Genomic DNA, 68,036 nt, shown 5'->3' on the forward strand with positions numbered 1-68,036 from the left:
AGAATGGGGGTATTTGGGTTTTTTTTATAAAGCGTCTCATAAGCACGCACGGACTCATTTGTGGAGAGGGAAATGCGTCTTATTGCTTACAGGCTGCACACAAAACAGTATTTGCACCCACAAGTTTAAGTTTATGTATTTCAATTACATGTAAATGTTCCATCCAATTTGATCACCTGTAAAATATGACATATTTTACATTGGAGTTATGTGATGGAACATTTACATGTAATTGAAATACATAAACTTATGGGTTTAAATACATTTTTTTGAGTGTGTATTCTCACATTTTTCTTCACAATTTTTTTTTAAAAAAAAGGCTACACATTTCATGTCCAAATTCGGTAACGCTTTACAGTAAGTGTAGGTGATAATTGTTGGTTGATAGTCAAGTCAATGTGCTGCACAGACCAGAGCAGGTTGCTAAAATGCAAATACAAGAAACGCCGACATAGACAACAAGGCACATGGCTCGTAGGCACGAATAAACAACATGTGGACACAGGCACAAGCCGGAAATCAGCCACGTCAGGGGTCAAACGCTCCTGAACAAAAGTAAGTTTTGAGCCGGGACTTAAAAAGAGTGGATGGAGGGGTCAGGTCTGATATGGAGGGGGATGCTGTTCCACAGTTTAGGGGCTGCAACTGCAAAGTTAACAAGGTCCTTATAAGTCCTTATAAAATGCTTATTAACATTATCATGTGTTAATAAGAGTATATAAGCGTTAATAATTGCGTCATAAGCACATTTTTCGGCGAGTAGGTGGCGCTTGCAAAATATGCAGACCCTATCTCAATAACCTAGCTCCTTCATATCTTCCCGAGCTCCTTCATATCCACACGCCCTCCCGAACTCTCAGATCCTCTTCTGCTCTCCAACTCACTACACCATCGGTCCGCTTGACTACCATGGGGTCTAGAGCCTTCAGTCATTCTGCCCCCCCCCGCCCCCGCCTATGGACCTCTCTCCCACAAGACATTCACAACATTGACTCTCTCTCAACCTTCAGATCTCATCTCAGAACGCACCTTTTCCAACTGGTATGTTCAGTCTGATCCACGCTTCACTGAGTTTTGGGCAGATGATGATATTATACTATATATACTATCTGTTGTGTTAACTTTTTATTGTCTACCCTGCTTTGTTTTGATTTTATGCTGTGTGATACAGTGCTGCTTGCTTTTTTTTTAACTGTTTGTTCTGTAAGGTGTCCTTGAGTGCTCTGAAACACAAATAAAATGTACTATTATTATTATTATTATTATTATCTTTTCATACTTGTCGTCCAATCTGCATAACATTTTGCAAGCAGCATCTAAGAGTGATTAAAATGATTAAAAGTTATTAAAATAATTTGGATAGTCCACAAAATGCAAAAGTTATGGCTTATAAGGGCCTTGTTATCTATTAACTAATGCTTATTATAGTCTTCCATCCATCCATCCATCCATTATCCAAACCACTTATCCTGTTCTCGGGGTCGCGGGGGTGCAGGAGCCTATCCCAGCAGTCATTGGGGGTCAGGCAGGGACAAGCCGCTTGCCAGGCCATCACAGTTATTTTAGTCTTATTAACACATAATAATGGCGCTGCATGGCAGCTGCCCACTGCTCCTAGCTACACAGCTAGGATGGGTTAAATGCAGAGGAAGAATTGCCCCACGGGGATCAATAAGTAGTAACATAAAATAGATAAATAAAAATAACACTAAATACATGCACTAAATGTAAAGCGTTACAACAAATTCATATCCGGGCCTCGTTTTGAAAGGGCAAGGGCTTCTTTATGTAAAATGACTTGTTGCATTTGAACCATTCAAGTTGAGCGCTTACCCGAGTCTTGAGCTGTTATGTGGGACCCCATCTCCTCTGCCATAGCAGGTCTGACCCCATCCCATGTTTGTATTTTGACAATACTTAACGTATACTCACTCTCACACAGGTATGTTCACCAAGATGCTGAAACTGAGACTTCTCAATGCTGTAGCGCCTGCGTACTTCTTCACAGCTACAGCAGTGACTTTCATTTTGCACTTCGGCTTGTTCATCCCAACAATATTCCCCAACACAGGTCTGTCACTGCGGGGGTCCACCATGCTTCACACTGTCGTTTTCCTTTTCCTGATGCTCAACGCCTTGGGAAACTATATAATGACCGTTAGATATCCTTCAGAAAGTGCAAATGAGACGGTGATTCCTGTATGCTCTCCAGACTGCCCGGACAGAGTGGACGCCCACTACCTCCTCAACGGACGCCACTTCTGCAAACTCTGCAAGAAAGTGATACTCAAGAGAGATCACCACTGCTTTTTCACGGGGAACTGCATCGGCAACAGAAACATGCGATACTTCATTATGTTTTGTATCTACACATCGTGCACCTGTTTGTACTCCTTGGTTCTCGGTGTGGCCTTTCTAACAGTGGAATATTCCATTTCGTTTGAGAACCCATTGACCTTCCTGACCCTCCTACCCATCTCTACTGGTTACTTCTTCATGGGTGAGGTATTTCACATGCTTCAGTCACGATTAATATTAAGAAGAACTGTAGGGCGTCCGAGTGGCGTGGCAATATATCCCGTTACCTACCAACACGGGGCTCGCCGGTTCAAATCCCAGTGTTACCCCTGGCTACAGAAACAATTGGCCGTGTCTGCGGGTGGGAAGCCGGATGTGGGTATGTGTCCTGGTCACTGCGCCTCCTCTGGTCGGTCGAGGCACCTGTTCAGGGGGGAGGGGGAACTGGGGGAATAGCGTGTTCCTCCCATGCGCTACGTCCCCCTGACGAAACTCCTCACTGTCAGGTGAAGAGAAGCGGCTGGTGACTCCACATGTATGGGAGGAGGCATGTGGTAGTCTGCAGCCCTCCCCGGATCGGCAGAGGGGGTGGAGCAGGGACCGGGATGGCTTGGAAGAGTGGGAGAAAACTAGGGAGAAAAAGGCCGCGGGGGGGGGGGGTGTGTGTGGGAGAATTGTATGGGATATACTCACCTACTAATAAATATGTGGAGACCTAATCAGAATGCCCTCTCATCCCCCCCCCCCCAACAGGAGCCACCTCAGGCTTGCAGTTGTTCCTGGTGCTGATGCTGTATGTGTGGCTGGGCATCGGCCTGGTATGTGCGGGTTTCTGTTGCCAGCAGGTCTTGCTGGTGGCCCGGGGACAGACGTGGTGTCAGATGCAACGTGGGCAGCTAGTAGAAAGCCACAACCCATGGAAAACCAACCTTAGGGATGTGTTTGGCACCCGCTGGGCCTTAGGACTCATCCTGCCTGTTCAGACAGCGGAGACATGTTCTGAAGACATGACTGACCATAAACATCACTGAGTGATACGTGATGTTTCCTCTCAACGTCTCCCACCGGTTCACATGCTAAAGATGTAAGAAGTGCTTCGTTGGGCCCATGTGGTGAATGACTCATTAGGAAATGAATGAAACAATATGAAAATTTATGAACTTGTTAGAATTATTAGACTTTATTCTTCGAAGGACAGGAGCCATATAGCCAATGCAAATTTTTTTTCGGCAAATTACATAGTCTATATGTGTTCTTTCCATAGCTTCCTAAAGCAATTTGCTGAAAAAAATAATAATTTAGACGTTTTGCTCATCTGATAGTTTTACTACCATTTACTTAGATTAACAAAGGTGCAATGCCTCTGTAACTTTGCATTTTTGTATATTTGCAGTGGCTTTAGCACCAATGTAGTGTTCAGTGCGGTGCTCAAAGATTGTCATTCGTAAAATGCTGTACTTCCACATAAGTAGGACGGAGTAATATGACATTGAGGAATATTGTGATAGTTTTCATAACGTTATTTGAATTTGACACCAAGGGCTAACAGAAAAGGGAAAACAATACCCACAGCATAAGTAAGTGAAACCGCTTAAAACAGTCCAAAAATTGGGCAAATCTAATGGATTGGGAAAGATTATTCTAGAGACTTGGGGCCAAAACTGCAAAGGCGCGGTCACCTTTTGTTTTGCAGTTGGAGTGAGGGATGGATAAAAGATCGAGGTTTGAGGACCGGAGTGGTCGGGAAGTGGAATGAGGAATGAGAAGATCAGAAATGTAACTGGGGGCAAGATCATGCAGTGTTTTACATGTAATCAATGAGATCATATAAATTATTCTGAATTTCATGGGAAGCCAATGGAGGGATGCAAGAATAGGGTTTAGAGTAGAGGACCTATGGCTTGTTCCAGTTAGTGTTCTATCAGCTGCATTCTGAACCAGCTGTAGACGATTTAAAGTAGCTTGGTTGAGGCCAGAGTAGAGGGAGTTACAGTAATCTAGACGGGAGAAAATGAACGTGTGAATTAATGTTTCGATATCCTTAAAAGACAATATATTTTGATTTTTGCGATATTTCTTAGCTGGGGAAAACAGGATTGGACAAGCTTGGTAACAGCATAAATTGCTAGACTTGAATATTGAAATCGCCACTGATTAGGCTCTCATCAGAATGAGTAACAAGACCTGAGATAAATTCTCCAAATTCTTCAAGAAAGAGTGAGTAGGGGCCAGGAGGTTGATACAGAGGAGAGTCTGTTTGTGGCTGAGGGAGATGGGCCAAGAACAAGAGCCTCAAAAGATTGGTATTTAGATTCAAGTTTAGAAGTCAGATTGATAGATTTATCTATTAAGGCAACACCCCACCTTGTGTATTTGCCCGAGCTACATGGGCGTAAGTATAGTCAGGTGGGGAAGCTTCATTTAAGGGAAGGAAAATATTTGGTTTCAGCCATGTTTCACATAACCCAATCATATCAAAACTATGTTCAAGAATCAGATCATTTATTGGTAAGGCTTTGGTAGACAGTGATCTGATATTTGTGAAACCAAATTTAAGTGTCTTGTTGCAGTTATTAGTAATAGTAGGCAATGTTTAGCGCTATCAATAGATGAAATATCAATTGGAATTAGACACGTTATTAGTTGACAATTTTGAAGACCTATGCTTTTGATAACACTAGATGTTTGGTTCTGTAGATTATTAGGTGCTTCACTGCACATTTCACCACCACCAGTGGTAGTATTATTAGTGGTGATTATTATTACCAGTGTAATTAGGTTATTGTGATTCACACATTCAGGAGATGAGAGTTTAGCAGCAATACAGCAGGGCAGTCTCCATGTTACAGACCAAGCTGTCAGTCTCTGATCTTAAGGGCTCTACCTCTCCGACGTTTTGACGTACAATCAATGATGACCATCCCACTAGTTATCCTGACTGATCATACATCTCCAAGTTTTCCACCTACAAACTTTCCGACCTCCTGTGGGTCCTTGAAAATCCTGTCTTCTCTTGTCACCTCCATCATCCCAACAAGATATTTCCCCTGTACCCAATGACTGACAAGCATCGCTTGAATAATTCAATGTATTCCTTCTTCTTTTCTTCTTTTCAAACCGTCTCGTGTCCTCATTCTCATTTCCAATGTCGCTCTCCAACTCTGACGTCACTTCCCAAGCTTCCATCATGGCCATTTCCAGCTCCAAGTTTTACAGCTACTTCCCGTAAAAGATGTTTTTTTGTTCGTTTTGTTTTTTGTTTTTTTTGCAAAAGAGATTCTATTTTCTCTGCATTTCTGGAGTTTTGTTCTTCATGGGACTTTGCCTTGTAGGACTATTTTGTGTATTCCGGTAAGACCAATAAAAGTGTTAATAACACTCAAGGCAGCTATCCTTCACATTCTTTATCGTTGACCAAGTGTGGGCCTTCATATACACTCACCGGCCACTTTATTAGGCACACCTGTCCAACTGCTCGTTAACGTAAATTTCTAATCAGCCAATCACATGGCAGCAACTCAATGCATTTAGGCATGTAGACATGGTCAAGACGATCTGCTGCAGTTCAAACCGAGCATCAGAACGGGGAAGAAAGGTGATTTAAGTGACTTTGAACGTGGCATGGTTGTTGGTGCCAGACGGGCTGGTCTGAGTATTTCAGAAACTGCTGATCTACTGGGATTTTCACGCACAACCATCTCTAGGGTTTACAGAGAATGGTCCGAAAAAGAGAAAATATCCAGTGAGCGGCAGTTCTGTGGGCGAAAATGCCTTGTTGATGCCAGAGGTCAGAGGAGAATGGCCAGACTGGTTCGAGCTGATAGAAAGGCAACAGTAACTCAAATAACCACTCATTACAACTGAGGTATGCAGAAGAGCATCTCTGAACGCACAACATGTCGAACCTTGAGGCAGATGGGCTACAGCAGCAGAAGACCACACCGGGTGCCACTCCTGTCAGCTAAGAACAGGAAACTGAGGCTACAATTCGCACAGGCTCACCAAAATTGGACAATAGAAGATTGGAAAAACGTTGCCTGGTCTGATGAGTCTCGATTTTTGCTGCGACATTCGGATGGTAGGGTCAGAATTTGGCGTCAACAACATGAAAGCATGGATCCATCCTGCCTTGTATCAATGGTTCAGGCTGGTGGTGGTGGTGTAATGGTGTGGGGGATATTTTCTTGGCACACTTTGGGCCCCTTAGTACCAATTGAACATCGTGTCAACGCCACAGCCTACCTGAGTATTGTTGCTGACCATGTCCATCCCTTTATGACCACAGTGTTCCCATCTTCTGATGGCTACTTCCAGCAGGATAACGCGCCATGTCATAAAGCTCGAATCATCTCAGACTGGTTTCTTGAACATGACAATGAGTTCACTGTACTCAAATGGCCTCCACAGTCACCAGATCTCAATCCAATAGAGCACCTTTGGGATGTGGTGGACCGGGAGATTCGCATCATGGATGTACAGCCGACAAATCTGCAGCAACTGCGTGATACTATCATGTCAATATGGACCAAACTGTCTGAGGAATGTTTCCAGTAACTTGTTGAATCTATGCCACGAAGGATTAAGGCAGTTCTGAAGGCAAAAGGGGGTCCAACCCAGTACTAGCAAGGTGTACCTAATAAAGTGGCCAGTGAGTGTATAAATGATGTAGTGAGCTTGTGAGAATTTAACAAACAGAATCATGTCTCAAAGTTGTCTTCCAACAAAACTGTTTATTGTCAGTTTATTAATTTCAATTCATTATCAATGAAAATGACAATGAATAAAAAAGTACAAAAAAAGGGCACATCACCACATCAGGAAAAATGCTGTTCTCTCGACAGCAATCTACGGTATGAACACTGCACATGATCTTTTTATTACTGTCACGTCGTGGCCTTATGGAACCAGGTCTGGGAGGATGATTTAACTTATCTCTTGTGTTCTATGGCTAGACACCACCGTATAACAAAATGTGTATTGTAGCTAGAATAGGCATACAGGTACAGCCTAGAGTACCTATACCTTACCTTTTTACAGTGTCACACTAATTAATTTATTTACGTAGCATTAACCAAGCAGCCATTTTGCATCTCATTGCTGCCGCATACACACACACACACACACTCCTTACATTGTCCTCTTTCTACAATAGGTCTAGTAGTGATGGATGTAAAATCCAGCCACTGCCATTAAATTTCATAATTTCACAGAGTACACTTCCTTTTAAGTTTTAAAGAAGTTTCAAGTTTTTTTTTTTTTTAAATTCCATTTTTCACATTTAGCGCTCAAATAAGAGAAAGCGATAGCTCCCTAAAACTTGGCTTAAAGTAGACAAAGCACTGATGCACAAATATGGACACATTCAAAGGCACGGGCAACTGGATAAACATTAAAAGCAAATGTGTTTTTTTTTTCCATGAGAAAACAATGTCTGCTTAGAGCTGCGAAACAAACTTACCCTCGAAACAGTAATAATCTTGATGCTAAAGTGCAGAATTGAATGTCAAATTCTGTAAGCAACTATAAGCTTGCATTTCTCTGCCTCATACATTGCAATAAATATTGACCAATGAGCATGCTAGCAATGATCACATGTCAAGGCAAATGTACGGTTATAGCACTTTTACTTGCTACAAGCTTAGATTTCATACTTTCAGGGCACTGATACCATCTATGGAGGAGCTAGCTTTGCCAATAACTGGAAAACTAATAATCCATGGCTCATAATGTACTTGGTATCCTTTAAAATTCTTCACATAGCACTAGTCTTGGCTACCTAGATTATTGCAAAATAAATAAGATGAACATCAACTGCAAAAAAACAAAACATGACTGGATTAACAAGCCCTCTTAATAATCATAATGAGTTATACAACAAGGGCTTCTTCTTTGATGAATAAATCAGATTACACCGTCAGTGTAGTATAGGCAATTCCTGAAATGAAAAAATGCATGTTATATTGAGAGATTATGGTTTAGATTGCTGCTATATGTGAAATGGATATTAATTTTCCCTGTTGATCATAAATGCATCCAGAATGAGCAAATTGAAACATAGGCCACATGTGTCTATTTCACTGAGCTTCCAGTTTGGTCCAAAAAATATTTATGCCAACAGCTTCCCTAAAGCAATCAAATTCAAGACATAAATGAGGAATGAACTCCTACCATCCTTGCATGTGCTGTTAGGCATGCACTAATTGATCGTTCATCGCAAAAGCCATAGCCCTATTGCAAGTGACATTGCTATTTTGAAAACAGCAGAGGCAATAGTAATTTGTTATAGGCAAGGGTTTGAAATGTAAGCATGTTTCTAAAGTCCTCTAGTTAACGGTGGATGTGCTTGAGTTTAATATGCTTGTCACCTCTTCCACTTGTATCTCATACTGGGATGTTCTGAGGCTTTCCGCCCCGTGGCTCCTCTTCAGGCTGTGCTGCAGCCGTGTCCTGTAGGGCGAGCTGGAGCTTAGTCCAGAGCCTGGGATTCCCACTGCTGAGAGCCTCCATCAGCAGAGCCGTCTGCTCCTGGAGCTGCTGCAGCTGGCCCTGGGTGCGCCGGTTCTCCTTGATCAGCTGCTTTGTGCGCAAGGTGATCCCCAGCAGGCCAGACTTGTTGAGAATGTTATAGGTATTGCTGAATCGTTTTTGCTTGTCATCCAAAGAGAGGTCATCAGGGCATATGTTGGTTTCCAACCCTGGGCTAAATTCATGTGAATGGGAGTGTACAGAGACGGTGTCAGTTTCCAGAGAATGAGGCCTGTCAGTAGGTTGGGACAGCTGTGACTGTTGACAGTCAGTTGCTTCGGCTTGGGTGTTTGGTGATTCAAAGTTTGAGATAGTTCTTACTGACATCTGCTCTCCAGGCAGCGGGCTTGGAGTGCTGAAGAGCCTATGGCCATGGTGGTGCCTCCGGTGTTGATGGTCATATCCTGGCGTTGAACCCCGCCTCAAAGCCAAAGATCTTTGTTTCTTTATATTGCTTTCCCCAGGGTGGGGGGCAATTTTAGGATATGACTTAAGAATGGGTATATAGTTCTTTGATTGTCTGGGATTTTCGGAGCCAGTCTTCATGGATCTGCTGTTGCCATTTGATACCATGGCTTGGAGAAGGACCACCTGGGACTGTGGCATCATTTCAAAAGATGAAGGAAAGCCCCACTGCTTTTCAACAGGAACCACAGGATTTGGCTGAAAGAAATTAAATACCTTCATTATCATGCAATAAAATATACAGCATCATATAGCAGAATGGCAAATAATATCTCAGATACTTAATGATACACAAATGCTGTAAACAGAAAAAAAAATGCAGTATAAGAGCAATGGATTGTGTACTTGTTTCCTAATGCCCCCAATTTTCTTGCTTCGCCCTTAGTGCAAATCTCTTCTTTTGCTGGCCCGTCATTGATATTTCTTCCATTGATCACATTTCATAGCAACTCAAATTCCTCTTCCTCTTACCTCTTGTGTTCCTGCCCATTATATAATGTGATCATCACACAAGCCAGTAAAATTTAGAGTTTAGAGGCAATGTATACATTCTTAGTGTGGATTTATTTTACTGTATATTCTGGACAGTTATTTCAATTGGTCTTGAGAAGCAAGCTCTTTGTAAAGAGCTTTTCCTTCAAACATTAGCTATTACAACAAAAATACTGGGGCAGTGAAAAAATAAGTAGAACATTGTTATGACATAAATGTTCTTTATTTCCCAGCTTGCCCCGATTTTAAGGGATATTCCCAAAAATAAAGGGATTTCTTCTGAGAGTAAAAAAAAAAAAAAAAAAAACAAGGATAAAAAAATAATTGGAATTGGCTAGTGTGCAACACTTGTTAACCCAAAGTTAAGGTTAAAGATAGCCAAAGGTAGCAGGGCAGCTTCAAACTAATAGTTTTGAACAAGACAGAGCCCGGTAGAGGTTAACACTGTATGCTGTTTTGTACCTGTTTTACAACAAAGTTGTTCATGATGATCATAGGAGACACACCAGGGTAGGAGCCTCCCATCACAGCCACTTGGGGATTGGTCTGATCCTGGCCTACAGCAAACGTGGTCCTACTTGTGTCTTCAGAGTCAGTCAGGTCAACTGCACTCAAATACCCAGAGCTAGCATCTGATGAGGGCAAGAAAATATTGTTTTCTTTTACCTATAATACCCTGGTCAGAATATTTGAACATGAAACCCATAGCAGAGGTAATCTAAGTCTTGAGGGCTTCTGTAAACAGAAACCATCAACCAGAGAAGAGTGCGCACTACTCAGAACTAAAACCAGGTCAGACCTTATACACTAAATCCTGGTGATAAAAACAAGGATTTAAGAGAAGATAGCCTACATGGGAAGGTGATCTATATCTGTCATCTATATCTCCCCGTTTATTCAAGCATGAATACTTTTTCTAATCAGAGTACTGTACCATATCCAAAACTGCAAAACTCTGCAATACCCAATACAGTCACACTGTTATCTATCATCTGACAGCTGGTGCCACTTATTTCTGAAATAGTCACGGAACATTCTTAAGAAAATACAAAGCATTAAGGTGAGTAAGAAAGCGTAACTGAGACGAACCTGAGAAGCCAGAGTCTCTTTCTGATTCAGGCTTGGATGCTCTTAAGTGTGTTGCCATGGTCATTGGTAGTCTCTTGAGTCCCCTGGGCCTAGTAAAACCGCTCATGGTTGTCTGTTCAGGTAGAATAAGAGGTCATTCGTAAATAGACCATCTTGTCTGTTCACACTGAATGAGAGGTCATTAGTAAACATGCTTGTCAGGCAGCTTGATAGGTCATCAAACAGAACTTGTCTGTTCAGGTCAAATGAGTAGTCATTAGTAAACAAAGACTTGTTTCTTGGGTGACAGCTAGATGAGGTCATTAGTAAACAGACTATCGGAGAGTTAACGGATCTGATGAACGTTAGCCAAGACCTTGAGGAAGAAAATATGTTGAGGTTACCGATTATTAGCAAACGTTCCGGTAACATCTCTCCCACTAGTAGCTAGCTGATGTACAAAACGAGGATTTTTAGCTAGGAAAATTTTAGTCAGTCACACAACATTTAGCATTAGGACCGGCCATATTGGGGGGGGGGGGGACACACACACACACACATAAACACACACACACAAACACACGATACTGGCCACTCCTCCAAAGCGACGTTAGCTCACTGGTGTTAGCTTTTCAAATTTAATTCATCCCGAGGCTGTATCTTCAAAGAGAATTAACCGCATCAACGGATTTTCAGGAAACCTTACCAGGGTGTCGTCGCCGTCGTCGTCGTCGTCTTGAAAAAAAAACATACATCTAACGTAGCATCCAAGATGATGGCAGCGCTGCGCTGTTTACCAGAGCTGGGCCCTACGCCTTTGTCTCCTACTTTACGGCGTGACTAGGCAGCAGCAGTTGCTAAGGAAACTGCGCAGGCTTTTCCCAACGCTCTGATTGGCCCTACGGCGTCACCTCGGTGCCAGCGGCACGCCGTCCAGCAGGTTTGCTGACAGGGGACGTGTGTCAGTCTCACGTCTCAGCCCAATATGCTGTACATCCTATGGTGCGTCCACAGTGTGACGCTATAGTCTCCTCCCGTAGACACTGAACCCGCCCTACACATAGAGAGTTGCCACTTAGTGAAAGTTACTGCTATCTGACACAGCAGAAGCGATGGTTGCAGAGCTTTCCGCACCTCTACAAACAGTGTTTGATTTCTAAATGTTATGCAGCATTGTAGTAGCTGCCCTCAGATCAGCCGCACGATAGTATGGTAGTCTACTTGATTTTGTGGTAGCTGGTGATGCAACTGCAACCACAAAGCATGCAACAGAGCAACTCTGACTCTCCATCTCACCAAGAGCAGGCTACACTCAGTCTCAGACAGAGCTGCTTCATAGGAGTTAATGGGAACAAACTGTACACATGGTCTAATTTGTGTCATTATTGAATTGTTAGCTTAGACGTGGTTTTAATCGATTGAAGCCTCTGAGAGCTTATTTGTATAAAAATCATGATTCTTTTATATAATATGTCTTTCACAGGGTCCAAGTGTGGTCACAAAAATAGTTTCTATCAAGCTCTCTATCTATCTATCTATCTATCTATCTATCTATCTATCTATCTATCTATCTATCTATCTATCTATCTATCTATCTATCTATCTATCTATCTATCTATCTATCTATCTATCTATCTATCTATCTATCTATCTATCTATCTATCTATCTATCGAATTCAAATCAAATTCTGCCTAGGGTCCAAAAATGGCCTAGGCCGGCCCTGTGACCAGCAAGCATTTATTATTTAACAGTCTCTAACAGGGGCTGTAATGTGGGGATGGAGCAGCTGTGCACCATCAGCAGCATCACATGGCCCCCCACGCCAATCAACACTATGGGGCAATCAGCTGTGATGATCTGCTTGAGACATAGAATTAATGAAAGCTGTGAATAAGGATTGCAGTTAGCTAAAACAAGTCAAAAAATGTATTATCAATAACCAAGCTTCTGACCAACCACACAATCCGTGTTTTATCTGCAGTGTTGAGAAGGGTACTTGTAATAGGCTACAGATGTAATACAGATGTAATATGCTACTAGTTACCCCGTTAAAAATGTAATAAGTAACATAATTATTTTAATTACTTCATCAAAGAAATGTAAGTTATTACATTTGATTACTTTTTTATTACTTTTCTAACAAATCGTTAAAACTGAGCTCATCTCATCAGCCGCTTCTCCGGGGTCGGGTCGCGGTGGCAGCAAGCTAAGCAGGGCACTCCAGACGTCCCTCTCCCCAGCAACGCCCTCCAGCTCCTCCTGGGGGATCCCAAGGCGTTCCCAGGCCAGATTGGACATGTAGTCCCTCCAGCGAGTTCTGGGTCTACCCCGGGGTCTCCTCCCAGTTGGATGTGCCCAGAAAACCTGCAAAGGAAGGCGCCCAGCAGGCATCCTAATCAGATGCCCAAACTGCCTCAGCTGGCTCCTTTTGACGCGAAGGAGTAGCGGCTCTACTCCAAGCTCCCTCCGGATGTCCGAGCTCCTCGCCCTATCTCTAAGGCTGAGCCTTTAGAGATAGGGTAAGGACACAGACACCCTACGGAAGAAACTCATTTCAGCCGCTTGTACCCGCGATTTCACCCTTTCGGTCACTACCCAAAGCTCATGACCGTAGGTGAGGGTTGGAATGAAGATTGACTGGTAAATTGAGAGCTTTGCCTTCCGGCTCAGCTCCCTCTTCACCACAACGGTCCAGTACAACGTCCGCATTACTGCTGATGCTGCACCAATCCACCTGTCAATCTCCCCTCCATCCTACCCTCTCTCGTGAACAAGACCCCGAGATACTTGAACTCCTTCACTTCAGGCAACAACTCATCCCCAACTCAGAGGGAGCAATCCACCATTTTCCGGTAGAGAACCATGGCCTCAGACTTGGAGGTGCTGACTCTCATCCCGGCCATTTCACACACAGCTACAAACCGCCCCATTGCGCCCTGGAGGTCGTGTTCTGATGAAGCCAACAAAACCGCATCATCTGCGAAGAGCAGAGATACAATTATGAGGTTATCAAAACGGACACACTCCTCACCTTGTCGGCGCCCTGAGATCCTGTCCATGAATATCACAAACAGAATTGGAGACAAGGGACAACCTTGGCGGAGTCCGACGCCCATGCCCATCGAAAATGTGTTTGACTTTGTGCCGAGAATGCGGACACAGCTCTCATTTTGGTTATACAAGGACCGGATGGCTTGTAGCAACTGCCCCGGTACCCCATACTACCGCAGTGCCCCCCACAGAGTGACCCGGGGTACACGGGGCAGTCTCCAGGCAACACCTGTTTCTCTTGAGATTCCACTGGCAGCCGTTATGTCTGTTACACTTCAGGCGCGTAGCCAGAAATCTGATTGTGGGTGGGTACAGAGAAAAGTCAGATGGGCACAGTCCGTATGTGTATAGCGATATAAAAACAGCAGCAACTGGATGGAGTGTACAAGCTAGAGTGTACAGTGGAATGCTCGCGGTATACATGAAAGAAAGACGAGGAGCTGCTGGTATTTGCGAGATGCACTGCCAATCAAAGTGAAGCTTTCTGACTGGATGGGCAGGAGTGCCAAGTGGGTGGGCGTTGCCCACCTTGTTGCACTTGTGAATACACAGATCTCACAGCTCTGGTTAGACCTTTCAAGTATTCACCCATCTCCTCTTTGTACAGCTCCATTGTAGGAAGAACACCTTCCGGTCTCTTCAGGGGCACAGCCATAGGTCTGCCATAAACAATCTCATGAGGTGTTAAATGAGTATCTCTATGTCTACTGTTTCTCATGGCCATCAAAGCTAAAGGTACACGTGTAACCCAATCTAAACCCATCTCTTAAAATGCTCTGGAAGGCATTAAGTAGTAAACACAACAGCTGAGTAACACCAAAAAATAAGATCGAAGCTAAAATCCTGAATATACTCACATCGACTACATTTGTTTTTTGATAATTTTCATCGGTAACATTCTAAATGTATACTACATATTTAACCAAAGTGTGTATGAATGTACACAGACATCATACAAGTTACATACAATTATACAAGGTACACTTGATATGCTTATCTCCTTGTAATGTCAATTTATCCTCAATTTTAAGTATAATAAATGACTGATAACAATAACACAATGAAAAAATGACCTGTCTCTGTCCTTTTTTTTAAGCCATTGTTGGCCAATGGTTAGCGGGTTTGAAGAGAGAAGGGCTCTTTCAATAAATATCTTTGTCAAAGGGGGAAAACAGCATCAAAAAATCCTCCTCAGCCTCCCAAAGAAGCGCCGGAGACAGCCCTTCTTGGACATGACCTTATTCTCTCCCTTGGCCTCCATCTCCTCTTCATCAGGAGAGGATGTTTCAATAGAGCATAAACCCCTTAAACAGTATTCTTCCATTGGGTCTGGACTGTTAAAGATTCTTTCCTCCTCTTTTTTAACAGGGATTGGTGCTCCGGCCCTAGCCTCCTTCTCTTCATCAGGTGAGGATGTTTCCCCCTTCAAAATGGCGTCTCTCTGCAGAGTGGCATCTCTCTGCAGGGCCTTCACCTGCTGCAGGAGCATGTCTTTGTCCTGGAGGATCGACTCCTTTTCTTGCTCCATAGCCCCCTTGGCAGAGCAAGCAGCCTGTACCTCTTCAGATTTGAGGAGACACTCGCTCTGGAGTATCTCATTCTGACAGAGGAGTTCATTTTGATAAATAAGGAGATGCTCCTTCTCCTCCTGCCACTGCTGGAGGTGTCTATTTAACTCCCCCTCTGCCTGGAGGAGGGCAGCAGCCATATTTTCTTTGCTCTGCTCCCAAAGCTCGGCATCATCAGTGAGGTGTTCCACCCACTCCACCAGAGACTTTATTTTCTCCTTGGCAGCATTTTGTAACTTTTCCGCCTTCAGGGCGGCAGCTCTCTGCAGGACAGCATCTCTCTGCAGGGCCTCCACTTGTCTTTGTCCAGGAGGATCGACTCCTTTTCTCACTCCATGGCTTCCTTGGCAGAATGAGCAGCCTGTGCCTCTTTGGATTTGAGAAGACACTCGGTCTGGAGGGTCTCATTCTGACAGATGATATCCTTCTGATAAATAGATCTCTCCTGGAGAGATCTCTGGAGGTGTGGGGTCCTGTTGAGGATGGCTTGCAAGAGATTTTCCACCTGTGTCATCCTCATCCTCTCCTCTTGCAATTCAGTCGACTTCTTTTCTCGCTCCATGGCCTCCTTGCCCGAAAGAGCAGCATTTGCCTCTTCAGATTTGAGGAGACAGTTGCTTTTGGGGATCTTATTCTGAGAGAAGAGTTCCTCTTTATGAATAGCTCTCTACTGGAGAAATCTCTGGAGGTATGCAGTCTTGTCCATGCACATTTGCAAGAAGTCTTCCACCTCTCTCATCCTCCTCCTGTCCTCTTGCAATGCAGTGGGGTGTATCACCTTACTCCAAGGCCCCTGTTGTCTCCATCTCCTCACTTCCTGTGTTACAGTCGGGGGTCTCTCCATCCTGTTGTCCTCCTCTTCTGTCATTGCACACTGTGATACAGAACAGGATCAGTGAAATTACAACCTTTATCAAAACGTATTTCCTTTTATTTTTGTTACATAATGAGGACAGTGATGTTCACAATGTTTGCTATACAACAGATGGAAAACATCAATGAATATCTGCTTAGAAGGTGCTATGGCATCAGGTATGGGGAAACTAAATTTCCTAAGGTTTTGAATGAATGAATGAATGAATGAATGAATGATTATGAACATGCAGATAAGCAGGATATAACATACAGATAAACCATTGCCAATAATCTGAAGTGATCAACAAATCCACACATCAAACTCAGTGAACAAATCTCTGTATGCATCAGATTATTTGTTGCATGTTCGAAAAGAAGTAGGAGGAAATATACACTTATATTTTCATAAAAAAATAGCTTAACCCAACAGTGGACTGGCATTTAAAAATAAGAAAGTCCACATCTTGCTAAAATACAATTCAAGAAGGCGTCCCGGTAGCGTAGTGGTCTATTCCGTTGCTTACCAACACGGGGATTGCCAGTTCGCATCCCCGTGTTATCTCCGGCTTGGTCGGGCGTCCCTACAGACACAATTGGCACGTGGCTTCCCACCCACGTGCCAATTGTGGGCACAATTTTGCCAATTGTGAGTGGGAAGCTGAATGTGGTGTCCTGGTCGCTGCACTAGCGCCTCCTTTGGTCGGCAGACCAGTGACAGCCCTTAGTTGGTATGCAGATAATGGACTGTCAACAGCAGTGGAACGGTTCACCAGAAACTGCAAAGTTATTTTCCTGCATCTAACATGACCATTTCCATTATTACCACGTGGGGATGAATCAGAGCCTCTGAATAGCACACAGGCTATGCATATCAACATGGCCGAATGGGTCTCCATGTTAACTGTTGGAATAGATTTAATCATTTCAGCGCATGTCAGGCTAACCACATGCATAAAAATCGGGTGTCACTCAACAAGTCAAACAGACTGGCGAATGGATGACATTTGCTGACTAGTGAGCCACTGTGGCAGCAGTGTTGTCAACCAGCACTTGCCACCATCAACATTACTGTTGGCCTAACATGATATTTAATATCCTGTGAATTTACAACTGTATCATTCATAACTGCTTGATTTTCTAGTAACAAAAGATGTGGGATGAGTATTAATCTTAACAATACGACTGGTTACTTCTCCCAAATTTACTGATTACACTGCGGCCGTATCCACGTGCCACTTTTTCTTGCGTAGTGGCCGGGCAGCTTGCTCACATACACAAACTCTACGGCCTGTGTCGTTTAAGAACACAAGGCAAAACAAATACATTAGCCAATATTTTAATATTCAATCTGCTAATCCTAGGACCCCCCCCGCCCCACCATAGTTTTTCATTTATAGTTTTCTTGTCCATTTATTATTTTTATGTCGCTTACTTCAAACTCGGAGAACATCAGTTCCAGATAAAGCCAAGACTGACTGTACCTGCGTGGCATCCAGAAAATGTTCACTACATGGGTCAAGTGCTGATATATAGCTTTGATCAGTTCACCGTTCCTCACCCTGAACCTTCTATTTCTTTTATTACAATATCGCCAGTGCGGAAAAACAAGCTCAGTTCAATATCTTGACCCTCTTCACCATCAGTTTCTCTCTGTCCGACTCCTGCGTCAACCACGAAGCCCTGTAGGTTTTTGTTCTGCATCCTTCTCCATTTTTGTGGCCTTTCAGCATCGCGCGCATGGCACTGTTCCAGAATGGTGGCGAACTCACTCTCACAGCCAAGTTTTGCCATACATTCTGCCGCATTTCCAGGCCCAGTTCCAGAATAACATCACTAAGGGTGCATCTGAACTGAGTGGGGGTGCAGTAGTGGGGGGAGTCCAAAACCTCTAGGGGGTTCAGGGGGCTCCCCTGGAAGAAAATTTGTCAATTTCATCAGCTAAATGCATTAATCTGGTGCACTTTAAGAGGAAAAGAGGCTAGACCTGTGAATAATTCTAATTTACAGTGTATACACATGATACAATGAGTCACAAGGTTTTTGACTTGAAATCTGTTGTTGGGGGCCTTGGGAATATAGGCAAATGAAAATAAACACTTCACACCACACCAATGTATTTGCCAACTGAATACGATGCAGTTTACTTTAAGTCTCTACATAAAACGATAGCTGAGATATTGACGTTCGATTGGCACGACGCTTGATTTTACGCTCAATATTATTATGAGAGTAAAACAATATTTTGGATTCATTCGAAAACTGTAGTGGGACAAATTAAACTGTGGTTGCCCATTAATGAGAAACACTGGGGTGTACTAGCTAGCTGCAGTACACACTGTGCTGGCTGGCACAGCAACAAAAAGTTGTGTGATGCTGATACAGTATCATGCCCGCAGCATACTACCATGTTTTACCAAAATGATTGCTGATGCAGGAACACACCATTGCAGAAAAAACATTATACTTTGACATTTTTTAGTTTGCCTACTCAATTTTACAATTTGACAGTTCTGCAGAGCCACCAAGTTGTGATGTAAACTTCATGGAGTGGGGACCTCCAAGGTGGTGGTGTAGACAGCATAGGGACCACAGATCAGGGGGACACAAGACCCTTATTGGACAGAGATGGTAAAGGTTAAACTAAGCCCCTGATTAATTACCCAGGTTACAGTATGACAGGATTAGATTTTTAATAGATAAACTCACATTCTCACTGATATAATAGCATTGCTTGATAAATAACAACTATAGTTTACTGATAATATAGGCTATGGAAACATGTCATTGTTACACTTGGCGTCTACTTGAATAAGGAGACCGGTGTAGAAAAGTTCAAAAGTTTATTCCACTGAAAACATTCTCGAGGCAACATGTCTGAACACTTCTGCATAACTCCAAATCAACTGTATTCATTAGCTTCCTGTATGATCGATAAAGACGCCACTGTACCTAATTGCAGCTGCAATTGATGATTACTGCCATCTGCTGGCCAACCATAATAAATACAATAGACTGAATGGCATTACTATTACTTACGGAAATTAATGTACTTTCTTATAGAATATAAATGTTAAAAACATGTGAATTCTTACAAGTCCTACATAACCATAAAGATAAAACACAAAAAAGGCCAACAACAGCAATACAACTGCAAAAGTGATATTAAACAACAAAACTGGTTCTTATCCTCATTCAAAAGAGCTGCAGCCTCGTTGAAGTTGAGTTGAATCGTCTTAGCAGTTTCTCCTTCCATTCCCCTGTGAATTTGTTAGTCAGGTCCCTCTCGACTGCAAGCTGGATGAGATGAGCTTTTCTTTTGTGCAGCATGCTCCTTCTGTGGTCACTCAGGACATTCTTCAGTGTTGAGAATGAATTGTCCCATGTTGCTGTCGAAGCCCCAAATGTTAAGCAGCATTTCTGTTACAGTGGGCATAGCTGCCAGAGCCTCACAGCATCTTTGCAAAATGGTCAGTGTTGTCCAGTTTTCATCTGAAGTCTAGTAGCGGTCTCACTTTTTCTCCATCCATGAAACATTCACTCCCTGGGTGTAGGGCGCACAGGGCCTCTACTAGTTGATTATTTCTTTCGCTAAATCTTGCTGACATTTCTCCCACTAGAGCATCCAGGGTACTGAAATACAGCCTTCTGCACTCTGTCTTTTCTCCCACTTCCTGCTACCAGCTGTTGTATCCACAACATAATCTCTCAACTGTGTACTTGCTTCTCTTCGCCATTTCTGTGAAGGGGCTGCAAGCAATTCTGTGCTCTCTCTCTCCCTCTCTTTCTTGAATTTCTCCCAAAGCATGTCAAACTGACTGTTGCATCTCAGTTCCTCCACACACGTGAGGGCACTGTGGACCACTCTGACAGCAGGGGACAGGTCTGTGGCTTGTGCTTGGAGTAGAGTGTTAGGGGGATCCAGCAAACTCAAAATGCAATGAACTTAAAGCTGGGCTGGATGATGGCCTTCAGAAGCCCTGCGGCCTCAAGTCGCACCTCTGTGCCACTGGTTTGGGTTCCTTCGATCTCTTGAAGCAGGTAGAGAATTGTGTCAAAGGATTTCATGATTACGGTCACTGTGGCCAGGTCGCCAGTCCCCCGTTGGTCAAGAAGCCGTTTCAACTTCTCTCCTGTGTAGAGTGCAGCTACAGTAGAGAGAGTACTTGTAGAAAGAGTTGCATTCACTGAAAAAGTTCTGCAATGTGCTCTCAGATGACATGGCATGCCATGCACTACTACCAGGTGCAGCTGGTGACTGAAACAGTGCACATAAGGCACTTCTCTCTGTACTTCTTCCTGTAAGATCTTCTGCATCCCCCATGACAATATTCGGTATGTGAGGGGGGGGGGGCTCTCATCATCATCATCATCATCATCATCAATTCCGCAACCTATGGAGGTCGTAAGAGCACAGCTGATGCCTCAACAAGTCCCTTCCACCGTTCCCTATGCATCGCAGCTCTCCCGCCTCCACTATGCTCCTCTGTAGCCATTCTGCGATGTTGTTCACACCCAGGTTTCTCTCGGTCTCCCTCTATCCATAGTCCCTTCTACCAGGCCTTGCAGGAAAAAATGAGGAACCCTTCACGAATTTGCGTGTCATCCTTGCGCATGGGACTTCCGGGTATTTAATTAAAAAAAAAAAATCCACGAGCTGAAACAGATTCCCCCACCCTCACTCCCCCCCCCCAAAAAAATTCACAACTTGGGTATTTAACAATTTAATATACCTTTTATTATTAACTAATAACATTTATTTATTTATACACATAAAAGTCTTTGGACACACATCTTAAATGATACTCTTCCCGTTTGATAGTTAATAGTGTTTTTGGTTTGTCCGACCATGGAGACTATCAAACCATTCAACCAGTCTCCCGTCGTGGCCTGTGGAGGGGCAGCGTGGAGGATCATGGACAACTATCAAACGTGCTTCAGTAATGTTCTCAATAGATAGGTAGACGGCATAAAAGTGGTCCTAATTTCCTTCAGTACATATTTTAATCGACCGTTGAAAACAGCGTTACCTGACATTTTCTTCATAGATTGTGCGAGAACAGTAGTGGTTTTTTTGCATAAGGACCAGTATGTACACTGTTTCCAACACTAGAGGGAGACATTCCATCATAGCGTTGCACAATACAATGCAATCGCCTACTAATGAAAGGCCATGCTATACAGTCAGAGCGAGAAAAGTCATTCTATTGGTCCCGGATAAAGTTTGGAAGAAGGATCACAAACTTTCCCCTGGTTGTACTTCCAAAGAATATTTAGCTGTATCAATAAATACACATTTTTAAAAAGTAGTGTCCAGCTATAAATATAAAGGAGACAGAAAAAAAATAATAATAACAATAGCCGATAATATCTTGTAACAATAGAAAAGGCGTCAGTTTTGTTTTCAGTCTGTATGGTCCTTAATTGCACCGGCTCCCAGGGACGTCCATTGTGTCAGGTGTGTAACGGAGCTGTTTCCACCAATCAGTGGCACTTCCTGTTGAACCTTGATTAAATTGCTCTCCCTGTCAGCAGGAAGGCCTTTCGCCAGGACAACAGCTTTTTGAGTCTATTGTGCAGACAGATGCTGTACTGGTTGATGACCTAGGAAGACTCGTGATGCTGTCACTGGGCTGGAAATAGTGAGCCATGTAGCGACAGGGGGCAGGCCTGCCACCACAGTTACCTGCGAGGGTTCTGGCACCTTAAGACGCAGAAGAACAGAGAATAATATTAACGTTACATATCAGAGGACAATATGAAGCGAGGATTATGTTCAGTAAAAACAAAACGATTGCAGCTGTTTGAACACTAAAGAATTTGGGGTGTATTTCCTGCCATTTATCACCTGTCACACTCTTTCATTCTTTGCCTCTCCTTCCTCTTCTTCCCTCTTCCTTTCTGTCTTCTCCTGTAGGAATAACACAAGGATTAAAAAGGCACCTCCTCCCTGAGCAAAGATATGATTAAATGTGTTAAATGTATTCAGCTCGGCAACTGCAAAACTTGACATTAAAACGAGTAAATTTGCGTTCTCACCGTTCGACCTTGACAGTGGGCTTCCTTATTCTGAGGACAAAGTATTTCAACAGACGGAATAAATCATCGGCTGCAGCTTCCTATTTGCATCTTAATGAATGTAGCATGATGTGTGTGAGCCATAATGTATGATGTGCTTTATTTCTCTTACCTACATTTACATGTCTCGTGCTCCACAAATGTCATCTCAACATATTCTTCAGCCTGCTCTGCCGGCTTAATTTTCAACAGCTGAGGAATAAAACAGATTGAGAATAATGATATGGCAATGAATTGAAATTATGAGATTTGAAATATGAATAAACAAAACACACACACACACACACACACACACACACACACACACACACACACACACACACACACACACACACACATAGCATTTGACTGTGTTTTTATCCTACCTGCATAGTTACGTTTGTGGTCTGGGTGGGCTGGCACTCCAAGTTCTCGTCTCCACAGCAGCCTGCACAGCGCACCAGGGGCACACAGGAGGGGCTGTAGATGTGCTCCACCTCGCCAGGGTACTCTTGCACCACCTCCACTAGCTTCTCAATCGTCCGGCAAAAGCTCCGACCCAGCACTTCCTGGAACATCACCACTGTAAGCAAAATGAGGATGAGACCGGGTCATGGTGTGTACTGCCTGTGTGTTGCTGTCTAGTGATTTTCCAGCCCAGTTATGTTTCTCATGATTGGTATTGTTGTGAGTGGACGTTGCAGGTGCTGATCAGAGCACGGAAACACTCGGCCCTGAATAAGGATTTGCATCTTGTCTCATTTTTGAATAGAGGCAGATGCTTGCTTGCAGATGAACGACACTGTTTCTATGCTTCTATTCACAGATTACCTCCCCGAGCTGGTCATCTATCAACGTTATCGACTTGTTATCGACTATCATCCATCTCCTCGGTGTGTGTGTGTGTGTGTGTGTGTGTGTGTGTGTGTGTGTGCGTGCGTGCGTGCGTGCGTGCGTGCGTGCGTGCGTGCGTGCGTGCGTGCGTGCGTGCAAATAAAGGCTGAATGGAGCAACTTGAAAAACATGCTACTTGTGCAGAACAAAGTTTTGGTACATTATCAACAATAGCCTCAATATCCATGAACAGCATTCTTATAACAAGTCCATGCAAACATGAAACCTCTTATGTTACCCATGTATGTGTATCCTATTTTCATTTTGAAGAGAAGAAAAAAGTTTGTATAGTGGATGCCTTCCTACGGGAGTATACGTGTGAAAGTGTTCCAGTCAGATGGTAAGTGTGTGTGTGTGAGTGTGTGTGTGTGTGCAGAGGGGTGGCGGCGGCAGTGGTGGTGGTGGTGGTCGGGGGGGGGGGGTGAACAGGGTTGACTATGGCCGCACAAACAGACAGGGAAGAGAAAACAAACGGTGGAAACATGGCCATGAGCAGAACCTGGCAGGAATTGAAACTGAGCTGCCCCGCAGGCACCTCTGGGACCGTATTGACCCCGGGGTCACTGAATGGAGCCTGACACTACAACAGCTGTTTATAAAAGCAGACAGGCTGGATGGGGAGGGGGCTGAAGGGGGTATCTACCATGGAGAGATAGGAACCTGACACTGTAAACTTGCTGTGCAGTACAACGGGCCAAACCTCAGAACTTATTACCCTACGCTTCCCTGTCAGCATCTTGCCCGGCCTTCTTTCTGCTGTTTGTCCTATCAATCCCATGTAAGTGCCAGGGTGCTGAAAGTCTCTGACATTCTCGATATATTTAACTCGTACTGGACTCGGTGATTTACAGTGACATGAGGAAAGGAAGGAGATGAGAGGGTCAAAGAACTGTGATGGTTTGACCTCATTCATCAACCTTGACATTAACCTCTGCTGGGACCTCTCAGAAAACCCACCATGACCATGGTGATCTCTGCTCATCCGGACATGCCCTGTTGTTTAGACCCAATTACTCGACTGACTCACCGACTGGATTTAAGGCCCACTCATTCATGTTTCTCAATAGTTCATAGGCAGAAACACAGACAGACAGAAAAACAGACAGATAGACAGACTTACCTTCAGACGTAGTGTTTAAACTTGTTGAGGGTAAAATCTGAAAAACAGCAAAAAGAAAAAAAATATTTTGGTTACAAAATCTTTCGTCATTCTCTTATTCCTTGGCTCCACATAATGCTCCGCGATAGCATAACTCCCTGGTGCCGTAACAAGGCCAACAAGAAAAAAAGACAGCTCAGACGTTGTGATTTTGCTATACTCGGCACTTTCAAGAACGACAATGATAGCTTCACGCAAACAAGTAAGAAGTGAATGGAGAGGAGCGGGTCAGTTCCACATCGACATCCTGCACCACCGCCGCTGCCTGGTCTCCCAAATACACAGCGGCCCCCCAGCAATACCCACCACTCAGACTACCCAAGTCATTCTTAGCAGCACGGCTAGGGAAAGTCAAGGTGTCCAGCTCAGAAAACTAGCTCAAAACAACAGGAAAACAAACATGAGGAGACAATAGCTGGCAGTAAAGTGCCTGAGCCCTCTACTGGTGATAGCTGGTACTCTGCAAGGTAAAGGTGGCAAAAAAAAATATGCACTTTTTTTTCAGATCTCTGCTGTGGAAAAACTCTTTGACATGCACCAGATGCACTCCCTTATATATCACATTCCTCTATGTGCCCAACTGTTTAGGTTCAAAATCTGTTTCCTGTGGTGTAAGATTCAGCTCACTATTTATTTTCCCATTGGTGATTTCCCCCCTCTGTCTTGATATTTTCCCATCATCCCACGATAAACAGAGTGCGTCTCTCACTTGTCTGGGAAAACACAAAACCTCTGAGTGACTCCATCTCAGGGAGACAAATCTCCATTTGATAAAATGCCCCCCCGGCAGAAGTCTGCTTCTGAACCTGCTTCTGCTACCCGCCACCACCGTGGACGTTAGGTTTCCACGGGCTGTTGCTGGGACATGCAGCTGATGGTATTTATGCTGCAAAACTGGCCATGGCAAGATTAACTGGGATTAGAGATCGTTATATAATAGCCCATTGCGAGGGCAGGAAAATATTAGAAACGAAGACGTTATGGTTGCTGCTTTTGACACTGTCGAAATGCCTCCATTTCCTGCTGTTGGCCGCAACGGTCATTTCTGTCAGTGGTCTGCAACAGTCAGCCACTTTTTTTTCACGATGTGATTGAAGTGGAATGTCCTGCTTTCGTTATGATGATATGCACACACACACACACACACACACACACACACTAAGAGGGTTGTTGCTGTGTTTCCTGCATTTGTCAGCGGTGGTACTACGGGCAGGCCGGACGATGCTGCCTTTGGGGTGGAGGAAGGGACTTCCCTCTCCCTACACGAGGACATAAATCATATCAGGTTTTCATATCAGAAGAAACATTGGCTCTTCTCAGCAACAGCTTAGTCTCGATCCTCCCGGCGTTGCAGGAATTTATCCAGGGCATCTACCCTTGTGAACTCCCTTTTCCTTCGGCCAAAATGTTCAGCTGTCAGTAGGGCAGCTTTATAGCCGTCAGGCGTTTGGATGGACTGTCTCTATACTGTACCGTGCAGGAGCGCCAGAGGACATAATACAGCTCCAATAAAAGGAACATTCCTCAAGCACCCTGTCGCGAAGACAAGACTTCAGCTTAGTTGTTGTTAGGAGTCATTCCCCACTCTGCTGGATACTGATTCATCTTTTTCTTCTTTTTTATGACATCTAGCACTGCCAGGGCCATAAAAGCAGCCCTTTCCTGGTGTTAATTGGCATGTAATGTGCATCTGTCTTTATGCTCTGGGCTTTTGTGCACTTATAGAAGCTGCTCAAACCACAAGGGCTTCTTGGCTGCTGTCTCGGCCGCCGTTGTAGTGAGGAGACAACATGGAATAGACATTATGTGGGTTTTTCGCGAACCCAGGTCGAGTGTTAAGCCTTAGCCATGACAAGGCACCTCCCGGAGCTAAAGAACAGAGGAGTGAGCTGCCCCTCGAAAAGTTGGCAGATTAACTGGGCTGCATGAGAATGCTCACGTAGCCGCTCCTTCTTCCATGTGGGACGAGGATGACTGGGAGGCAACTCAGCTCTGTGGCAGTGTTGCACATTTCAAACTAATTAAAACAGCATGGGCTTTAAAGGTGAGCGGCACGCAACTGTCTTCTCTGAGCTCATGATAAGCCATCTACACACACACACACACACACATACACACACACACACACACTGTATGGGTTTATATCACTGTAGAGTCTAAAAGTTAAGTTTCTATCTGTCTATATATGTGATGTGAGTTCACGTAACTTGACACAATTAAGCTCATTTACTTGCTTTTCCCAAGGTAATCGGTTTCCTAAATTGTGTCTGAGTAAACTTAGCTTGTTAGAGTTTACGGTGCATAACGCTGCGTAGCCGTGAAGTGACTGTAACATGGACATTTCCACAGCAATGTTAAAGCAGAAAGTGCTTCATGGTCACTTTACAAACAGTAGCAGTAATTAAGGCTCTGTGCATTCATTTCTTCCATTGTGGGAGTTTTTTTTGAGTCTCTATAAAATCTTAAAAAAGGAGGAAAAAAAAACAAACAGAAAAACCCCACCCCTGCTGCGGCATGGTAACTTAAGCCTTGGCTCGGGCCTGAGTACACATACAGAGAGCGGCAAGGGCTTGGAGATAGATCTTATCGCCGCTCATCTGAAAATTAAAAAAAAACTATTTAAAGAAATCCAATATGGTGTAGATTCGCGTTCATCAACATTTTCATCTAAGCAAATCAAGACCAGTTATCATGAGTTATTTACAATATACATATACATCAGAAGGGATCTGAGGTGTCAGTGGTTTAGTGTCGGGCCAAATGATGCTCTCGGAGGAACCTCGGGACGGACGGACTGACATGCTAGGTGTTGCCCTGTGACTTTAAAGGCGAAGCAACGTTTTATCATCCTGCAGAGATGTTCGCCTACTTGCACGGACGATGTCCAGGATGCGTTGCAGAGCGGTCCGGTGGCTATCAGCTGGGTTAGTGAGGGTATTTGAAAACATGTGCCCCAGTTGTGAAGCGGTGTTTTTGAGCTGGGAGAGGGTTTCTGTTCCTCCGGCGTCGTTAATTAAACGCTTGTAAGATGTCTGTTAAGTGTGCTCCTTCCTCCTCTGGGTCAGATAAGAGGACCCACTGTTACACCACAGAGGCTCCAGGGCTCCGCACTGCTCACTCCCACACAGCTCGGCTGCGTCATCTTTAACCTCTGTGCTTAACTCCATCTGTAGGAGGAAGGGCAACAAGTTTAGCAAGCCAAACATGATGGTGAAACATGATGGGGACAGAAAATAAAGCCATTAAGTAAAAACTTCTTGGCTGCGAGGGTCAGCGGTGTGTGTGTGTGTGTGTGTGTGTGTAGGGCGGGGGCTATGGAGGTTAGTGAGGTTTTGAATTCATAAAGGACACGTTTCCAGTATTTCCATATTAGACAGGACATCTCTGTCTCCTGAGGGAGCGGGCCTCGGGGTGGATGCTGCTGGATCACCTCATCTGTGTCTCGCTCCTTCTTTGGCCTGTCAGTCGACGAGAGCGAGCGCTTGTTGTGCTTTCTCCTCACGATCCGCCATGAAAGAAGCTGAAAGTCAAATCATCGGAACAAAGCCAGTTTTGCCATGGGGGTCAAGCTTTGGGGAGTGTTCTGTAGCTCAAACAGATGAGCAAAAATTGAAGTTGGTATCCAGCACACATACACTTGTCCAAGAAGATGAGGTTGAACTCGTCACGTTAAAGTTAATTGAAACCGGGGCGTCCGGGTAGCGTACCGGTCTATTCCGTTGACTACCAACACGGGGATCGCCAGTTCGAATCCACGTGTTACTTCCGGCTTGAAGCCGGATGTGGGCATGTGTCCTGACCCCTGCACTGGCGCCTCCTCTGGTTGGTCTGGGCGCCTGTTCGGGGCTGGGGGGAATAGCGTGATCCTCCCATGCGCTACGTCCCCCTGGTGAAACTCCTCACTGTCAGGTGAAAAGAAGCGGCTGGCGACTCCACATGTATGGGAGGAGGCATGTGGTAGTCTGCAGCCCTCCCCGGATCGGCAGAGGGGGTGGAGCAGTGACTGGGACGGCTAGGAAGAGTGGGGTAATTGGCCGGGTACAATTGGGGAGGAAAAAGGGGGAAAAAAAAAAGTTAACTGAAATCAGAGAAATGATGCTCAGGCGTCATGGCTTCTCCTGTTGCCTTCCATGCATTCTGAATGTGAACCTGAATGTGCAAGAGTGACAACATCAGTGGACACCATCAGCGGAGGAGACGCCGGTCATTGGCTGGTCTGCATGTTTTAAATTAGATGATTAAGATTAAAAAAAATTTTTTTTTAAACAGCTTGCTGTGGAGCACCTGCCGCTACACTCCTAAACCCAGGAATCACTAAAAAAAAAAATGTGAAAACCTACAGGCCGATGAAACTGTGTTATGTTTTCGGTCCCTGACTCTAAACATGAGATCAGACAGGGCCACGAGCACTTTGGCGGAACAAGTGAATACAAACAGTTTGACAGAAGAGACGAGTCGGAGAAAGAATTACCTCCCCATCGTCCCCCCCCCCCCTTGCCCCATTTCTATTCAAGAATCAGATTCCAGCTCAACAAAAGCATGAAACCATGGCCCCGACATTAATTCCCACTGCTCTCAGAGAGCTCGGAGACCACAGGGTCTATCGCAAACTTTTACAAAGGAGGGCCAGGTTGTGTTTTGTATACATGTGGTGGGTGAGCCAACAATGACAGCGGTGCCATTAGTGTCTGACAGTATCCAGCTGGGGTTCGAGGGTGGTCAGGTCAGGGCTTATGATCACAGAGCACTCCCCAAACAGCAACAAAGTCCAGCAGAGAACATGCAAAATGTGCCACAGCGATGTGAGAAACTCGGTCAAAGGATGGGGGGGGGGGGTGAAGAGATCTGCTGCAAAGTTCAATTATAGTACACATTCTGAGACATGGCCTGGGAAGAGGTCGGGTGTGGATGCAAAAGCGAGTGGCCCGCCACCTTTTTCCGGGGTGTTTGATCATTCTGCATGTGGAGAAGAAGCCACGTTGTATGGGTGGCTCGAGACTGGACGCGGTTAAAGAGCTCCCTGAAACCATATTGTGTTTCCGACTAATGAGCTGTGGAGTAGGACTTTTATCAACAAACTCGGCGTTTCCAAGATGCAGTGAAATAGTTTCTTCTTCTGGCTAGCTTCAGAAGGCTTGGGTTGTGAGGGACAGAAGTTTGTCCGGGACACTCTAATCTAAATGTGTATGTCAAACAGTCATCATAATTTTTTGGGTTTTTTTTTTTTTTGGCAGTATTCGAGAGCTCTGCTAACTTCGAGCTCGGGCCCTCAGATGTTTTCTGTCTTTGATGTTTATAATGGCGTCTTGTAAACCTGACGAGGGATGGACCGCTGGTGGGGTATGACATTTTAACAAATATATTTGTTTATCTATCTATCTTCATATACTCCCCCTGGAATGTTTCTGTTTTGCAAATAAAGTTCTTCAGATGGTTAAAAGCTGTGTTTCGTGGCGAGTTTCGCTTTCTCGGAGTAGCTGTCAAAACCTTTACACCAGAAATGTCTCGCTTTGAGACAAAGCCTGCTACTAAACTATAATTACTGCGATATACAGAGCTGAGAAATCTAACGTATAAATGAAAAGCCTCCTTTTCTGGTCAAAAGGGGTGAGTGGCAAAGAAAAGGTAAAGGTCCATATAGATTTAGTTTTAGGTAAAGCCCGTTTCCTCAATACAAGAACATTAATGTATGCATAGTGCACACACACACACACACACACACACACATGCACGCATGCATGCATGCACGCACGCACACACACACACACATGCACGCATGCATGCATGCACGCGCGCGCACACACACACACACACACACACACACGACACGGGTCCTCAGATAAGGCTGACCAGCGGTAATTGTGGTCCCTATTACAGTAAACGCTGTTCTCCCTGTGTAAACCACAGTAAATTACATCCAGATGAAAGATTAAAGCTTGCTGAGTAGACGGCTGCCCCGAGCGCCACCGCTCCTCCCCCCATAGGAGGAAGGAGAAATCCATATTTCCTGATTGTGATCGCAGCTCTCCCCTGGGCCAGGACATTACAACTAAAGAGGAGTACCACAACAGCACACATAACAGCGCCATCAGTCACCAGCTCACTGCCAAAGCACGGCATCACAAGCAGACTGACATAATTACGGGGGTGAGAGACTTAATGAGTCAATGAGAGAGCGAGTGAGTGAGCGAGTGAGTCAGTAGGTGACTTGGGTGAGTAAATGGCTGAGTGAGTGCGGGGGGGGCAAAACAAAACAAAACAAAACTTTGGCAATGGTGTCTTTAATATCAAGGTGAGTAAAAAAACATTAAAAGAAACTCTGCAGCCAAATGTGTGTTGCAACTATTGCCAAATGTACGGTAGACACACACACACACACACACACACACACACACACACACACACACACACACACACACACACACACACACACACACACACACACACAACAATAGATGCATGCATGCAAAGTATTAGGGGTTTATCGGAACAGTAACTCTATGGCTTCACAGTCACATCCTTATGTTTAGTGTAAAAATAGCTCTCTGTTGTCGGTGCTGGCTCTGCTTAGGGTAATGGCCTGTGTGGACAGATGGTCAGACTCAAGTTTTGTTTTGCTGTGAGGGTCGGTTATAAAGGAAACACCTGTACAGAATCAGCCCCTCACTTACACATGGAGGCGCGGAAGCTAGAGGCGAAGTGTCTCGGTCAGCCTCAGCTCTCGTCCATTGCCTCATGCAGGATGCTAGCTAGCTAGCTACAGCCATCCCCACCGGAACGGGCGAATAAAGACCCTCTTCCCTCGTTTTCAATTGTTTATGGTCCGGGAGAGTCAAAAGAGCCAGAGAAAGAAGGGGAAACTCATCCAACCCCCCCCCCAAAAAACCCAAAACAGTTGACTTTGAGCAAACATAGAAAAAAGCTCTCTTATCGTAAAGGGTTTTGTTTAGTCTTCGCTGACTGACTCGGTTGACTTCCGGTTTGCGTAGCCGTCCACCATTGAGCGTGACCTCGTTGGTTCGTCAGCGCTTTGTATTGTACGTTGCTTGTTGTATTTACGCAAGATTTGTCTTGCTTTTTGAAATGACACAGAAACACAAAGACGATACACGCAATATGCAAAGGGACATGTGGTGTTCCCAACACAGAATATTAACCAGCGTGGGTTGGTTGGTTTTGAATGTGCACATTCAAATGTGATTGGTGCTGAATGAGGTGGGGGTCAGCTATTGGTTGTTCTGAAGAGTATATAAAGCAGAATCGCCACCAGGGCGTTCCCTTGGTACTCCGCTCTACTCGGGATAGCTAGGTTGTTACAGCGTAATAATAAATATACTACGTTACTGTCGTAAGTCTGCCGTGTGCACTTTCCAGTTATCTACTTAAACAGTTTAGAACAGTATTTGTGTTTCATACACCACAGTTTGGCGACGAGGATGGGATGTTTAAGTTGGAAGTCACAGAGTTAGCATGTCAAGCAGCTCCAGCGAGGCAGAAGTAAACGACGAACAACCAGAGAGAGACGTTCGGTGAGTGAAAGGACCGTCGAACAGAAGATGGCATTCGGTAAGCCAGAAGGTTTCCACTGTGAGGAAAGTGAGGAAAGTTTTGGTAGTTATCGCCAGCGGTTAGAGCAGCACTTCGCAGCAAATGGATTGGACACTCGAGATGAGAAAACCAAAGCGGTATTTCTTACGGTGGTAGGAAAAAGGGCACATAGCTTGCTGATGGATTTGTGTGCACCAGATAAGCCATCGGGTAAAACATATGAAGTACTGGTGGGAATGCTAGACAAGCACTACATCCCGAAAACCAACTTTATTGCCGAGAGATGCAACTTTCACGGAAGAAACCAAAATGAAAACGAAACAATAAGTGAGTACATTGCAAGTTTGAGAAAGTTAGCAGCCACATGCAAATTTGGAACATTTTTAGATGAAGCACTGCGTGATAGGTTTGTCTGTGGAGTTAAGAGCAGTGAGCTGCTCAACGCGGCTCACACAAACGACTTAACGTTACAGCTCGCAGTTGAAATTGCGCTTTCTTTTGAGGTAACAAAAGGCAACAGTGCGCAACAGTTTGCACAGAAAGGCTATAAAGCTAATGTGGTAGAAAAGAAGGCTAACCTAAAGCCTAGAGAGGCTACGGTAAAGTCTAATGGAAAGCCCTGCTATCGCTGCAATGGAAAAGGCCACAGACCGGGTGAATGCAGGTTCAAGGACGCAGAGTGTCACCAGTGCAAGAAAAAGGGACACATCGCAAAAGCATGCCGTTCACCTAAAGAAGGAAGCTATGGCAAGGCATCGAAAGGGACCATGCATTTGGAATGTTGCCACGCTCTCAAGCACGAGACATGTACAAATGCCAGCGCTATCAAGCAGCAGCGAAGACTTGGTTGCAACGCTCCTCGGCACGTGGACCAGAGCAACGCTCACAGTCTTCGGGCAGATGGAGATCCTATCCAGCCTCAGCTCTGCAGTGCCAGCGACGACTGCTGTGTGCCGACAAGGTGCATGGTGGATGCTGTACAGAACATTGACACTGGTCAGACATTGGACAGTGGAGGGGCCGAACTTTTTGCAATGGACACGGGTAAAGGTGACATTGTGAAACCCTACTATGTGTATGTCAGTGTAAATGGTACAAGGGTGAAAATAGAGGTAGACACTGGCGCAGCCGTGTCAGTGATATCTGAAATTCTACTTAAACGCAGGTTTAAAGATGTGAAACTTAGTCCTGCAAATTGTGTGCTGAAAACCTACAGTGAGGAATCATTGCCGTTGATAGGAAAATTCGCAGCAAAGGTGAAATGCAAGGAACGCTCAGAAAAGCTAGAACTACTAGTCGTTAAAGGAAGAGGTCCTGCATTAATGGACAGAGACTGGATAAGTCAATTAAAGCTAGACTGGTCAAGAGTCAACAGAGTGGCTCCTGATACAGTGGGTGATGTGTGTGCCAGACATGCATCAGTGTTCAAACCTGAGTTAGGCAAGTTAAAAGGTATTGAAGCCAGACTACATGTAGTTCCAGATGCAGTGCCCAAGTTCTGTAAGCCTAGAAACGTGCCTTGTGCATTAAGAGAAGCCGTAGAGAGAGAACTGGCAAAATTGGAAGCTGAAGGTGTCATCTCACCCATTAATTACAGTGAGTGGGCAGCTCCAATAGTTTGTGTGCCTAAAAAGGATGATAGTGTGAGAATATGGGGAGACTACAAGGTCACCATCAATCCATGGTTGAATGTGGAACAGTATCCACTACCCAAAACTCAAGATTTATTTGCTAAACTAGCAGGAGGTCAGCAGTTTACCAAATTAGACTTGTTGCAGGCTTATCAGCAAGTTCTGTTAGAGGACAATTCAAGACATTACCTAACTATCAACACACACAGAGGGTTGTATCACTACAATAGGTTACCCTACGGTGTTGCTCGCACCCCTGCTATGTTTCAAAAGATTATGGATCAGGTTCTTCAGGGCATGGAAGGGGTCATCTGTTATTTAGATGACATCTTAATTACTGGAAAAGATACAGAAAGGCACCTGACTAACTTGGAAGAGGTGCTTAGTAGACTTGAAACTTACAATCTCAGGGTTAAAAGAGAGAAGTGTGCATTCATGCAGAACAGCGTTTCATACTTAGGGCATGTCATTGATGCCATGGGCATACATCCAATGAAGGAAAAGACAGATGCTATTCAGAGGGCTCCCGTTCCGAAAAATGTAACTGAACTCAGGTCATTCTTAGCTCTGTTAAACTACTATGGGAAGTTTATCCCTAATCTATCTACTCTGATTCATCCAATGACAGCATTGCTGCATAAAGATGCAACCTGGGAATGGTCAGAAAAATGTCAAAGTGCATTTGATAGTGCAAAGAAGTCTCTTCAGTCAGATAAATTGTTAGTACATTTTGATGCAGAGTTACATATCATACTAGCATGTGATTCTTCTCCTTATGGAGTTGGTGCTGTAATCAGCCACAAAATGAAAGATGGAAGTGAGAGACCTATCGCATTTGCATCCAGAATGTTAACTAAAACAGAACAGAATTACTCTCAACTGGAAAAAGAGGCACTGGGTCTTGTTTTTGGAGTTATGAAATTCCATGAGTATCTTTATGGAAGGAAATTCTTGTTATTGACAGACCACAAGCCACTGTTGAAAATTCTGGGGCCTAAAACAGGTGTGCCAACACTGGCCGCCGCTAGGTTACAAAGGTGGGCTCTAATTTTGGCAGCGTATACATACGAAATCCACTACAAGAAGTCAGAGCAACATAGCAATGCTGATGCTTTATCAAGATTACCTGTGAAGCTTGATGTAGATGTGGTGTCAAACCCAAATTTACAGTGTCTTACCTGGAAGACTTACCTCTTACTGCTAGAGAAATAGCCAAAGAAACAGACAGAGATCCTGTGTTAAGAGTGGTTAAACAGTTGGTGTTAACTGGATGACCTAAACATGTACAGGATGAGTCACTGAAGCCTTATTTTCAGAGAAAATTAGAGCTTAGCATTGAGGATGATTGTTTATTATGGGGTTACCGTGTGGTAGTGCCCGATAAACTAAGAGACAGGCTATTGTCGGAATTACATGAGCACCACTGGGGAATAGTTAAAATGAAGTCCCTCGCCAGAAGTTTATTCTGGTGGCCTACATTAGATGACAGTATTGAACGTGAAGTGAATCAGTGTACTATTTGTCAGCAGCAGCGTAGTATGCCTGCTACCGCACCGATACATACATGGAAATGGTCTTCGAGTCCATGGGAAAGAGTACATCTTGATTTTGCTGAGGACCACAAGCAGATGTTTTTAGTAGTGATGGATGCCTATGCTAGATGGCCAGAGATAGTTCCCATGACCACTACTACTTCATCTAAGACAATTGAAGCAATGAGAAATTTATTTGCAGCTTATGGGTTGCCTAAAGAGGTTGTAACTGATAATGGACCTCAGTTCGTATCGCAAGAGTTTGAGTCATTTTTGACTAAAAATGGAGTAAAACACATCAAGGCACCTGCATACCATCCTGCAAGTAATGGTTTAGCTGAAAGATTGGTCCAAAATCTTAAGAAATCCCTTGCAAAGAATAGAGCCATTGGTGGTATGACGCTTGAGCACTGTGTAGCAAATTTTCTGATTGGGTACAGAAAAACACCCCATACTAAGACAGGAAAGACCCCAGCTGAGCTATTTCTGAGAAGACAGGTGCAAACCAGGTTGTGTCTTATTAAACCAAAGTTCTCTCAGAGAATGCCGACCGAGTCTGAACCAAATCTTCCCCGTGTTAGGTCTTTTAAGGTTGGTCAACACGTGTTGGTAAAAAACTACAGGGGAGGGGAGAAATGGTTGAATGGAGTTATAAGTGAAGTGTTGGGTCCTGTCACATACAGTGTTGAAGTAAATGGAAATTGTGTGAAAAGACATGTGAACCAGTTGTTGGGTGTCAAGGGAAATCCAGATCAGACTCAAATGGACTCTTGTGATGGAACTTCTTGGGAGATTGATGATTTCAATGCAGACACTGATGTGTCAGAACATCCTGAACCACAGGTTGTGGAAGAACGACCTGTAGAACCACCACCGCCAGTTGTGGAAAGGAACACTCGTCCTGTGAGAGACAGACGTCCTCCTGATAGACTGAACTTGTGACTGACATGCAGATTGGTTATTGGAAAAAAAAGAGAAAAGAAATCTGTAATGTAATGTATGGTTACTGTTGAAGAAATACTGTACATGGTTATGAGCTTAAGAGCAAAAAGGATATGTTAGAATCCTAGAAAAAAAAAAAAGTTTGAATTTACAGGGGAGGAGCTGTGGTGTTCCCAACACAGAATATTAACCAGTGTGGGTTGGTTGGTTTTGAATGTGCACATTCAAATGTGATTGGTGCTGAATGAGGTGGGGGTCAGCTATTGGTTGTTCCTGAAGAGTATATAAGGCAGAATCGCCACCAGGGCGTTCTCTTGGTACTCCGCTCTACTCGGGATAGCTAGGTTGTTACAGCGTAATAATAAATATACTACGTTACTGTCGTAAGTCTGCCGTGTGCACTGTCCAGTTATCTACTTAAACAGTTTAGAACAGTATTTGTGTTTCATACACCACAGGGCATTCCAGTGGTTTTGATACAAGTTATTGGAGGCTGCCATAGGGGCAGGAGGCAACAGGCACTGGAGCGGTCCTGTATGAGGAGACGGAGCAGAACGTAAACGCTCGTGTTCGCATAGCGGCCGCGTTTGTCATTTTCAGAACATTGAATGCGCGCGCGCACAAATGCATAAAAACACGAGGACAGTGCCCAGACACCTCTGGACACAGCACCGGAAGTGCTAATAATAAGCTTGGCCTGAGGACAGAAAGTAAAGTGTCAGGGAATGTGCACAACATAACCGGTGGATGGCAAACATAGAGCAGTGTCCGCCAGAGCGGCGTGGTGACAGGTTGACCGCGGGGCCGTGAGACAGGGCACCATTGTTCTACGGGGGGAACCCAGGTGCTTCCACCCTGCATGAGGAGACATAGGAAACTGGGACTATTTAAAGAAGACAAATCCCTGCGGCGCACTTACACTATATAGGAATCTGCTCCAGGGTTTAGAATAGCCTTATTACAGCCCTGATCATGCTAACTTTTGTAAGTAACCTGCTACCATCTGTTTCAGTATCTCTGATATATTCTCTGCACCATTGCACTTTATCACCTCTTATTTCGCCTGTATCAGTCAATCCTTGTGTATATATCTGGAGATTGTTGCATTGTAGTATTGTTATTCTGTTAAGTACACCGAGAGAGCCACGAAACCGGAGTCAAATTCCATGTACGTGCAAACCTACATGGCAAACCAGATTCTGATTCTGGACCAGAAATTAATTTGTTCAATCGATTCGGACGGACGGACGGACAGACAGACAGACAGACAGACAGACAGACAGACAGACAGACAGACAGACAGACAGACAGACAGACAGACAGACAGATAGATAGATAGATAGATAGATAGATAGATAGATAGATAGATAGATAGATAGATAGATAGATAGATAGATAGATAGATAGATAGATAGATAGATAGATAGATAGATAGATAGATAGATAGATAGATAGATAGATAGATAGATAGATAGATAGATAGATAGATAGATAGATAGATAGGCAGGCCCCTATGTAAGACAGAATTATACATAAATATGTACATATCCTCTCCCTCTCTACCTCTCTCACACACGCATGCACACAAAGTTCTGGAGAGTAAAGCGATTGGATGTTGACTGTAACTCCTCCTTCTCTGCATCAGCTTAGGCTTCATTGTGGACGTGAGTGACTGTGCAGGTCCCTCATAGCTGATATCATCAACTACCACTGTGTCAGTGATGGTGAATCATAATCACCAATTAGGTGCTTGTATTTCAGGGCTGAGAAACACTCAGGCTGACGAAGGACATTTATAAATGATCTCCCCCGTCACAAGGTCAATGTTTACTTTTCCATTCTGGCTGACCAATCTGAAAAATTGTGTACCGTGGGCCCTGGGGAGGGGAGACACCTACCAGCAAAGCTCCTCATAATCGAACTTGTAGCGAGTGTTGTAACTGTAATTAAGTCAAATATGGGAGTTGAGCATTTCATCAGCCCTGGATTCGCTTCTCGGAATGAGAAGTGGGAGTGAATTGTCAACAATGATCACATTAAGAAAGACTGGCGAGTTAGAATGGGACCACCCGTCCCCCCCCCCTCAACATTATTCCTCGTGTTTCAGAGGAACATCAGTTTACCTTTTTCTCAGCTAATATACCAACGTAAAGTAAACTGAGTGGAAAAACTGGCACCCTTTTATTGAAGAAAAAAAACCCATTCTCTGCCAAAACCAACTGTGACTTTTTGGAAAGTATTTCAGGGTGTGTTTTTCAACACATACGTGTTTTCACAGGTAAGACGCTCAGCCTCTCACATCCAGCCTAGATGACGTAAGACATTGTTCGCTAACTCTCGCAATCACAAAATTTCTATTTGCCATCAGTCCTGAGACAGGAGGGAGCCATTTAACCCGATACACGCTAAGGGCACTGCATTTGGTCTCTTCTGTCTTGACTAAGTAGGCCATGAGCTGATTATGAGGATTAGTGGAGATGTGTTGGACTCTGGCCTTCCCGTTGACTCCCAAGCAGCCGTTCTCCCTGACCCGAGGTGAGCCGCTGTGCTAGAACATCTGGAAGGACGTGGAGCTCGCGCCATCCTTGAGAGCCTGGCCGAAGCCGTGTGGCGGGATCTAACACTTCCATATGCACACCCTTGGCTGGAAAAGATGAAACTACCGCGGTGCTATTCAACCCACTAGAAAAGGGCAGTCTATAAGCCGTGTGACAGTCGCAGTGAATGGACCCAGGAGAGGTCTGGTTCTGCATTAAACTCGAGAGCCAAGAGACATGGCTGCCAACACTCAGCCACCTAGGGAGGAAATAAGAGACTGAATGGGTCCTAGTGCTTAGAGCTGCAGTTGGCACATGTGTCCATATCCGGTGGCACATCCCCTTACAAGTGTTTTTTTTTTTTGCAAGACAGCACAAGCTTTTGAACGAGCCCTCACTCCGATGGCGGATCAGACCTGCTCTTAATTGGCAGGTTTTGAATGCAGCGCCAAAGACAGGCAACGCCAAGCTATAACAGAGAACAAACACGCTTTGTGCTAATCCGCTCTTGCCAGACAAGAGTCAATAAAATTGCATGCGCACACACGCGCGTGCACGCACTCACGTGCAATCACACACACACACAAACTACGGTATCACCATTGTCATTATCATCATTACTGTCAACATCCCATAATCATCATCATCATCATTCAAACTGCCGTGTAGTAGACGCTGCAAGTAGGGAGGCAAGCACAGAAGACAAGACTGCTGCAGGTGCAGATGAGGTCAAGCCAACTCGGTTACCTTGCTGGGCAGTTTTCCAGACGCTGCCAAAACCCGAAGACCGAGCAGCTTGTTGAGTCAAGACGGCGAATTACAAAATTTATTGGACACCATTTTGCTGAGCGCACGATCACCGAGGACACGCGTCGAGGTCCAACGCCCGCTCCCCGCGCCGAGTTTCACCCTCGCCGAAAACTGCACCGAACGTGTCCAGAGGTCTGCGCGGAGGAGCCTCTTTGAAAGTAAAGTGTGTCATTACGAGCTTAGTAAGATTCCCCAAATGTAAGAGTTAGTGCGCTTGCATCATCCCCTCCAGAGGCAGAGGGATGCAGTTTGTCACGTTCCCACCTCGTGTAATGACAAGGTCTGAGTATGGCGCGTACTCCAAGAGGTGTCACGGTTTCCACAAACAATAGGCTTTTTTTCCCTTCTCCCTGCGCCATATCACATTCAAAGCTTTTCCCCACAGACACAGCTGCTTCAACAGCCTGTGTTATTACAGCTAGTAATAAAAAAAGGAGGTATGACTCACTGACCAGGCTGTAACAGATGGATCCGGTAAAAAAAAAAACATTTGAAATTCTTGCAAAGCAAAACCAACACGTAGCTCTAACTCATGCATACGGGCTAAAATGTCAGTTTGTGATCATACGAAACGGGTTTTTTTTTGGTCCACATGAAAGATTGGTCTCTGACTATTAACTGAGTCGCACGCGCACGCGCGCACGCATCCGCACACACACACACACACACACACGTGGTCCTACCTGGGCAGGTGAGAGTTGCAGCTGAAGCGCCACCACAACCGGGATGACAACGGAGAGCTTCATCTCGGGAAGCCGGCGAGTACTGAAGAGGGAGAGTCCCCTGAGCTCAAACAGATAACAAATGAAATTAAACTGAATCCGCCAAAAAAGTCCAAAAACTTCGGAGAAGAGATGCTGACAGGGAACTTCCAGAAGACGCGGGTCTGTCATCCGTCCCTCCGGACTGAGGCAGAGAGAGAGAGAGAGAGAGAGAGAGAGAGAGAGAGAGAGAGAGAGAGAGAGAGAGAGAGAGAGAGAGGCTGTAGTATCGTCACGTAGCTCCGAGTCCTCTGTGTGTGTGTGTGTGTGTGTGTGTGTGTGTGTGTGTGTGTGTGTGTGTGTGTGTGTGTGTGTGTGTGTGTGTGTGTGTGTGTGTAACCTGATGAAGTCCTCTGTGCTTACTAATGAATAGGGCCCCGGTGGGTGACTACACAGAAGGGTTGGTTGCACAATAAGAAAGTTGCAAAAGTGTTGACTTTATTCATTTATTTATTTACTTTCTGAACGCATAGCCTAAAAGTCTCGCATGCCCGTTGAGTGTCATGGATATCGATCTGCGGAGCTCGTTCGGGCGCAAAGGGTTTGCAAGAAGGGAACTCTCAGCAGCCTTTCCAGAAGCCTCGAAAAAAAGGGGTCGTCCTCGCCAAAAGAGCGTTGCAAGCCGCTGCGTCAGAGAGCAACACAAAGCCCGGCTGCTGCTATACAACTCGACTCGCAGACCTGCTCTGATCCCGCGGTCGCTGCAAGGACACACCCTAATTGTGTCTCTCGCCACCTTTTTCACATGCTGGCCATTTAAATCTCCTCCCCTTCGCCCCCCTCCCCTCTGTTTCTAGCCTCCTTTCCATATATGTCCTGACGTCAGATTCGCTCGGTGATGACTCGAGCTTGGTAATGCTTTTATCACATGGTTGAACGACAGCTAATGGAGTGGGTTTTTTTATGTTTATTTAAGTTATCACAAATGGTTTAGAACTGTTGAAAAGAGCACCTTGCCTCCTTAATTGTCTGCTACACACATGGACTGGTTTATCTTAACTCCCACAGGGTAAAAAAAAGAAAAAGAAGTGCACTCTGAAATCTGCTGTGTGGAAATCCAATCAAGCTTACCTTATTTAAACCATGTGTGCACCTACCGTAGGAGCTCGCTGACCAAGACAAACGTGCCGCCCTTTCAACCCGGTATCACGCCAAAGCGTGTAATACACCCGCTGGTACAGCGTGTATATATTACACGCTTTGGCGTGATACCGGGCTGGCCCTTTCTATGTGGATGTTACAGCCATCATTGCGGGTGTAAGATAAGGTTCGGGCTCCGGGACGCATTGTGGATTCCCCCCCCCCCCTTTGAAAGGAGCACGGCTCTAGTTGAGTTTGCAGAGAGGAAGTGGAAATCCCACTAGTGTTGACATACAGAGTTAATCTTCTGTATTTGGACTCCTGTGTTTGTCGTAGCCCTGCGCCCCAAGGATCCTTTGTGGGCTTCCACGCATTCCTCCAGCAGGGCACTGAGGTCTACGCTATGGTGTAGACCACACTTGAGAGGAGAGAGTGGTGTTTGTAAACAGCTCGGACTCTCCTTGAGTCGAGCCAGCAGCTCAGGCAGACGCGTTGCCTGGGCCAGCCGGCAAGCCCGGGCAGAGCGATGGCCGCGGCGAATGAAAAGGCACGATGACAGCACGTCTCCCCCGCGTTGGGTGGTGGGACGCCGCAGCAGACAGCCTGCTCTTAAAACGCGTCCCCCCTTTATCGCAACGAAGGACTCGCTCAACCCTGTGAGACTCAGGGAGACAACTGAATGGGAGCCAAGCGAGCCATGCTTCTCTGAGCATTATTTACCCATGCAGCCTACTCTACAATTACTTGGCTTTACTCTCTCTCCCTACCACTCCCACTGGCCTCTTCCTCGTCCCGACGGTGAAATTCTTTCCTTTCAGCCGTATTAATCTTTATCTCTTGCCGTCTTCATTCTTGAAAACGAAAAAATCCCAGACAAAATCCATCCCGTGTAGTATTGCAAGTGCAGGTCTCCCATATGATGCTTCAGCAGCTGCCCCCCCCTTTTGATTGACCCTGTTATGTCCAGCCTTAATATTGTAACGTGCATGGATAAGTAGACACGTTGGTCCTTGACTAAGATGTCTGACTCTAGTCGACTGGTTCACGTTGTCGCTTGCGGTGCAGAAGATACGGGTTCGCGTCCCGGCTGTGGCGGTTCCCGGGCTGCCCCCCGAATTCGCTGCAATATTGTTATATCTGAAGGCTGTTGTGTTGTATTGTTGTTATTCTATGTTTAGTACGTAACCAGAGTCACATTCCATTTATTTGCAAATCTACACGGCTAATAAACATGATTCTGATTCTGATATATTAATTTTGCTCCAAACTTGAGTTGTAGGATCAGGATTGCATCATGACAATGCAGGAGCAGGGAGTCCGGGTGGCGTAGCAGTCTATTCCGTTGTCTACCAACACGGGGATTGCCGGTTCGAATCCCCGTGTTACCTCCGGCTTGGTCGGGCGTCCCTACAGACAAAATTGGCCGTGTCTGCAGGTGGGAAGCCGGATGTGGATATGTGTCCTGGTCGCTGCACTAGCGCCTCCTCTGGTCGGTCGGGACGCCTGTTCAGGGGGGAGGGGTAGCGTGATCCTCCCACGCGCTACGTCCCCCCCCTGGCGAAACTCCCCACTGTCAGGTGAAAAGAAGCGGCTGGCGTCTTCACATGTATGGAGGAGGCATGTGGTAGTCTGCAGTCCTCCCCGGATCGGCAGAGGGGGTCGGAGCAGCGACCGGGACGACTCGGAAGAGTGGGGTAACTGGACAAGCGCAATTGGGAAGAAAAGGGGGGAGGGGGGGGGGTCCAAAGAAAAGAAAAAACAGTGCAGGAGGGACCGCTATTGATTCTGCGCCCTCACATGGTACCGATGGAAACGATCAAATCGGCCGTGGCGACCCCTGGGAAACAGGGAACAAGCCGAAAGAAGAAGAAGAAGACAGTGCAGAAGGGTTATAACAACAGCAGCTCAGTCTGTGTTTGTCCAGACGATAGAGCCAGACGACCAACCCGGCGCTCTCTTCCAGGGCCTCGCCATCGGCACGATGATCTATCTGTGTTTTTCAAGGGGCACAGGCTGATAGGGCCCTTATACGGTCTCAGGGTGTTTGCTGTATAAATACGTGCTGACAAGACAAGCAAACCTGGATAGAGCAACTGATCGTTACAGAGGAGATTGATTTCTGTGCCGCCATCTCCCCAAAACAACCTTGACACACTCGCTGCTTTGGCTCAAAACAAAATACTGGGGGGTCAGTACCCTTGTTACCGCTTGTCTTATGTCAAACAATGTGTTTGCACACGAGGAGTTATCACCCGTGCTCAGATTACAACTTCAGGCGTTTCAAAGCTATGGAGAATGGAGATGATCTCAGCTACTTTTGATGAAACAGCTTAAACAAGACGCTGGTGAGTAAAGAAAATGATAAAGGGAGGTTTTATTGGACACATCCATGCATGCATCATCCGTTTACATGCCATCTCAAATGATGTCCACAATTCGCTTGCCTCGGACATAACATAAATTAATCCCCGAAAGGAAAATGTCCTACTGGTTCCTCTTGCCTTCTGCACAGATGATCGCCAGGGGTAAAGAGAAGGCCCCAGATAGGCCATTTAATGAAGATGGAGAGCTTTCGCCAGTGGTGTTTTTGGTGGAAGAGAGGCCAGGATATGGGGTTAACGTCTTCTGCTTCTGGGATGAGACGTTACGATAGAAGACACGGGGGGGGGGGGTCAGAGACCCACACTGTTGTGTCAATTCATGTTCTGAAGAACACAGGAACCGGGGTGCCAAAGTGAGCACATTTCCCTTTTGCCATTGACCCCTCATTTCCCAAGATTGCCTGGCAAAAGGTAAACAGATGAACATTAATGATGTCCATTCATCATTGTTGGGGCAGCTCTGGTTTCCTCCACACTGGGGCCTTTAAGGGGGATCCCCCCCCCCGGGATCCCCACCACCACCTCCTCTTGCTTCTTGAGGGATCTCATTAACAATCGCTAGAACCCCAGAGACAAACTGAGGTTTCCGTGGAAGACAGACAAATCCCTCACAGTGTCAACGTAATTTCATTAATTCACTCACTGGGCATACATCGTCATTTATTAAGACTGCATGGCCAGACCAGTTCATTTTATTGAATACGAGTTTTCGACATGGGGAGCATGCAAAGCAAGGGCGCACGTATCACACGGAGTATGAGGAATGAGTGATATAACCACGACAATATGATCGAATATATTGTCCTGACTCACATGGACCACCTGGACGATCTACCTAAACAGGATGTGACATCACTGGACAACAAGACCCTGCCTTCCTGTCATTAATTAGCACAAACCGCCCACAACATTTTTTCCTCATGCTTTAACTGTAGTGCTATAAGGAAAACTATATTGTAATATTGCGGCCGGAGGGGAGAGGGGGGAGGAGGGGGAAGTGCTCCAGCCGTGAGTAAAAAAGCTGCTTATTGTTGCCTAAGGTGATTACCATTATATCACAACAAGCTCTTTCATTTGAAACTTGTCAAATCCTGTTTACGATTCTGCGCCACATTGTCATACTTTTGTCTCGTTCGGTGTCACATGTCAAATGTCGTCAAGGCTGTCAGGTGTCATCCTGTTTTCATGCCCGGCCTATTCTATTTGTGGGCATTGTGTCGTTCTGTAGGAAGTCAGTCGTCACAACGCTTTCACAGACAGCGCGGAGTTATTTTCATCCGATGTTACGAAACAATCAATTCGCGGATCGCCACGTGTTATCCGACCTCACGAGGCTGGGACTTGGACGTCGCCTTCTCAATTATTCACGGACATCACAGGGCCCAAGACGATGCGCGCGGGTTTTTGACATTAAAAGGAATTTTGGCCCAGTTAACGAAATGTCATTTGACGAGCAATTTGGGGAACTACACTGGCCGGCAATCAGATGTTACGCAAAAGCGGTGGGAGACCCGGGGGGAGGGGGGTGCCGCCAGACGAATGAGTTGAATTTTGACCAGCGTCTATCCGCAGCTCCCTGTAGGCCAAAACAAATCCGGTCTAGGTTTGTCCTCGCAGCGGTGCTCTCCAGCAGAGTCCCGAGGAGGACCTGCAGCCGAGGAGAGGGTGCTCTGAGAGGGACCCCTGAGTGTTTGTCTAAGATAGGGTTTCATCACCTCCACAAGCCACGGGGGGAGGGGGGGCCTGCGGTTGGTCGGAGGGAAAAGGCTCGGCTGGAAGGAAAAACAGCTTCGAGCGTGAGTTATCACGGCTCGTGTCGATGCCCGTCTTAAAAGGCCGCCCTCCTTTCGGAAGGGCGGAGGTATATCGGTGCGAACGTGAGGAAGCGCTCCCCTGCGGCTGCGGAGCGGGGCATAACTCAGCGCCGCCATGATACCCTAAACTCCATTAAGGGGTCCCACATGTGCAGGACGCGCCGCAGAGTTCACGGGTCGGCGCTGGTGGCGGTGACTCAGCTCGGGTCGTTAAACAGCCAAACGGCGTGTTTTGTGAACGTCTCTCTCCTGTGGAAGCGTTTCCTCTCACGTAACCCGGCGGGACATTTTTGATGCGAACGCAACGCGGCCTACAGGGCCCCGTCCTGCAGCAGGTGCACTGCCCTAAGCGTTTAGTTGTCTCCGCAAACATGTCCCATTGTGTTTTTGAGTCCTCTGAAATGTGGGGAATAAAGACAAAGGAGAACAGGGCTGATTGTTGAAGAGAGGGAATTGAGATTGATTGGTTATCAGTTTAGATTTATTTCTAGAAGGGGGGCGGGGGACTTATCAAAACATGAATTCAATCAAGCAGGGAGATTTACTGGACTGCAAGTCTGCTGGAGTGCTGCTGTTTATTTTTTCATGGCAGAATGTGTGTGTGGGGTTTTTTTAGCACTCAAATTAGTTTATTCTCCCTCAGGGGGTAAATGTAAGAGTCTTAAAAAAAGAGCGTTTGAGAGGTTGGTTTAAAAACGTGCACGCACGCACACACCACGCCTCCCTATAGGGCTAGGGAATGACTACATTCATTCCCTAGCCCTTACACCTAACCTTAACCATCATAACTACATGCCTAACCTTAACCCTTACCCTGACCTTAACCTAATCCTAATTCTAACCTTAACCCTAAAACCAAGTTCTAACCCTCAAATAGACCATTTTCTCATGGGGACCCATAAAATGTCCCCACACGGGAGGTGGTTTCAGGGGTTTTTTTTAATCGAAAAACCTGTATACACACACACACACACACACACACACACACAAAACCTCATGCATAAAATGAGCACGGAGTGGATAAGAGAATAGCTTCTTTTTTAAGGCTCAGGATTGTGAACTGTTTGTTACCCTCCAGTCTCTTCCAGTATAACACATATTCTACAGCTGAGCATATAGCTGAGATCCTGGTTAAAAGAAAAAGTAGACATGATTGTTGTGGCCATTTAAAGACTGATCTTTTCAACATAACATAATAGTAATTAGCTTAGATATGATGGAGTGACTCTCACTCATTCTCTCACTCATTCATTCAACCTCCTTTTTTAATTAACCCTCAGAGAACTTTTTTAAATGGAGATGACTGGGGGAAAAGGGGGGGAAGTGAGCAATCTACAGTCAAGAGGGAAAGATGAGCGGCCCAAAGAGGAAGAGTGCAAAAGTAGGCCATGGCCTTAGCAAGTGTGTGAGGTGAAGTTCATATGTGCACAAGTGTTTATGCAAACTGAAGCCAAGCAAAATTGTGTATGGAGATTTATTTATGTGCGGAGAAATACATTTACCCGGACAGTAATAGCTTGTAGAACAAGGCACGGGGAAAGGGCAAGGGGAGCGAGGGGAGCCGGGAGAGGGAGGGCGGAGGTCAAAGAGCTAGGGAAAGTTAATAACTTGAAATAATAAACAATACAACCAACTGATGGGAATTTGGCAGCAATGCCATCCGTTGTCATCATCCAGTTCACTGTGCTTCAGAAAAGGCTTGGCTTGGCCGTGGCTACTGTACACTTGCAGGGGTAATGGGTCTCATTAGTCCGGACAATAGCTGCCAGGGAGTTGTTGCTGACAACCAACCAATCCCAGATGTCTGTGTGCCCAGAGGGGACAATAAAATGAGGACCACCAGAGTGGATAACCCAACGGGACAGTGACACCACAGCCACGGGATGCACATGCACTGTATTATAACAGATTAACTGAATAAAGGGGACTCTTGACCAGAGTCACGGTCTCAGGTTTCTTACATAAGTTTGGATTCCCCCATCAAGGAAGCCCGTTATGACTTCCCCTTTGTCAGGAAACAATTTCAGTGACATTGGCCAATGTTTGATTTTCCATTACCCTAAGAAAACAAGAAAACAAATAAATACTCCAGCTCCAGGATGGCGAGGCTGGGGTTGTGAGAAAGGAGGAGCTTGTCTGCCCTGCAGTTATGGGTTACCCTTATTCTAGTGTCCTCTGTGACTCAGCGCCAGACTCAGAGCAACAGGAAACGCAACGGATATCAAGAAATCAATGTGTGAAATCTCTTAAAGTTTCGCCACCACTTAAGATGATGGATGATATATAAATGCTGGCTTACATATTTATTGAGCTGGGGAATAGAGAGGATTTCCTACTCAAACAAAAAGCAAATCACTAATATAGCTGTTCTGTCACAGTGTAAGACCACCTAACATTTCTCTTAGTACATTTGTAGAGATTTCAGTAATCCGCTGTGCTGAGCTGTGGGATCTAGCTGAGCCGAGTCTCTTGTCTTTGGCACCACGGAGACTGACAGCCAACTGTGAGGCCCCTTCAATTTCAGCCCGCAGCCCTGCAACAGAGAGCAGGGCAGCCATCTTTTCTGTAAGACTGTGAAATCTGTGTAATATTATCTGCGATTATCTGCGATGATGTGAGCTCTTTAAGGACTTTTTCCCCCATGAGGTCTAGTGAAGGCTTATGCTCAATCTCCTTATTTCTAACACGCTTTTCTACTTCTGAATGGGTGGCATGGAAAATGATTGAGAGCAAAACGTCAGTCTCAGCGGTAGCGTTGAAAGGCCAGAACACACCGGTGGCGGTTGACACATGCCATTAGGGATGCTCCTGTTAATTTCAATATTTGTTTAATTCATTTCAACTTGGTGTGTCATGACCACTCAGAGCACTCTATTCTTCAGCATAAACGCTCCAGCAGATTTCCTCTGGGGGAAAAACGGTTTTAGGGCCTTGCTAAAGACAAACGCTTATATTTGATGTGCATCGGCTGGCTTTTCCCGTTGATCCTGCAGACGGCATGCAACATACTTCGTTCGACCTTTTGCGCTGGTGTGAATTTGGTTTAACAAGGCACAGCGCTGGCCTTGTATGGGGGTTTCGGGGTAGACTTGGCACTTGGAGGGTTGAGGAGTAGGGGTGGTTTGGAAAGAGACAGTGTTGAATGAATGCAGACCACTTGCACCGCAGACCACAAAGCAAAAAAACACACACATGTAAGCACAGACAGTGGCAAAAAAAAATATACAAAAGACACACAAATGCATATGTATGTACTTGCCAACACACACACACACAACCCACACACACATATACGCACACACTAAATATGGAAATTGTGTGAATGAAACAAAATAAGTAGCACTAATCTTGTGAAAATAAACAGAGCAGCACCCCTGAGCATCTGTGTAACAGAGGGTGTCTTGGTACTGATGAAGAGGAGGCACGGTCAATGTACAGCACATATATTGGGCATGGAGATGAGACACATCACATCATCACATGGTATTGGTACTATCACAAGGTCAGCCAGTGCAACTATCAGTTGAGGGAACCAAATTGCAAAGACTTGACTGCCAAAGTTTGCAAGATCAACCACTTCGTAATGCAAAAAGTAAAATACAGAGGAAATCTAGATCTTTCCAAATACTTTTTGCATGCACTCTTTTCTTCGTGTTGTGACTAATGCTACATGTTTACTGAAACACCCTTATATCCTTGAGCACGCAATTTTGTATTTATTAGTCAGTTGTCATATGACTTCTTGTCTTAGTGAGTGTGTCACAGTCACAACAGTGCAAGCAGGGGTTTGCTCTCTCTAGGCTGTGCAGGTTACCCTGAACAAGGGCCAACGAGGCCGGAGGGAGACTGCTAACGAATATTGAGCCTCAGAGGAGCCAGACTACAGTGTCTGCGGGACTTTTGCCTAATCTCTGGGATCAAGGGACTTTTCCCATCGAGATGAGAAGCAGATGCCTCTGATTCTGTCTCTCGGTCTCTCTCACTCTCTTTTTCTGTCTGTCTGTCTGTCTGTCTGTCTGTCTGTCTGTCTGTCTGTCTGTCTCTCTCTCTCTCTCTCTCTCTCTCTCTCTCTCTCTCTCTCTCTCTCTCTCTCTCTCTCACTGTTTCTACTTCTATCTCTCCCCTCCCTCATTCAGTCAAACCTGGCCCTTTACTCCCCTCGGGACAGAGGAGGAACATGAGCACCATGGGAAGGGTAGCTGTCCCCAGGCCCAGCCTCATGACGAAGGAGCATTTTCTGTGGGAGGCACTGCCTTTAAGGTAGCTGTGAGCACGTGGATCCTGTCCAAGTGCTCCCAACTTTCTCATGAAAAAAAAAAAAAAACGCAAATATGGCGCTTTGTTAAAAAACATCATGTTTCGCAGATTCCCGCTTGGAGCGCATACATTCTGGCCGTCTCTAGGTAGACTTGAGCATACTCTGACTTTGTTATTTTCTATCCAGTGTTGATCTAGTTGGCGACCCATGACCTCTGGCAGAGTGAGGAATCACAGAGTGCAGACTGGGAATAGAGACTCGTCTACACCACCCCCATCCCCATCCCCATCCCCATCCCTTGACTCACTGCTGTCCCCACCCACCATCGGAGTCTGTGGCCCCGCCCTGTGCACCTGCAGCTCTCCGGGGCCGTGGCCCCTGTGTCCCCCAGAGACCGGCCCCTTGGCTCCCGCTACTCTGTGACTCTGTACTGATACACAGACTCCGGTTCACAGTATAAACAGACCAAGCAGAGCCGTGGAGCTCTGGGCCGGTCACCGGGTGTTTGATCACAGTTTGTAAACAGATGGGCAAGGGGAGGAACAGACTGACTGACTGCCCAGAGAGGGGAAAGCAAGGGTACAAGATATAAAGGCTTACATGTGTTTCTGTTGAATGTCGACACTGTCACACCTTATTATCCAAGATAGGGGTTTCGCCATCAAGTTGTTTAACCAGTTTATATATCCACTGCAGCCAGCCACACAATGTCCTGAGAATCAGCGGAATAATTTCATGGAGACACAAATTCACGAGAGTTGGAGCCAAGTGATATTTGAACGTTTTGCAAAAAGATTGTTTCACTAGCAGATGAGAAGCGACCCCAAGAGAGTCAAGGGGGGCTGTTCTGGTGACTGTGAGCTTCCTTGTATTGCTTTCACTCGAGCATCAGGGAACATCTGGCAAACGTGTGAGCTTTTTCAGCCAGAGCTTTTCAAAGAGTGACAAACTGATGCTTCGTAAACCTTGTTCATAGCTTTACAGGAAGTGGTGCATCGGTAGTATTCCATATCTCAGGCCGAGTGGACTAAAATCAACATTTACAATTAGTCTTCATAACTAATCCAGTCATTAATCCAGTGCATATTGTGCATCTAGAGCATTATATCATATATTCCTGTATATTATACTATATTTTCATATTGTGTATGCTATATTGTGTATGCTATACTATATTTTCATATTGTGCATGCTGTATTGTGTATGCTATACTATATTTTCATATTGTGTATGCTGATAGCTTACCTGTCACAATGGACCATACTCAGTGGTGAAATGAAATGGTTGCCGTACTGACTTTACTCAAACCTCACACCTGGCTAACTAGTTGAAACCTGCTGGTTTTCTAACTTTTATCAGGCCACACTGAGCGCTACATTTCATATGCTGAGCAGTCACAGCACAAGAGACCAGCTAGATGCCGAGTCACGCCTGAAGGTTATGGAGAGATTGCCACCAAATCCAGCAGCATTAATAAGGCTGTGTTTACACCCTGTGTGCTTTTGTGTTTAAGTGGAGCAGAATGGCTGGGATTAAAGAGATGGTGTTTTCGTGGTATTCGCACATGTACGCATGCTCACATGCACACGCACACACAGATCATGTGTATGTATGCATGCACGCAAACACGTTCGTACGACCACATTTGATGAGTGTTTGGAGACACACTCTTTTAAAGCTGTGCTCAAGAAGAGTTGCTGCACTTTCATGTCAGCAGCTTTGCTGGAGTGGTCTAACTACAGAACAGTTTACTGATTTCAACTGGGGTTTCTTCAGCTCATCGTGTTGTATAATGCAAAGCCCAAAACCACAGATGCAGGTATGGACTATAGCCGTTTTTAGCAGCCAAGAAAGTTTGATAAGCTTGCTCCAAATGTCTAAACAAGAGCAGCAAGAAAATAGTCCTGTACAAAAGAAAATGCAGTGGCTGAACATTGAATATAACTTTATGTAAGCTGCTAAGCCACATATATTAACAGTCTACTTTGTGTACACATAAAGCAGGCTATGGCAAGATAGTCAATTTTATTTGTATAGCCCATTATCACAAATTTAAAATTTTCCTCAGTGGGCTTTACAGTAATACAATGTCCTGTCCTTAGACCCTCGCATCAGATAAGGAACAACGCCCTAAAAAAACCCTTTAACAGGGAGAAAAAATAGGAAGAAACCTCAGAGAGAGCAACAGAGGAAGGATCTCTCTCCCAAGATGGGAAGACATGCAAGGGGTGTTGTGTGCAAAGAATAAAACACAATATACAGAATGCAACACTGAAGAAGAATATGATGAAGAGGATGCCAAACAAGGTCCAGATGCCACCGGAACAGCCTAGGATTTGAGCCAAGTGACCACCATCACCATGTAGACCTTGTAGGAGGAAAGACTACCCATGCACACAGGGGAGACTCACGTCACACCATTCACATACACGGGAAAAGAGACAAGAAAAGACATTAGTCACATATTGGAGTGAGAGATGGATATAACATTGAAACAGGACAATAAAATTATATGGATTTCTAAACTATATAAAGAATGCAATGAGGAGGATGCCAAGCAGTGTCCAGGTGGAGACCACCATCACCATAGAGAGCTGGGTGGAAGACAGACTGCACATGCACAAAGGGGAGACTCACATCACACCATTCTCAAACATGGGAGAAGAGACAGAAATCTTCATTCAGAGAGAGAGAAAATACATGTGAGAGAAGAGAACAGTTTGCAATATTCAATAATCTATACTCTATAATCTCATTGGCAGAATAGTGCTTGGTAAATTCATTGAGACAGAAGCCTACCCACCATAAAGTACACGTCGTGAAGTATTCAATTTAAAGACAACTAATTGTAGGTTAAGTCAAAAAGACGAGTTTTAAGTTTGGATTTAAAGGACTCAACAGACTGATTGTCTGAGGGCAGCAGGCAGGTTATTCCACAAGAACGGAGCCCGATAGGAAAAGGCCCTGCCACCAGCTGACTTCTTTTTAACTTTGGGTACATACAGGAGCCCTGTATTTTGAGAGTGAAGAGCTCGAGATGGAGGGTATGGTTTAAGGAGACAGGTAAGATGAGGCCAACCCATTTAGGATTTTGTAAGTGAGCAGAAGCACCTTGAATTCTGATCTAACATGGATAGGAAGCCAATTAAGGGAGGCAAGAATTGGTGTAATATGGTCAAATTTTCTAGTTTTAGTTAGGATTCTATCTGCAGGATTTTTAACCATCTGAAGACTTTAGTACTAGCATGTGGCAGACCTGACAACAGAACATTACAGTAATTAAGTCTGGATGAAACAAATGCATGTATTAGAGTCTCTGCATTAGCCACGGACAAGAAAGACCAAATTTTAGCTATGGTACCAAAGTGAAAAACAAAAAACAAAACAAACTTGGTGATTCCTTTAATGTGCCTATCAAAGGAAAGGCTGGGCTCAAACGTAACACCAAGATTTTTGCTTGCCACACTTCATGAAATCAGAGTTCTCGATTGTTATTGTAACTTGATCAAATTGGTGTCTATGTCTAGCAGGGCAAACGAGCAGCATCTCAGTTTTATCCGAATTTAAAAGCAGGACATTTATTGATATCCAATTTTTCACAGCAGCCAAGGCAGGCCTCTAAATTAGTCAGTTGAGTGTGATCATCAGCCCTTATATAGACACATACAGCTGAGTATCATCTGCATAGCAATTGAAATTTATTCCATGACTGTATAATTTGTATAATTTGGCCAAGAGTGAAATATAAAAAGAGAAAAGTAGAGAGTCAAGAACTGAGCCCTGACATACGCCATATTTAACATCAGATAATTTCGATGTAATATTATTATAGCAGACATATTGTGTTCTTCCAGATAGATAGGACTTCAGCCAAGAGAGAGCTAAGCCAGAAACACCAAAATTACAGTTTATTCTGTCTAATAGTATACAGTGATCAATGGTGTGAAAGGCTGCACTGAGTTCTAGTATTAGAAATACAGAAGTGAAGTCAGAGTCCATAGCAAGAAGATCGTTCAGCACTCTGGTCAGAGCAGTTTCAGTGGAGTGACAGGCCTTGAAAGCCAATTGAAAAGGTTCATATAGATAGTTTTTTCTATATTCTATATATTTCTTGAATCTCGCCTTAAAAATGTTCTTTTTATAAAAGCTTTTACAAATGTTTATTTGTTTTTATTTATTTATACTGTTTTTATTTTTACTTTTACTTATTTTGTAATTGTTTTGATTCACAAATTGCTTTCTTCCCTTTTGCTCTTATTTTATGGTTTTATTTGTTAGTGCTTTTTATCTTATTCTCTTACAATGTTTTTTTTGGGGGGGTTGTATGTGTTTCATTTTTAACAATTCTATCCTGTTCTGTGAAGCACTTTGTAACTTTGTTTAGAAAAGTGCTTTAAAGATAAAGATTTATTATTATTATTATTATTGTTATTATTATTATTATTATTATTATTATTATTATTATTATATTATTATTATTATTATCCAAAGGAATTGAATCAAGTGCAACTGGACTTGGTATATATCCGTGAAGACGATTCGCCTCTCATCCAAGAGGCTTCATCAGTTCATGACCTGGATGAATGAGAACATTCACAGACATATTATTATTATTATTATTATTATATGGGTCAAAAGTTGTTGATATACAACTTTCTATAGTACTTTAGAAAAGAATGGAAGATTAGAGACTATTTGATAGTTATTAAGAGACCCTGGATTGAGGTGCGGTTTCTTAAATAGAGATTTGACCACAGCTGTCTTAAGACTGCTGGGAACAGTGCCAGTAGTAAGTGATAAATTAACAATGTCTAGCATTGTAGGTCGCAGGAAGGCCAGAAGTCTTTAAAAAGTTTTTCTGGTAAAGGGTCAAGTAGGCAAGTTGTTGGATTAGAAGTTTAGCAAAAGTATCAAGAGAGAAAGTCTCAAAAACTGTAACAACAGGGACTATCAGTGACTCATTGAATAAATATGAATTCGGTAAGAAAGGATCTGCCAGAGTAGCTGGAGTTGAAGAACTAATTTTGTTTATGATCTCATCAACCCTGCAGAAAAAGTCTAGAAACTCACTGGGCGTAAATGGTGAGCAGCAAATAGACAGCTATTTTTTAGTAAATTTAGCTACAGTGTCACAGAGAAAACTGGGATTATGTTTATTGATATGGAATCAGCCAAAAGAAGAAGACTATTGATTAAGCGAGAGAGATACGCAGCTTTCACAGCCGATAAAAGTGCTTGGATTTCAATAAACACTCGTGCCAAGATGGGCAAAAAACTTGCAATTTGGATTTTCGCCATTTACGCTCCAGTCTCCTGCAGGCCCAGACACAACTATCCCTTTAGATAAAACCAAATCAAGGATGTTACCACTGCAATGAGTCGACTCGAACTGAGCGAACCCAAAAATATCAATTAGTGCCAGAAAGGCTTTACTTAGAGGATCTCCAGCCTTATTTAGATGCATATTGGAATCACCAAGACTTAGAATCGCATCAGAATGAGTAACAAGACCTGAGATAAATTCTTCAAGAAATAGTGAATAAGGGCCAGGAGGTCAATAGAGTATCACAGTGTGGACTGAAGAGAGTCTGTTTGTGGTTGAGGAAGATGAAATTCGAATAAGAACTTCAAAAGATTTGAATTTAGATTCAAGTTTAGAAGTTAAATTGAAAATAGACTTGAATATTAATGTGACACCCCCATCTTGTTTATTTTCCGGAGCTACATGGGAATAAGTATAGTCAGGTGGGCAAGCTTCATTTAAGGGAAGGAAAACATTTGGTTTCCACCATGTTTCACATAACCCAGTCATATCAAAAATATGTTCAAGAATCAGATCATTTATTAGTAAGGCTTTTGGCAGACATTGATCTGATATTTATGAAACAAAATTGAAGTGCTGGCAGCACGGTGGCCCAGTGGTTAGCACTGTTGATTCACAGCAAGAAGGTGCTGGGTTCCTTTCTGTGTGGAGTTTTCATGTTCTCCCCATGTCTCGTGGGTTTCCTCTTGGTGCTCTGGTTTCCTCCCACCATCAAAAGACATGCATGCTAGGGTTATGTGTCCCTGCCCAAGGGAATGGAAAGAAGAATCGGAGTTGGTCCCTGGTCGCTGCAGCTGCCCACTGCTCCTATACAACAGGATGGGTTAAATGCAGAGAACAAATTCGTTGTAAGATTACAATTTGTTGTAACAATACAATGACAAAAATAAAATGGTTTTCTTTCTTGTTGAAGTGATCAGTAAAAGGCAGAACTTAAATGCTACCAATAGATGAAATATTAATTGGAATTAGACAACTTGTATTATTAGTCGACAATTTTTAAGACCCACACTTTGAACAATGTATGGTCACACTTTTGATAACATTAGATGTTTGCTTCTGTAGATTATTAGCTACTTCGTTGCACATTTCACCACCACCAGTGGTAGGAATTATTATAAGATTATTGTGATTCACGTTTAGGAGAGGAGAGCGTAAGAGCAATACAGAAGGGTAGGGAGAGAGTTTCAATGTTATAGACCAAGCTGTCAGTCTAAATTCCTTGACTAAACATATTAACTAAACTAGCTGACTCCACATCCGCACTAGGTTTAAACCTAGCAGGTTCTCTAATCATCTACAATATGCTGAATGATAAGTCCCTTGCATCAAACCAAACATAGACAGTTATCTATAATGCTAGATAAAAGGCGCCGTCCCCAGTAAGGTTAATGCTGTCTGTTTTCAGCAGATAAGGGGGAGCCCCAGAAAGAAAGCCAGTTATCAATAAAGCCGAATCTCTGCTCATTACTGTAACGAGGCAGGTAGCGGTTCATGGAGGTGAGCCTACTGTGCAGCTCATCATTACCCCTCACAGGTAAAGGACCAGAGGCAATTAATCGATGCCGATACATCTCTCTGGCCAACTCAAGCATCCTGACTAGACTAGCTTTTGAGATTTCTGATTGCTTCATCCTAGCATTATTGGTGTCAACATGAATAGCAATGCTGCTGAAAGTAGTGGTGCTGTGTGCCTGGGTTCTCCCTCCATGCAGCACCCTAAGATTATCCTCTCTGTCGGAGACTCTGGCCCCGGGTAAACAGTGAATCTGATATTGCGGGTAATGGAGTCCCCTATCACTAGCGTTCATTGCTTTACTCAGTCGACAGGAGTGGGAGGGGCACATTGAGTGGTAGGGCTACCAACAGGGCTGGTGAGGGGCAAAAACCGGTTTGCAGTTGAGAGGGGTGACTGCAGACCAGGCCACATGAGCAGTGGCTTGCTCTTGCGAGCCTTCCCATGCCAGCAAACAGAGACAAACTGCCAAATCTGCCGACAAGGCTGAACTAGTGCTAACGATAGCAGGTCTACTGTCAGGCCTGGGGCTAAGGCTATCTGCAGAGTCTGTCACGTCTAACATAATCCTAACCAAAAGAAGCTAACTCACGGACACGTCTCTCTAGTAGAGACAACATATATGTAATTGCGGAACAGTCACCACACACCATCGTTTTAACGAGGCTGCTTTGTCTGCAAATGCAATAAAGCTAACTGCTCAGATAGGCTAAGCTTGAAGCTAATAAACTAGGAACTGCCCACTCACATGAGTCGTTTGAGAAAGAACATTAGAGAATGTAGTGATAAGTGAACTAAGCAGAGAAAACAACTAAATCAGTAGGACAAATGAAGAGGTTAGAGCAGAATATAAAGAAGAGCGAGTAAGAGAAACAGCAGTTATCGATCTCATGAAGGCAGAATCCTGGGCTGTCCTGTCAATCAGATAATTGGGTCCTGGGTGAATTGGAGGGGGGGAAAATAACACAATTTTTAATTTGAATTGTTTTGGAAAATTCCATACAGCAATCAATTATGGCTTTTTTTCTTTTTCTTTTTTTTTTTTTTTTTACAAAGAAAAGGTTACAGCAATCTAACATAAGGATTACTACTTTCTGCTGAGAGTCTCACAGTAACTATTTGACTAGTGATTGCCGTGCCAGATAAAGTAGTTTGGTGCCACAAGTGTAGTACACCAGAGCCGGGTTTGGTTCTTGGGGGTTTGTTAATAGAGCCTTAATCCCTGTCATAGAATGGCTTCATCCCATTCTGAAACTGGGACTAGATAACAGTTTAAACAGCAGTGTGCAGTGGTCCTATGGGTAAAACAGCATCTGGTGACGATGGGAAGGAGACATCAGTCGTTTATGATAGAGAAGACTTAATTACAGGACATCCATAACACATAAATCAAGAAAACTCATTAACATTGATTATTTTGTGTACTATTTGGTTTTGTGCTTGGATCAGATGTGGATTAAAGAAGAATCACTGTATTACATGCATACCTGATCCTGCATCACCTCCCAAAAAAGCAAACACTTAGCTCTGGACTCATCTATCATTGTGACATGTTTTTGTAAAAAGCAATTGCCCCTCATCTCTAATGTTCCACCATCTAACCTCTTGGGTGTTTCCAGGCACACTCTGCTACACCTGGCTGTAAAGAAAAACCAGTTCACAGGCACCTGTACTGCAGACACAACGCAGATGGAGCGATTAATCAAAGAGCAGATGCACGGCTGGTGATTCATGAGAAACTGTGACAGTCTGGTCATAACATACTGACATGTATATGTGGGATGGTCTCAAGACTAAATAGGGCAGTATGAGACAGGCCATTATTTTGAATCCAACACCAGGGTTTGATCTAAACGGGGTTCCCCTGTCACCTAGGAGGCCTAAGATACGTGTCCTTTGATGGTAAAGTTACAAGAGGGGTCTCCACCCCCAACCCTTGTCTCTTTCTTCCTCCTCCCCCTTTGTTGCCTCCTTCTTCTCTTCCTTCTTGTCTTCTTTCTCCTCCGTCTCCCTGTTGGGGTGCATGTGTCACAGAGGGAGTGTCTTCCCACACTGTGACCAGGGGAATCAGGGACCTTTCTGTCGTGACCATGTCTACTTTTCACCACAGGGATATCCACCGGCTTTGTGGTTCAGTGGGGGAGGCTCGCCCTCCCAGGGGGGCTCGCTGTCCCAGCGCTCAGCTCTCATCTGCCGTCCTCCGTCTAATAGATAAGCCGTGAGCCAAATGAGTTCTGGCAAGTGCGTTTATCCACTCACATAATTCTAGGGGACATACCGATTATGCTGGTGCACCCCTTCCTCTTTTGCAACCTCCCCTGTGACTCCTGGTATTACTCTTATCACTGTGAAGAAGTCACAGGAGGAAATGCCATCTTAAGTGGAGGAGTCCGCACACAGTTGTTTGTCCTGTGTCCACAGTGACAAGGGACTTGGGAAATGGTGAGGCATGTGCGGGGGGGAGGGACATGTCATGTCTCTGAACTATTAACCAGAATGCCTTGTGGCACTCTGGATGTTGCGCTACAAGATCTGTGTAGTGCACTCCATTGGGTCCAGGATCAGATTACGGAGCTTGGAGAAGGGGAGTGTGGAGACGGATAGGGCACATTGCATGGAAGCAACAGGATCCAGCTACACACGCAATCATGGGAAATGTGCACATGAATCGACAGACCTTTTTGCTCTGGGCAGGAAACACAAATCTACAGATGTTGAACAGCTGGGAGGCTTCACCATGGGAAATAAGTGCACATGAAATATAGTATACAGTATATAGTCTACACTGCAGTCTCCAACTTGTGTACAGCGCATGAGTGTATGAGTATACAACCAAGGGATTTCTCAGAATACAAGATTGAGAGGAATGAATTAGATGTCTGTGCTTCAAAAGACGTTCTGAATGAGCTTGGAAATTCTGTGTTTTACCGCCCCCCCCAAAAAAACAAAAAAAACAACCTACAGTCCCCCAAGTTCCTGATGGAGTAATCATATGTACATTCACATCACCTATCCCACACATACAGATAAACTCAAACCACATTTGTCAGTCAATGCAGTGCATTATAATATGCTGCTGTGGAAATGGGATGATAGTTTGGGAGTGTGGAAAAGAGGAAGCGATGAGTGCACTTTGTAGTTGCAAAGATACAGGCAGATCGTAACTAGCACACTACACTCATTGTCCTGTCCAAAGCAGATGGTATCTCAAATGATATGATGCGTGCGAGCCAAATGCAGGTCTCTTGAGAAATGGGAAATAAGTGAAAAACCCCAAATTAACAAGCAATGGTCATTCCCATGAAGTCGAAAGGGGAAGAAAAGATCTTATACGATGTTATTTGCAATTTGCTTTGATCAGATTTCTGCGGTCATTTCAAAAACAACATAATGCACAACATCAATACTCTCTCACATACCAGGGTGTTGATGCCTGCATGTGTGTGCATGTGTGTTTGTGTCTGTGCTTGCATGTATTATAAGAATGACTAAATTGTTTTAAAACCCTTTTTATGCCCAAAAAATATGAGACATAAAGTGGACATACCGGATGTTAAAATCTACCGTCTCAAAGTTTTGAGATTTCAAGTACAATAGCAGACACAAAGCGTACAAAGTATGAAAAAGTTTTCCACCCAAAAGTATTGAACATGAACACAGAATCATGACAAAGTTTTCCAAACCTAAGATTTCCTCACAATGAAATAACAGAAACAAGTGCAAAGATTTGATGACAGATTTATTCATGCTGCATGCATCAGGATTGGATGTGGCTAACTACAATTCCTGTAACAACCTAAACTCCGTCCCATATGACATTTGAAAGAAGTTTTGTCTTGGAGGGGGGAAGGAAATGCTCAACATGACAGCCTTGTGGGGGGGACCTTGTCAGTCTGGAAGATTTGTAAAATGGATCATTACGTTTAGTTTGAAATCTAAAAAAATAAAAAATAAAATTTAGGAACATGTCCAAAAAAGGAACTGGGGGATGTGAACATGCTGATGTGCCAGAGATGATATTGGAAATCAATACCAGAGGTGATATGAAAAAATTTACTGTGATCTCAACGAAGGTATTTTAACCCACCTTACTCCTGTTCCTTGGTATTTAAGATGCTATGTGTAAATCTACTCAAAGCCTTACCTCTGTTGTGCAGCGATGTGAATAATAACAAGTCAAAAATAGGCAAACAAATTGGAATATAAAGGTATGGAGCACACAGCATGTTCGTGAACATCTACCATTTTAAGACACCCTCAATAGGTGTCATGTGCTTTGATTACCGCATAGTTCACTATGGACTGCAAATGCTAGTGTATAAATGTTGTGTGCATTGAAATAAGGAATCCGGAATCCAGAATCAGGAACACTTTGTCATTTCACTTCATGTACTTGCGTACATGAAGTGAAACAAAATATTGTTTCCCCCAGCCCACAGCAGTACAACACAAAGACAAAAACACACATCCAAAACCTACAAGAACACATATATCCAAACTAGAACACATATATCCAAACTAAGTACACATATATCCAAACTAAGAATACATATATCCAACCTAAGAACACATATATCCAAACTAAGAACACATACATCCAACCTAAAAACACATACATCCAACCTAAAAACACATATATCCAAACTAAGAACACATATATCCAACCTAAAAACATATATATCCAAACTAAGAACACATATATCCAACCTAAAAACACATATATCCAAACTAAGAACAACACATATATCCAACCTAAGAACAAATATATCCAACCTCAGAACACATATATCCAAACTAAACACATATATCCAAACTAAGCAATAACAAAAAAAAAAATCACCGTCCAAAAGAATGAATATGTACATATGGACAAGTTGAGTCCTAAAGTATAACATTTGTAGTAACTGCTGGTTTCTAATACACAATGATATTCAAAATTTAAAGCTGACAGTTTTTTCAAACTCCTAAATGTCTGTGAATTTTCTCATTCATCCAGTTCATGGCTATCCAAAGGAGTTGAATCAAGTCCAGCTGGACTTGGTATACAAATTCCTAAATATTTGCCCGGTCCAGTATAGGTGCTGTTTCTGAGCAGAGATGGAGTTTGGTAGGTAGAAGAGAATAGAGACAGGACGGTGTATCTAGCCAAGCTCCCTGCTGTCTCTCCATAATGCACAGTCCTGATCAGGCTAAACATCTATCCACTAGCTAAAGCAGCATGTAAGAAATCACCAACAACTCTGCTGGTATACACATTACCTCAACAAGACTGGGTGAACTGAATTTGAACCAATAAAAAATGACAAATTGTCTCTTCTTGTTTGTCTTGATTTTCGCTGAAGAAAGCCAGTGTTAAGAACACATCAGTAGTACTTAACTATGTCGTCCATGGTCAAGACATGCTTTAATACTATTGTCCATTTGCGTAATGCTGAAACCGCAAGAGATTTGAGAGAAAGGAATATTATGGATTGTTGTAGCCTATAATCTACCCCCAAGATTAATCTACACAATTATGTAATCTATTTTGACCCCCTCCCCACTTAAATTTAAGTGCTGTTAGGACACCTGTGCCAATTTTTACTGAATGGACCGTTTCAATTTGTCATTTAATCCTTTGTACTGATCAGTCCCTTTGCCCTGATAGCATCGTCCCATGCTGCACTGGTTCAGCTTGCCTCCGTGATTGACAATGTTTACTAGGACTGTTTACACAGTTTTACAATTTTGCTCCGAGAGACCTGGCAATAGCTACAAGCTCAGAAATTGCTTCTAATCTAAATTCCCAGAAAGTGTTCAAGAGGTCATTCAGTAAATTAAGTTTGTTTTTCTTCAGGTACCAATTCGATAACATTTTGGCTTGGGTTGGAAAACATTGTCAATTCACCATTATCACATTCAACACACACGTGCATGCACACACTACAGTCTGAGTAACAGGACCTTGTCTCTGGGCTGAAAGTTGACATGGTACATTTAGTCATTAGACTCCCAGATATACAGCTAAAATATACTTGTTGAACTCCCTATTTACATGTATCTGTGCTTTTGGACCATTCTGACAAAATGCTTGCTAATTAGTAAAGACAAATATCTTAAAGACAAAAGCAAAACACCGCATGTTTTTAACCTGTGATATAATTTGCCTTGTTATGGTCTTAGATGCTCTACCCTGACATTAGGGTTTCTCATACTAATCAATTTGCATGATTGATGCACCCTCTAGGACTACTCAGTCATGTGCTATGCAGGGTGATGTATGTGCAGTTATCTTATTCCACCTTAACAGCTGTCTCACTGTGTAACTCAATTTGCACTGAGAAAACAAGACGGTGTATAATACCTCTGGTTTTACTCACAGTTTTTCTTGTAATACTGACCACCGGTTAGCGAGCGACCTTGGAGGGTTGGGTTAACTCTGCACCAGCTCATTTCCCTAATTAACACACCTTCACCTAGAAAGGAGATGACTTACAAATGAAACAAGATGAAATTAGATTACTTGCAATGTTGGGTTTTTATGAAAACCTGTAGTCCCCATGGCACGTGATTGAGTACCACTACTCCAAACAATGGTTTTGCTATGCTGACCCTCCCTTCAATATAAAAGCCCCCCTCCTGGCAGGTCAAACCACACTGGGAACATCAAATTAGAGTAAGAATGAATGGAGAAGAATGAGCGAGCCGTAGGTTGTGTTCTCTGGGTGTTTATCTTACTGAGGTTTTATCAATTTTCATCAGCTGTGTCATGCGGTACCATAATCATGTTCACCATTTACTGCTTGGGCGAGATTCTTCTGTGATGGGGTGTCAGATTAGCAAATCAGAAATATCGCAGCTGTATGACAGAAAAGAAAGGTGCATATATCAAATCTTAAATCAGTTTTCAACACTTTTTCCTCACTTTTGTCAGTGCAAGACTGACGTTGAAGGGGATACGATTACTGTAATAATGAAACACTCCTGTGCGTCAGTGCTCTGTCGTGTGTGTGTGTGTGTGTGTGTGTGTGTGTGTGTGTGTGTGTGTGTGTGTGTGTGTGTGTGTGTTTACCAGGTTTTTCCATCCTATTGGAGAAATGACCCCATTACGATACAAAAGCCTGAAACCACCTACCTTGTGGGGACATTTTATGGGTCCCCATGAGGAAAATGGTCTATTTTCGGGTTAGGATTTGGGTTTAGGGTTAAAATTAGAATTAAGATTAGGATTAGGTTAAGGTTAAGGTAAGGGGTAAGGTTAGGCATGTAGTTATGATGGTTAAGGGACAGGGAATGAATGTGGTCAGTGAGGGTCCCCACAACTATCAACTATAGGGTGACATGGTGTGTGTGTGTGTGTGTGTGTGTGTGTGTGTGTGTGTGTGTGTGTGTGTGTGTGTGTGTGTGTGTGTGTGTGTGTGTGTGTGTGTGTGTGTGTGTGTGTGTGTGTAAAGGGGGGGATCCCATTGCTTACATACCTCGGAGTGCACTTCATCTCAAACACGCAGAAAATTACATGCCACCTCATAAATTCACAAGGACACCAAACTTTTATGAGTGCATCAGGGGGATTATTCAGCTCCATTGTGTCTGACATTATCTGAACGGCTGAATTACATAGATAGATAGATAGATAGATAGATAGATAGATAGATAGATAGATAGATAGATAGATAGATAGATAGATAGATAGATAGATAGATAGATAGATAGATAGATAGATAGATAGATAGATAGATAGATAGATAGATAGATAGATAGATAGATAGATAGATAGATAGATGGACGGACGGACGGACGGACGGACGGACGGACAGACACAAGATAGATAGATAGATAGATAGATAGATAGATAGATAGATAGATAGATAGATAGATAGATAGATAGATAGATAGATAGATAGATAGATAGATAGATAGATAGATAGATAGATAGATAGATAGATAGATAGATAGATAGATAGATAGATAGATAGATAGATAGATAGATAGACTAGTAACCATTGTATCTTGTGTGCAAAGTGTAAGGTATTGTATCTTGTGTGGAAAGTGGAAAGTATCTGCTGTACATCCCAAGTGCAGTCAGAAGACAGCCTGCTTTTACCACAGAAGTGTGTTGTTAACTGCATGTCTTCCATGAATACCTGAATTTCCCTGAAATTATACCTCTCAACTTACTATTTATTTTACTTTTTGTGCTTCAAGATGACTATTTAAGAAATGATAATCCTCTGGGTATTTGCAAAGAAAGACAACTGAACAAACACACTGAGATTCAAGTGAAGTAAGCCGATTCTTATCCAAGGTAGGTATGTTATTATTCCAAAGTTAAACTTGTTAAAAAAAAAACGCACTTCCTTGGCAGGGTTGAATCAGATGTCAGGGCTTTTGAGGTCTGCTTTGGGAAAGTTGTAAAGAATGAACAAGAACTTGCTCTGGGACTCGGGTTGTTTCCAGTAACGACCGTGAAGAACAATACCTCTTAACAGAGAACAACCCCTTTTGAGAATCCCATTTGATTACAGCAGTTTCTGTTCCAGTCGAAAATATTGGGTGTGGTGGAGACTGTGGTACAGACATAGGCGTACAGTACAGACAAGAGTCTGCTGGGAGATATTCTGATTCAGTGAGACTCTTTTTAATGTCGCTCCCGCCCTGTCTTTCTCCTCAAGCTGGGCTAATGTGGGTGAACATTCAAAATCAGTTCCCTGGCTTCTGTATGGAGGGGAGGACGGATGGAGAATTGTCCAAATGTGAGACATCAATCCCATCTTGTGGACGAGCAACAAGTTATTTCTTGCTGTGACCAAGCTGACACCAATTTGAATCTTGGTTGATGAATTGATTCTAATGTCTCCCTCGAGGCAATTATATTTTCCTGTAATTACATAAAATGGTTATAAGTGGCCGTTCATGAACATTGCATTGATGTCACATACACAAACGGGGAGTACTGATATTAATAACATGCATGCCAAAGTGAAAATACATGTATCCCTGGGTGTTCACTGTGCAATCACTACTGCTACTACTACTACTACTACTACTACTACTACTATTACTCTTGGCTGCTCCCGTTAGGGGTCGCCACAGCAGATCATCCATTTCCATTTCTTCCTCTCCTCTGCATCTTCCTCTGTCACACCAGCCACCTGCATGTCCTCCCTCACCACATCCATAAACCTCCTCTTTGGCCTTCCTCTTTTCCTCTTCCCTGGCAGCTCCATATTCAGCATCCTTCCCCCAATATACCCAGCATCTCTCCTCTGCACATGTCCAAACCATCTCAGTCTTGCCTCTCTTACTCTGTCTTTGGTTTAAAAAGGGGCCAGAACATCTGATAAAGCAAAATCTATCCCTCGCCCATATCCATAGTGTTTTCTGGATTGCTGAATATAGTGGAATAATGTCTTTGTCTCCTGTTTTGTAGTTTGCCAGCTCTCCTCCGTCAGGGCTGCATCCTGCAGGTCCACCAGGTGTGTACTGTGGGTGTGAGCCCCACATGCATGAGTGTGCATTATGGTTCACTGTGTGCTTGCATGACTAATTCATGTACAGGTAAACAGGTCACTGTGCAATCACTAACAGAGATTAAATTTGAATGAACTTGTACCGTGCAAAATAAATATGTGTAGGGCAAATACAAGTCCGCAACAAAATGGAAGATAGTGTAACTCAATCAATAATGCATGATGACTCAGTCCGGAATGTATATTTGTTCTGCACAGGTTTCATCTTCCTTGACCCTGGACCAGTCAATGATCTGCAATTAACTAATTGGCCAGAGGGTGGCAGTCTGGTAACAGCTGTAACATGGATGTATGCAACATCATATCATGTTTAAGAGGGGGTGGATGGATCCCGTATGCCCTCTAAAGCACACTCACATTAAGGCATTGTCATCTGTAATATTTCAACATTTCGATTCAGAGCAACAAAAAAAAAAAATCATTTGTGTAATCCAAGCAATTTACTTCAGTCTACAGAGCCCCTCTCACACTATCATACTGAGGTGTTTTTCTTGAAACAGAGATCCCCTCAAGGTTTCTTAAATGATTGTGAGTCTTGAAATAGAGAGCATGTACTTGCCAGGGGGTACCTAGGCTCTCTCGGTGTGGCCCATACAGTGTGTGTCTTGGCAAACTGATTGTATTAACAAATATCTCCAATTCGGAGATCAGTTCCTCATCCTCTCAATGACATTCATACGTGTTAATGGGAATCAGCTCGAGGCGGATATCGCATAGTCCGTGGTGATGAAAGACTGATGAAAGGCAAACCGCACAGGCAAAACTAGTGATGTCAATAAGCCTATCAATGACAATTTGTCTGTTGTTGACTGCAGCACAAATTGCTCAGGGTTATTTCCCATAGTAAAGGACCATTAGGGAGGTATTTATCAGTGATTGCATCGATCCTCTGTTAAGTCGTCCCTGGTGAGACAGAGATCATGGGAATGTGCACATGACCTGTTCACTTATATGGTCACAATGGGCAAATTTGTTTAATTTGGTCAACGCTTGCAGGAGAAGAGGGGCAATATGGGTGACTCACAGGGACATCTTTGGTCTTGTGGTAAAGCGGATCAATATTGGAAAGGGTAGGTATTTCCGGACTTGAATGGAGCCTAAACCCACAAGCAAAAATTAGAGGAAGGCCTGACATTTTTCATTAGCGTAGCCCTTAACAGCCATACTAATATTTTCTCTACTATACTATACTATACTATACTATGTTATACAATACTATACTATACTATACTATATGTAAAATGAATCCTGATGGATGGCAAAATCCTGAGAATTCAAGTCAATCTTCATGTTCAGCGATAGTACAATATATATTGTATGGCGCGGTATATATTGGGCAGCATGGTGGCCCAGTGGTTAGGTTATGAGGGCATCCATCTCTACCCTACATCCAGTGGCTAATATTGGAACACTCGCTTATAGGTGTGGAAAAAAATGGGGTCTCTGTTTCTATACTGCTGACAAGTGCCTGGAAAGCTAATATAAATTTTAAGTTGGCTTTCTGGCACAGTGACCCACTGGTTAGCACTGTTGCCTCACAGCAAGAAGGTCCTGGGTTCGAACCCCAGGCTGCCCCAGGTCCTTTCTGTGTAGAGTTTGCATGTTCTCCCCGTGTCTGCGTGGGTTTCCTCCGGATGCTCCGGTTTCCTCCCACCATCAAAAAGAAATGCATGTTAGGGTTAATACTCCTGTCTGTGCCCCTGAGCAAGGCAATGGAAAGAAGAACTGGAGTTGGTCCCCGGGCGCTGCAAGTGCAAACTGCTCCTATACAATAGGATGGCTTAAATGCAGAAGACAAATTCTCTGTAAGAATACAATGACAAAATAAAGTGGCTTTCATTTCATAAAAGCAAGAGAAACTAAAGTGAATAGGAGCAAACTCAGCATCTGTTATGGGACTTCATTCAATTGTGACCTTCTATTGAATGCATTACTTAGACTCCTCACTTCACTTAGGTCATACA

At 44.0% G+C, this 68,036-nt stretch overlaps 3 protein-coding genes across 7 annotated transcripts; 1 reads left to right on the forward strand and 2 right to left on the reverse strand.

The window, feature by feature from the left end:
* Positions 1-2,094: 2,094 nt before the first annotated feature.
* Positions 2,095-3,329, forward strand: zdhhc22 (zinc finger DHHC-type palmitoyltransferase 22). The gene is made up of 3 exons (XM_056295374.1): positions 2,095-2,176; positions 2,213-2,500; positions 3,052-3,329. The coding sequence occupies exons 1-3, from the start codon at positions 2,095-2,097 to the stop codon at positions 3,327-3,329; spliced, it is 648 nt and encodes a 215-aa protein (XP_056151349.1).
* Positions 3,330-7,014: 3,685 nt separating this feature from the next.
* cipca (CLOCK-interacting pacemaker a) lies at positions 7,015-11,814 on the reverse strand. Of its 3 annotated transcripts, XM_056296151.1 has the most exons (5): positions 11,555-11,814; positions 10,870-10,981; positions 10,243-10,412; positions 8,664-9,486; positions 7,015-8,233 (listed from the first exon to the last, which is right to left on the reverse strand). In XM_056296151.1, the coding sequence occupies exons 1-4, from the start codon at positions 11,597-11,599 to the stop codon at positions 8,680-8,682; spliced, it is 1,134 nt and encodes a 377-aa protein (XP_056152126.1). In that variant the 5' UTR covers positions 11,600-11,814; the 3' UTR covers positions 7,015-8,233; positions 8,664-8,679. The 3 variants fall into 3 exon arrangements, with proteins under 3 accessions (XP_056152126.1, XP_056152124.1, XP_056152127.1); XM_056296149.1 differs by having other exon boundaries at positions 7,015-9,486; XM_056296152.1 differs by lacking the exon at positions 11,555-11,814 and adding an exon at positions 11,253-11,382 and having other exon boundaries at positions 7,015-9,486.
* Positions 11,815-21,039: 9,225 nt separating this feature from the next.
* On the reverse strand, positions 21,040-40,871 carry pgfb (placental growth factor b). Of its 3 annotated transcripts, none has more exons than XM_056295736.1 (8): positions 40,650-40,871; positions 40,114-40,336; positions 24,392-24,428; positions 22,764-22,960; positions 22,511-22,590; positions 22,360-22,389; positions 22,169-22,231; positions 21,040-22,024 (listed from the first exon to the last, which is right to left on the reverse strand). In XM_056295736.1, exons 1-8 carry the CDS (start codon positions 40,694-40,696, stop codon positions 22,003-22,005), a joined length of 699 nt encoding a protein of 232 aa, XP_056151711.1. In that variant the 5' UTR covers positions 40,697-40,871; the 3' UTR covers positions 21,040-22,002. The 3 variants fall into 3 exon arrangements, 2 of the variants coding, with proteins under 2 accessions (XP_056151711.1, XP_056151712.1); XR_008811715.1 differs by having other exon boundaries at positions 21,983-22,024; positions 22,515-22,590; XM_056295737.1 differs by lacking the exons at positions 21,040-22,024; positions 22,360-22,389 and having other exon boundaries at positions 22,515-22,590.
* Between the last annotated feature and the right edge of the window lie 27,165 nt (positions 40,872-68,036).

The sequence above is a fragment of the Lampris incognitus genome, chromosome 16, assembly GCF_029633865.1.
Source record: "Lampris incognitus isolate fLamInc1 chromosome 16, fLamInc1.hap2, whole genome shotgun sequence".
NCBI lineage: Eukaryota > Metazoa > Chordata > Actinopteri > Lampriformes > Lampridae > Lampris > Lampris incognitus.

What these genes read in the sequence shown, in the direction of transcription:
- pgfb (XM_056295736.1), bottom strand. Translation starts at nt 40,696, where the DNA reads ATGACACTCAACGGGCATGCGAGACTTTTAGGCTATGCGTTCAGAAA. An exon ending in TTAGGCTATGCGTTCAGAAA is followed by an intron (nt 40,337 to 40,649) that starts GTAAATAAATAA and finishes TCTCTGCCTCAG; the next exon opens with TCCGGAGGGACGGATGACAG. An exon ending in CACGAGACATGTAAATGTAG is followed by an intron (nt 22,390 to 22,510) that starts GTAAGAGAAATA and finishes CTTTGTCCTCAG; the next exon opens with AATAAGGAAGCCCACTGTCA.
- cipca (XM_056296151.1), bottom strand. Translation starts at nt 11,599, where the DNA reads ATGTTTTTTTTTCAAGACGACGACGACGACGGCGACGACACCCTG. An exon ending in AAGAGACTCTGGCTTCTCAG is followed by an intron (nt 10,413 to 10,869) that starts GTTCGTCTCAGT and finishes TGCCCTCATCAG; the next exon opens with ATGCTAGCTCTGGGTATTTG. An exon ending in ACAACTTTGTTGTAAAACAG is followed by an intron (nt 9,487 to 10,242) that starts GTACAAAACAGC and finishes AATTTCTTTCAG; the next exon opens with CCAAATCCTGTGGTTCCTGT.
- zdhhc22 (XM_056295374.1), top strand. Translation starts at nt 2,095, where the DNA reads ATGCTTCACACTGTCGTTTTCCTTTTCCTGATGCTCAACGCCTTGGGA. An exon ending in CGTTAGATATCCTTCAGAAA is followed by an intron (nt 2,177 to 2,212) that starts GTGCAAATGAGA and finishes TATGCTCTCCAG; the next exon opens with ACTGCCCGGACAGAGTGGAC. An exon ending in TACTGGTTACTTCTTCATGG is followed by an intron (nt 2,501 to 3,051) that starts GTGAGGTATTTC and finishes CCCCCCCAACAG; the next exon opens with GAGCCACCTCAGGCTTGCAG.